This window comes from Triticum urartu, chromosome 4A (genome assembly GCF_056163025.1).
Source record: "Triticum urartu cultivar PI428250 chromosome 4A, HENAU_Tu73, whole genome shotgun sequence".
In the NCBI taxonomy this organism is placed as follows: Eukaryota; Viridiplantae; Streptophyta; class Magnoliopsida; order Poales; family Poaceae; genus Triticum; species Triticum urartu.
Genome location: NC_141876.1, coordinates 101,273,607 through 101,345,695, shown reverse-complemented (window position 1 = coordinate 101,345,695; position 72,089 = coordinate 101,273,607). Strand labels below are relative to the sequence as shown.

At 47.9% G+C, this 72,089-nt stretch overlaps 1 protein-coding gene across 1 annotated transcript; it reads right to left on the bottom strand.

The window, feature by feature from the left end:
- Nucleotides 1-39,424: 39,424 nt before the first annotated feature.
- On the bottom strand, nt 39,425-45,013 carry LOC125550912 (uncharacterized). Its single transcript, XM_048714032.2, has 4 exons — nt 44,665-45,013; nt 44,061-44,568; nt 40,065-40,698; nt 39,425-39,943 (listed from the first exon to the last, which is right to left on the bottom strand). Exons 1-4 carry the CDS (start codon nt 44,948-44,950, stop codon nt 39,557-39,559), a joined length of 1,815 nt encoding a protein of 604 aa, XP_048569989.1. The 5' UTR covers nt 44,951-45,013; the 3' UTR covers nt 39,425-39,556.
- Between the last annotated feature and the right edge of the window lie 27,076 nt (nt 45,014-72,089).

The window sequence follows — 72,089 nt, the reverse complement described above, 5'->3', positions numbered from 1 at the left end:
TGGCCTGAGACAGCGACCTGGCCCGGTAGCTCCACAAAGGCTGCCTCCCAGCCGGCGGGCCGGCTACGTAATCCGGCAGGTTGACGTAGTCGCCTTGCTGGGCGACGTTCTTCACGTAGAAATAAGACTTCTTCCAAAGCTTCACCGACTGGATCAGCGGAATGGACGGGAACGGATTGTTCTCGCTCGCCCGCCTCATGGCAATGAAGGCTCCGCAGGGGGCGGGCACGCCCATGACGACGGTGCCGAGCTTGCTTTGGAAGAACTCCCCCCAGAGCTCAAGCGTGGGGAGAACTCCAAGAAAGCCCTCGCACAGGGTGAGAAAGGCCGACAGCAGCATCACCGCGTTGGGCATGAGGTGATGCGGCTGGAGGTGGTAGAACTCGAGGAAGGCTCGAAGGAATCCGCTCGCCGGAGGCCGAAGCCGCGCAGGCAGTGCGAGCGGAAGATCACCCGCTCGCCCTCCTCCGGTGCCGGCGAAATCTCCCTCGCCGGCGCTTGACGAACCCGCACAAGGTTCTCGCCGGGAAGACGCCGCGTCCGGCGGAGGAACTCGACGTGGTCCTCGTGGACGTTGGAGCCATCCCACGAGCTCGACAGCGCCATGGGAGCGATGCGGTGGAGAGCAAGACGAAGTGACGGCGAAACGGCGCGGCAAAGGATTGCTGCAGCGGGGAGCAAGACGAAGCGACGGCGGAACGGCGCGGCAAAGAGTTGTTGCGGCGAAGAGAAAAAGAAGGAGGGCAAGAAGGGGCGGAGTGAGGGAGAGCGCGCGAGCCTCTACCGCTCCCCCTCCTCCTCCTATTTATAGACCGCGTGGCGGAGCCGAGGAGGCGCGGTGTGGGGGAACGTGGGGATCAACTGCGCCCACTCCCCCACGTCCCGCGATTATTGTGCCTTGATGGCAGAATAAAACCATCGCGGGAAGGCGAGTGGTCCATGTGGGCCGCAAAAGATCCGCGCTCGGACCGAGGCCTGCGAGTGGCGGACCCGGGCCTGCGGCGGCGTCCCGTCGCGCGCGTGCGTTCGCAGGATTTCCTCGCAACATGGCCCGCATTCCCGCCTACGAGAAACGGAGCTTTTCCGTGGACGGCGCGCACGAGCAAAGCCGGCTCCTCAGGATAGGAAGCTGACCTAGCTTCTCGTCCCTTTGTCAGCCTCGAAGCTCGATCAGCTTCGGGGACTACTATCGGAGTAAATAACCATGGGTAGCCTAGCCGGCTCCCCCTGGCCCTTCTGAAAAAATTACGAGCCGATTCGGCCCTCAAGAATCCAAGACACAGGGCCGCCTTCCCCTTGCCGACTGTCTCCAGGCCGGCTATCGGAAGGCGGCTCGACTTCAGCCCTCATGAAGAGAAGCCGCGGGAGGGCCGGCTCCGAGAAGCCGGCCGCGAGAAGGCCGACTCCAAGAAGCCGGCTCCCATAAAGCGGTCAAGATCGTACCCTCGAAGTCTGCATCCACATAAACGGCAATGTGACGGGGCGTGGCTACAGTGAAGCCTGCCACCCCCGAATCCTGGAGCACGCCTGGCACAGTGCGCCGTATGGGTGGCCATGACCCGTCCGGCGCAGCACTGTTGCCACATTGACCCTGATGTCATCCACGACGGGCTACCAGTACGGCCCACAGGCGGTGGGCCCCTTCGGGTAGAGAGACACCCGAAGGCGGCCAGACCTCCCCCAGTCGGCCCAAGATAGAGCCGGCTCCCCACAGCCGGCTTGCCACCTCCCTCGAAGAAGACACCCCATTAAGGAGACAAGACGCGGTGGGGCTACAGTGATCGCCCACCGGGCGGCGGCACTGTAGCCACACCCACTTCGGCGAAGCCCTCGCCACCAAGATTGAGCAACAGTAACCAGCCGCCGACAAGGCCCTGACAGTGGGGCCTGCCTGTCGACCAAGGAGCCGGCAGCCGGCGGGACCCACTAGCCGGCGGGCCCCAGCAGCCGGCGCAGAAGCCGGAGAGTGTAGACACAGACGGCTGGGCCCCGCGCCCAGCCGGATTACCATTGTACCCCCGGGGGGTAGGCCTATATAAACCCCCCGGGGCATCCATGCAAAGGGAGATCAATCCCCCCTAGTCTCAGACACCACATAGGGAGGAGAAGAGAGCAAGCCATGCCCTTCTTCCTCCTCTTGCCAAACAGCTCAAGGAGCACCGTGTAGATACTTGTTCATCTAGTGACCATGCGGAGACCCCGCAGAGCAGCAGTAGGGGTGTTATTTCCACGGAGAGCCCCGAAGCTGGGTAAGATTCGCCGGCGTGCATGTCTTCGCCTCATCCCGTTTCCAGGCACCGGCGACGTCTCACTGGCTCCCACAATGATAAGCCACCCGTTGGCATATGTCGCACCTACCACCTGACAACCGTACCACCTCAAGAACACGAGAGAGAGAGAGAGAGAGAGATCAAACACATAGCTACTGGTACATACCCTTAGCCCCGAGGGTGGACTACTCCCTCCTCGTCATGGAGAGCGCCGGGATGATGAAGATGACCACCAGAGAGGGATTCCCCCTCCGGCAGGGTGCCGGAACGGGTCTAGATTGGTTTTCGGTGGCTACAGAGGCTTCTGGCGGCGGAACTCCCGATCTATTCTGCTCCCGGAAGTTTTTAGGGTATATGGGTATATATAGGAGGAAGAAGTACATAGGTGGATCTTTGGGCTGTCCACGAGGCAGGGGGCGCGCCCAGTGGGGTGGGTGTGCCCCCACCCTTGTGGGACGCCCGAGACTCTGCTGCTCCATCTCCGATACTTCCTGGGCTTTTTCTGGTCCAAAAATAAGTTTCGTGAAGTTTCAGGTCAATTGGACTCCGTTTGATTTTCCTTTTCTGCGATACTCTAAAACAAGGAAAAAACAAAAACTGACACTAGGCTCTAGGTTAATAGGTTAGTCCCAAAAATAATATAAAAGTGTATAACAAAGCCCATTAATCATCCAAAACAGAATATAATATAGCATGAAGCAATGAAAAATTATAGATACGTTGGAGACGTATCAAGCATCCCCAAGCTTAATTCCTGCTCGTCCTCGAGTAGGTAAATGATAAAAACAGAATTTTTGATGCGGAATGCTACATGGTATAAATTTTTTTAATGTAACCCTCTTAATGGTGGTATGAATATTCAGATACGAAAGATTCAAGATAAAAGTTTAATATTGACATAAAAGCAATAATGCTTCAAGCATACTAACTAAGCAATTATGTCTTCTCAAAATAACATGGCTAAAGAAAGTTCATCCCTACAAAATCATATAGTTTAGTCATGCTCCATTTTAGTCACATAAGAATGCTCTCATCATGCACAACCCCGATGACAAGCCAAGCAATTGTTTCATACTTTAGTAATCTCAAACTTTTTCAACCTTCACGCAATACATGAGCGCGAGCCATGGATATAGCACTATGGGTGGAATAGAATATAATGATGGGGGTTATGTGGAGAAGACAAAAAAGGAGAAAGTCTCACATCAACGCGGCTAATCAACGGGCTATGGAGATGCCCATCGATTGATGTTAATGTAAGGAGTAGGGATTGCCATGCAACGGATGCACTAGAGATATAAATGCATGAAAGCTCAACAAAAGAAACTAAGTGGGTGTGCATCCAACTTGCTTGATCATGAAGACCTAGGGAATTTGAGGAATCCCCTTGTTGGAATATACAAGCCAAGTTCTATAATGAAAAATTCCCACTAGTATGTGAAAGTGACAAAACAAGAGACTCTCTATCATGAAAATCATGGTGCTACTTTGAAGCACAAGTGTGGAAAAATAAGGATAGTAGCATTGTCCCTTTTTATTTTCTCTTTTTTTGGGCCATCCTTTTCTTTATTTGGCCTTTCTTCTTTTATTTTTATTTTTTTGGGACAATACTCTATGAATGATGATCATCATACTTCTATTTATTTACAACTCAATTATTACAACTTGATGCTAGAACAAAAGATGACTCTATATGAATGCCTCCGACGGTGTACTGGGATATGCAATGAACCAAGAGTGACATGTATGAAAGAATTATGAACGGTGGCTTTGCCACAAATACTATGTCAACTACATGATCATGCTAAGCAATATGACAATGATGAATGTGTCATGATAAATGGAACGGTGGAAAGTTGCATGGCAATATATCTCGGAATGGCTACGGAAATGCCATAATAGGTAGATATGGTGGCTGTTTTGAGGAAGATATAAGGAGGTTTATGTGTGAAAGAGCGTATCATACCACGGGGTTTGGATGCACTGGCGAAGTTTGCACCAACTCTCAATGTGAGAAAGGGCAATGCACGGTACCGAAGAGGCTAGCAATGATGGAAGGGTAAGAGTGCGTATAATCCATGGACTCAACATTAGTCATAAAGAACTCATATACTTATTGCAAAAATCTACAAGTCATCAAAAACCAAGCACTACACGCATGCTCCTAGGGGGATAGATTGGTAGGAAAAGACCATCGCTCGTCCCCGACCGCCACTCATAAGGAAGACAATCAAAGAACACCTCATGTTTCAAATTTGTCACATAATGTTTACCATACGTGCATGCTACGGGACTTGCAAACTTCAACACAAGTATTTCTCAATTTCACAACTACTCAACTAGCACAACTTTAATATCACTACCTCCATATCTCAAAACAATCATCAATCATCAAACTTCTCTTAGTATTCAGCACACTCATAAGAAAGTTTTTATTAGTCTTGAATACCTAACATATTAGGATTAATTTCCCAATTTAAGCAAATTACCATGCTGTTTAAGACTCTCAAAATAATAAAAGTGAAGCATGAGAGTTCATCTATTTCTTCAAAATAAAACTACCACCATGCTCTAAAAGATATAAGTGAAGCACCAGAGCAAACAACAAACTACTCCAAAAGATATGAGTGGAGATCAATGAGTAGTTGTATAATTATGTAACTATGTGAAGACTCCCTAACATTTAAGAATTTCAGATCTTGGTATTTTATTCAAACAGGAAGCAAAACTAAATAAAATTAAATGATGCTCCAAGCAAAACACATATCATGTGGTAAATAAAAATATAGCTCCAAGTAAAGTTACCGATGAACGAAGACGAAAGAGGGGATGCCTTCCGGGGCATCCCCAAGATTAGGCTTTTGGTTGTCCTTGAATATTACCTGGGGGTGCCTTGGGAATCCCCTAGCTTACGCTCTTGCCACTCCTTATTCCATAGTCCATCGAATCTTTACCCAAAACTTGAAAACTTCACAACACAAAACTTAACAGAAAACTCGTAAGCTCCGTTAGTATAAGAAAATAAATCACCACTTAGGTACTGTTGTGAACTCATTCTAAATTCATATTTGTGTAATATCTACTTTATTCCAGCTTATCTATGGTTCATACCCTCCGATACTACTCATAGATTCATCAAAATAAGCAAACAACACATAGAAAACAGAATATGTCAAAAACAGAACAGTCTGTAGTAATCTGGATCAAACGTATACTTCTGGAACTCATAAAATTCTAAAATAAATTGATGGACCTGAGGAATTTGTCTATTAATCCTCTTCAAAAAGAATCAACTTAATAGCACTCTCCAGTAAAAAATGGCAGCTAATCTTGTGAGCACTAAAGTTTCTGTTTTTTACAGCAAGATCGCAAAGACTTCACCCAAATCTTCCCAAAGGTTCTACTTGGCACAAACACTAATTAAAACATAAAACCACATCTAAACAGAGGCTAGATGAATTATTTATTACTAAACAGGAGCAAAAAGTAAAGAACAAAAATAAAAATTGGGTTGCCTCCCAACAAGCGCTATCGTTTAACGCCCCTAGCTAGGCATGATGATTTCAATGATGCTCACATAAAAGATAAGAATTGTAACATAAAGAGGGCATCATGAAGAATATGACTAGCAAATTTAAGTCTAACCCTCTTCCTACGCATAGGGATTTTGTGAGAAAACAACTTATGGGAACAATAGTCAACTAGCATAGGAAAGGAAAACAAGCATAACTTCAAGATTTTAAGCGCATAGAGAGGAAACTTGATATTATTGCAATTCCTACAAGCATTTGTTCCTACCTCATAATAATTTTCAGTAGCATCATGAATGAATTCAACAATATAATTATCACATAAAGCATTCTTTTCATGATCTACAAGCATAGAAATTTTATTACTCTCCACATAAGCAAAATTCTTCTCATTCGGAATAGTGGGAGTATCATAAGAAACTCGAATATTATAAATTGTTTCCATATTAAAAGAGTAATTTTAAGAAAAGGGGTAATCATAATCATGACAAGTTTTATAAATATAATCACCACTACTCTTTATGGCATAAGTGTCATCGCAATAGTCATCATAAATAGGAGGCATGCTATCATCATAATAAATTTGCTCATCAAAACCTGGGGGACTAAAAATATCATCTCCATTAAACATAGCTTCCCCAAGCTTGGGAAAAACATTAATTGTAGCAAATATATTCTCAAACATGTCATTCTCATCAAACATAGCATCCCCAAGATTGGGCATTTTCATATCATAAGCATAATCACTCTCATCATTAATAGTATGGATAGCACCAATAGTATAGCAATTATCATCGTCACAATGAGTAATAGGAGCAACATTATTTGGGAGAGATACCTTTCTACCTTTGCTTCTCCGTCTTTTCTTTTTCTTCTTCACATCATGTGTGGGTTCAACCCTCTTCTTTGAGCTCCTTATTAATGAGATTGGTTGGATAGAAGGCTCCTCCTCGTTACCTGATTCATCAAAAGAAATAATAGGAGGATATTGGGAAGTCTCTTCCCTTTCATTAGTATTCTCTTCATCTTCTATTTGTTTTCTTTTCTTTATGTAATTGGCAATATAAGGATTTTCAATACAATTCACCGCACAATACATATAAATTTCCTCTAGATCAAAATCAAGAAGTTTATCACGGGCAAATACTGGGAGATAGTTAGTTATACGTTTCATTTCTTCATAACCCATAAGCAAACTAAGTTCATTATGATGTGCAAGGGGAATAAAGTCATCACAATTTTTGGAAACGATTAGATCATGAAACAATTTGCATCAGATGGTTAAATGACCACATTCATTGCAAAGTTCATAAGTACGGCTAAGAAAATTTAAATTTTTAGCACAAACATCTAGCCTTTCTTGCAACCATTTAGTTTCTAAGTACTTATGCCTCTTGCGAAATCTATCTTCCCTAATTGGTGTGTACTTGCAAAATCTATGCACTTCACAAAAATCGACATGCTTATAAGAGACATTCTCATCATGACTAGTGCAATCATCATTAGTACTATGGATATTCAGAGAGTTCATACTAATAACATTGCAATCATGATCATCATTCAAAGATTTAGTGCCAAACATTTTAATGCATTCTTCTTCTAAAACTTTGGCACAATTTTCCTTTCCATCATACTCAGGAAAGATATTAATAAGATGAAGCGTATGAGGCAAACTCAATTCCATTTTTTTGTAGTCTTCTTTTATAAACTAAACTAGTGCTAAAACAAGAAACAAAAAGATTCGATTGCAAGATCTAAAGATATACCTCCAAGCGCTAACCTCCCCGACAACGGCGCCAGAAAAGAGCTTGCTGTCTACTACACAACCTTCTTCTTGTAGACGTTGTTGGGCCTCCAAGTGCAGAGGTTTGTAGGACAGTAGCAAATTTCCCTCAAGTGGATGACCTCAGGTTTATCAATCCGTGGGAGGCATAGGATGAAGATGGTCTCTCTCAAGCAACCCTGCAACCAAATAACAAAGAGTCTCTTGTGTCCCCTACACACCCAATATAATGGTAAATTGTATAGGTGCACTAGTTCGGCCAAGAGATGGTGATACAAGTGCAATATGGATGGTAGATGTAGGTTTTTGTAATCTGAAAATATAAAAACAGCAAGGTAACTAATGATAAAAGTGAGCGTAAACGGTATTGCAATGCGTTGAAACAAGGCCTAGGGTTCATACTTCCACTAGTGCAAGTTCTCTCAACAATAATAACATAATTGGATCATATAACTATCCCTCAACATGCAACAAAGAGTCACTCCAAAGTCACTAATAGCGGAGAACAAACGAAGAGATTATGGTAGGGTATGAAACCACCTCAAAGTTATCCTTTCTGATCGATCTATTCAAGAGTCCGTAGTAAAATAACACGAAGCTATTCTTTCCGTTCAATCTATCATAGAGTTCGTACTAGAATAACACCTTAAGATACAAATCAACCAAAACCCTAATGTCACCTAGATACTCCAATGTCACCTCAAGTATATGTGGGTATGATTATACGATATGCATCACACAATCTTAGATTCATCTATTCAAACCAACACAAAGTACTTCAAAGAGTGCCCCAAAGTTTCTACCAGAGAGTCAAGACGAAAACGTGTGCCAACCCCTATGCATAGGTTCATGGGCGGAACCCGCAAGTTGATCACCAAAACATACATCAAGTGGATCACATAATATCCCATTGTCACCATAGATAAGCATGTGCAAGACGTACATCAAGTGTTCTCAAATCCTTAAAGACTCAATCCGATAAGATAACTTCCAAGGGAAAACTCAATCCATTACAAGAGAGTAGAGGGGGAGAAACATCATTAGATCCAACTATAATAGCAAAGCTCGCGATACATCAAGATCGTACCACCTCAAGAACACAAGAGAGAGATAGAGGGAGAGATCAAACACATAGCTACTGGTACATACCCTCAGCCCCGAGGGTGGACTACTCCTCCTCGTCATGGAGAGCGCCGGGATGATGAAGATGGCCACCAGAGAGGGATTCCCCCCCTCCGGCAGGGTGCCGGAACGGGTCTAGATTGGTTTTCGGTGGCTACTGAGGCTTCTGGCGGCGGAACTCCCGAACTATTCTGCTCCCCAAAGTTTTTAGGGTATATGGGTATATATAGGAGGAAGAAGTATGTCGGTGGATCTCTGGGCTGTCCATGAGGCAGGGGGGCGCGCCCAGGGGGTGGGCGCGCCCCCACCCTCGTGGGCCGCCCGGGACTCTTCTGGTCCATCTCCGATACTCCATGGGCTTCTTCTGGTCCAAAAATAAGTTCCGTGAAGTTTCAGGGCAATTGGACTCCGTTTGATTTTCCTTTTCTGTGATACTCTAAAACAAGGAAAAAACAGAAATTGGCACTGGGCTCTAGGTTAATAGGTTAGTCCAAAAATAATATAAAAGTGTATAACAAAGCCCATTAATCATCCAAAATTAATATAATATAGCATGAAGCAATAAAATATTATAGATACGTTGGAGACGTATCATCCGTCCCTGCGGCATATATCCGCTTGCATCTTCAGTTCACCTTGGTGGGCCGCCCCTCGGGCTGCATCATCCCCAGGCCGCTCAGGTCCGACCCAGCGGCATGTATCGTTCTCGCATTTACCTGAGCCAGTTGCTTTTCATGCATAATCTATCTATGGTCATCACCTGCTTAATTGTCACCCACCATGGGAGCCGTGCGCTGATCGTCTTTCTTTAGGATCCTTCGCATAAGAAGGCTAGGCACGGCGTATGTGCTCGGGCCCGTCCCTGCAGCGTCGATAAATCCAACGGCTGAGCTCTGTCTGGCGGGCCGGCCCCATTCACGTCACCTCCTGGGGTCGTTGGTGCTTGGCCTTTTCGTGCGAGAACCTCGGGAAATTCGTTCGGCGTAGGCTGTCTGACCATCTCGCAGGAACGCCACAGCCATCAAGAACCAAGACCTGGCGCAACCCGCCTTGAGGTAGGGCCTCGTGAGTCCCGCGCTGGCTCATGAGTGCCCAGACACACCTCGTTTGGCCCTACTGTGCAAGCCACGAGTCAGGGCGGGGCTGTACACGCCCCGGGGCTCCCCGTAGTAGGGAGTCCCCTCCCACGTTCCAGTGGAAGCACCATACTCCGCGCTGGCAGTTGACACTGCCGAGGAGCGGCTATGCCCATGCAAGTGCGGAAGCACCATGCTCCGCACTGGTGATAAACAACTGAGGGCGGCATCACGGCCGTATCAACCTCAGGGAGCCTCCGAGCTTAGTGTCTGGCCCCATCGAAACACCTCCCCTCGGGAGAGTCGCGCGAGGGGGCTGGGCACGGGGGCTACGCTTGGGTCACGCCCAAGCGTACGCCACCCTGCCAGGTACATCGGACCTGGTCGTCACGCGCCCTCCCAAGCGGAGCCAAGGTACGAAGGTCATTTGAACGTCAAGGGGGACTCCTGAGCATTGCGACTCAGGAGCCTAACTGACCATGTAGCCCCTCACTCCTTGGTCCATCTTGGTGATCCGGATGGTCCAACGGCGGGGTATGCGCGGGGTCGGGCCCTGACGACATAGAACACTAGGCCTATTTCCATATCTCCTTCCTATAGGCTGTTTGCGCGTCAAGGGGGACTCCTGAGCATCGCGACTCAGGAGCCTAACTGATCGCGTGGCCCCTCACTCCTTCGCCCGTCCTGGTGATCCGGACGGCCCAACGGCGTCTGAGGTATGCGCGGGGTCAGGCCCTGCTAACGTAGAACGTAAAGCAAATGGAAAGGAAATCGCAGAATTTCAAAGCAAATATTACAAGACATATTGTTCCCCTGAAATCAAACACGAGTTTAACGCCTCCACGAGGCATGGTGCATATTGCATAAACTAAAACAGGAAAGGAGCCGCCAGCAAGTTGTCTCGTCATACCTGGACGCTGCCGTCACCTGCAAGGGATGCTTCTTCTCCAACGGCGTTGTCTTCACCTGCACCACCAGCCGGAGTTGCAGGATCGGTAGCAACGCCGGTCGGGGCGCGGAACCTCTTCAGCAGGGCCTCCACCTGACCCTGCACAGCTACAGCAACGGCCTCGCAATGCTCGTCCTTCACAGGCTCCAGCAGCTCATCAAGGTGGGCGGCAGGATCGCGAAGATGGAGGTGGCTGAAGACACGCGTCATCGCAACTGAGGAAAGAACGCGGGCTTCTTCCTCCGCCATGGGGCTGATGCCGCTCACAACGTCCTCCAGCGCACCAACCAGAAAAGGAAGCAGCTGGTTGGGGCCCTCATCATCGGCAACCAGCGGCTCATCCAAACCCTTCTCATAGAGTGACTTCAGCGTCGTCCGAGCCCTCTCTTCAAGGAGCTTGAAGGCCGCACGGTCCTCAGCCAGAACCTTTGCCTTGGCGTCCAGCTCGGCCCCCTCCGCCCTTAGCTTCTGCTCCAACTCCTCCAGTCGGCCGCGCTCTGTGGCCTGCACCTTTGCCAACTGCTCCAGTTCGGCGTCGCGATCCTTGATTGTGTCCTCTTGGGATTTCATCTTCTCCTCCTCCGCCTTGCGACCTCGGGCATCTTTCACGCGCTCCCTCCGCACGGTCTCCAGCTCGGTCGCCAGTGACCGACAGCGGTCCTGGGCGGCCTTGGCATCCTTTAGCACCACCTGTCGGGTGGCCACAGCCTGAGCGACGGCCTCCCTGTCCTTCTTGGAGTCGGCAACGGTTTGGCTCAGTGTCGCCCGGACGGACGCGACGGAGTGCAGCCAGCCAGAGACCAGCTCCAGATGACCGGCCACCAGGCGATGGTCGGTGCCCTGAAGATCTTCTGGCAGCATGGCCATCGCAGAAAGAGCCTGCTCCAGGACGTCAGGAGAGACAGAAGAACCTAAGGACAGCAATGCGGCAGGAGGAAGAGGAGGCGTCGTCATTACCATGGCCTGGGAGGCCAGAGGCTCCTGAGCTTCAGGGACCCCAGCGCCCGAGCCGGACGCTGGCATCTCTGGAGCCAGCGGAGCCACGGGGGCTGACTCCTCCCGAAAATGCTCCACCCAGCCTCGCGAGGATGATCGGGCTGGAGAATCACGAGCGCCGTCGCCGCCCTTACCCATGGAGAGGGGTGCGGCCGCAGGAGGCGACCTGGGCTCGAGCAGCACCACCTCGTCCTCCCTTCTCCTCTTCGCCGTAGGTATCGGCCTAGTTGCACAACAAAGAAGAAGAGTCAGGGACGAGCAGCAGAAGCAAGAACAAGGCAGGACGTGAACACTTACTGGTCCATCGCAGCATAGTCCCTCCGCTTCGTAAGCTTGACGGCGGAGAGCTTCGCAGCCCGAGGCGCGGGCGCGCCGGCTCTGGGAGCGGAAGCAGGGGCAGCAGCTGGACCGGAAGCATCTCCAGGCGGCAGTGAGGCAGGAGCGTCGTCCCGGGAGAGCAGCGCCGACCTGCCCTTCGTCGGAACCACGGGCGGCTCCTCTCTCTCCGGGAGAACACCGGCATCATCATCGTCTTCAGGCAGGGTGCGGAGGATGTCGGCCTTGCGCAAGGGGAAGGTCTCCCCTATCCCCTCAGGGGTCGCCTCCGAGTTGTGCTCCTCGCCCTCCTCATCCTCCCCGTCCCTGCGGGAATCGCCGGAAGACACGTCCACCGTCGCCGTCACCACCAGGACTTCAAAGGGCGCAGGCGGCACCAGGCCGCGCCCGTCAAAGGTGGGCATGGCTGCCATGATCAGTGCTCCGTCCTTCCGAAGGAACAAGGGAGCGTGGGCACTCGGTGGATACTCTTGGTCGTCCCCGAACAAGAGGCGGAGTGCCATGGCCAACTGCTCCTCAGACAAAGCCTCCGGACTCAGGCGGAGCTTGTCCTCTTCGTCCCGAGGGTCCACAAGGGGCGCGAGCGCGCCTGGAGAGGAGCCACCCGCAGCGTCGGGAACTCCCTCAAGAGCATGGACCCCGTCAGCTTCACCGCCTTCGCGTTGCCCGGCCTCAAGTCGATGGTCATCTTCTTCAACACCGCCTTCGCCCGGTCGTTAGTAAGCTTCGCGCAGGACCACCCCTCGTCAGACCAAGGCATCTCCGTCAGCAGCTTCAACCGTGGGTGGACGCACTTAGCGTCCATCATGACCCACTTGCTCCGGAAGCCATCAGCCTTCTTGCCAGCCTTCGAGATCGCGTTGGCCTTGCCGGCTGCGACAAAGTTGGCGCACCCCGTGGTGTGGCCGTCGTTGATTCGGAGGAAGAAGAAATGACGCAGCAGTGCCACAGACGGCATCACCTCGACATACGCCTCGCAGTAGAAGGCAAAGATTGACAACAGAAGAACGGAGTTGGGATGGATATGGAGAAGGGGGAACTAGGCCGGCGACGATGCTGCTCATGAAGAAGGGGTAGAAGGAGCTCTTCGAAGCCTCCGGCATGGCGGAGCCAGCCTGGAGCTCGGTCTTCCCCTTCTTGTTATTCTCCCTTGCCGTTAGCAGGCGTGTGGCGGCAAGGTTCTTCTCCGAGATGTTGGGCGCTTCCAGTGCCGGCTCGTACCAGGCGGGCGGTGAAGTGGCCTTGACCTTTTGGGGCGCCATTGGTCGGAAGCTTGGAAGGGGATCAAGGAAGATCTGGAGATTTCGGAAGCGAGGAGCGAGAGAGGGGATCTGGAGCAAGGCAAAGGAAAGCAATGAAGGCAAGCGTTTCCCGCACCAGCCTTTTGTTAGATGGGCAGTTGCCGAGGCAGCGTGGGGAAGCGGAGACGCCCACGTCCAATCAGTCGCCACGCGCCAACCGTGGCCGCAAGCTGTTGGGGCCCACGGCGCTCCTCACTTGCCCTTTGGCTTCGCCTCGAAGCCAAGCCCGAGAGCGCCTTGGGCCTGGGGCTACTGTCAGCGTTCTGGGAATGGGGGTCCCCAGACTTGCCTACCTGCGACCCACGGCGTGGCTCCACCAGCGGCCCTGTACGGCCCATCTTCACTAGAAAACACTCAAGACCCTCGTGAGGGGCCAAGCCTCGCGAGGCGGACGATGCAAGACCTCCTCAGGGGCGGCCTCACCAGGTTGGCTCGTGAGGGGCGGAGATATCAAGGGAAGGGACACCTCACGAGGTTTGTATGACGCAAGCCATGACAACTGGAGCCAGGCGGGCGCCAGTACGCGTAGTGTCCTTGTTTCCTCTTTCGTGCTAAAGGGGAAAGCACAGGCGAGGAGTCCCGAAGCATCAGGCAATGGTTTTCATATCGGTGCAACAACACCAAGACCAGCAGGACGGCAGGACAGAGGTCACCGTGGATCCCAAGACAGCGTCACCACCAGAGCCTTTGGCAGGCGAAGACTACTTTTGTCAGGATAGCTTGTACTAGTTGTCTCCCTTCAAATTGGCCGTTGTGGGATCCCTTCCCGCTCAATATTTTGGAAGAGGACCCGGGCCTCTATATATAGGACTAGCCACCACCGTAGATAGGGGGTCGAATCCTGATCGAGAGGCTCATCCAGAAGGAGAGAATCCTCAACCACACAAGCTCACCGAGCACAAGAACACCTCTCCTCAGGAGGCTGTTCTTCCCTTGTAACTGTTCATCCTCAGCCCAAGAGGCAATCCACCACACCACACTGGAGTAGGGTATTACACCACAATGGTGGCCCGAACCAGTATAAATCTTGTGTCTCATGTTCTTTGGGTTCGTCGAGCTAGGTCCTGAAATCATACGGAGTGCGAGCTAGAGAGGGGAAGAGATCTTAGTGCGCCCCCCAGTGTTTGAACCTCAAGAGTTTTGCCGGAACCCGAAATCCGACACTTTTAAATTTTTGAACATTTTTTAGAAATTTTCAAATGTTTTCTAAAATCAAGAACATTTTTTGAATTCGTGAACATTTCATACAATTTGCAAAATGAAATAAAATTGTGAACATTTTATTTAACAATTTTTGTTGAATCGATGAACATTTCTCGTTGAACATTTTATTCATTTAATGAACATTTTTCCAGATTGAATGAACATTTTTTTGATTTCCCAAACCTTTTTTTCAAAATTACGAACAATTTTTGAATACACAATTTCTTTTGTATAAATATTGAACATTTTCTAAATCCACAAAAAATATGAATTATTAAATATTTTATTTCAAAATTCTAATAATTCTAATTCTCATAACTTTTTTCAAATCCCAAATTATTTAAAGTAGAAGAAAAGAATGATAGAAAAGGAAAACAAAAATTAAAAACAAATTTAAAAACCAGGCCGCACTTACATGGGCCGGCTCAAACACGGAGGCTGCGTCTTCTTCCAACGCAACAGTGTGCAGTATAGAAGGTTCCTACTGTATTACTGTATGGGCCAGCCGGTGCTGGGATTCCCATGTGCGCGATTTTGTAAAAAAGAAATGTTTGATTATTTAAACATTGTTTGAAATTTCGAAAACAAATAGTCGGGAAATCAAAAAATGTTCATGATTTTCTAAAAAGTTCGTTTATTAAAAAATGCTAATGAAATGAACAAAATTTTGCCAATTCAAAAAATGTTCATGAAATTTTGCCAATTCAAAACATATCCTATTTTTTTTAAAACTGTTAATGACTTACAAAATAGTTTATTATTTCATAAAATGTTCGTGGATTCAAAAAATGATCATGTATTTCTAAAAATGTTCATTAGTTCAAAAAAATGTTTGTGAAATTTAAAAAATGTTCCACCAATTTAAAAAAAAAATGGTTGTCGATTCTAGAAATGTTCCCCTATTCAAGAAAATATTTTAAAAAATTTCACGATTTTTTTTCAAAATCGTTGCAGAAGTATAAAATGTTCATGAATTCAAAATTTTCATGATTTTGGAAAATGTTTAAAAATCTGTAAAAATGTTCATGATTTGAAAATTTGAAAAATGTTCATGATTTCAGATATGTTCACGAGTTTAAAAAATGCTCATGGTTTTAGAAATTGTTCACGCTTTCACCAAAATAAGAGTGATAAAGTATCTTGTTGATGCAGCAAAGTATGGTCATGGCCATTGAAGATTATAATTTTTTTTCTCCCATTGCAACGCACAAGCACTTTTGCTAGTCTGTACCTATATAATAACCGGCAAAACGGGAGATTTTTTTGCAATACCTGTTGTTCTCCACGGAGAACAAAACCATGTATATATGATCCAGATTCAATCGATCTGGTGGATGAACAATATTAATTCAGATTGTTAGTTTATTTTAAAATGTTAAAAGTAGAATAGGAAGAAATAGCATTATTAATGAACCTGGAGTAACAACAGACGTTAGCATACCTGGACTATCAAACAGAATGCAAGGCCTACTTCCGAAAACAATTAGTAGGGGACTGAAAATTGTGCCAAACATAACATGCCAAGATAGTCCCACCTCCATAATTTGTCGAGTTAATTTCTTCTTCCTTCCTCCATGATAAATTCCCTACTTCCTCTTTTATTGAGACCCATGCTTCATCCATTTCTGTTGTTTGTTGCTTGCTGATTTCTAGGCAACTCGCGGAAGTATATAAATTGGTGGATGTTATTGTAAAAAAGAAAGGTGTGACTATTTCATTAAGCAATAAACCTATTTTTTTAACACAACCAAAACCTGGTTGAGGTGGCCGCACTCTTTGTGACGGGAGGTGAGTCCGTCAGTTCGAACTCCCACACCAGCAACTATTTTTTCTTTGGGCTTTTTTTGAGAAATCTCGCTCACTTTATTGATTCAAGACAATGTTCATAGGTACATGGTTTGGGTCATGAGGAGTGCCCAACCAAACATGCCTACCTATATCTAAGTTACAAGCAAATTTAGCGAGATTATGAGCCTCGAAGTTAAAGTTCCTTCGCTTAAACACGAACGAGCAAGAAGAAAAACTAGCCCATGTGTAACAGCCGCATTGGGACCTCCTGTCCCTTTGTTGATATCTTGCACCACCCCTTGGCAATCTGAGGCCACCATGATATCCTGCTCGTGTAGATCTTCCGCCAAAGATAGATCCTCCCGACATGCATATGTCTCCAGAATCATTGGGTCCCGGATGCCCCCAAACACAACCGCTAACGAGCCAAGAAAATTGCCACTTGAATCCCGACAAACTGCAGCAGCCACTCCCATGCGCCTGTTCCTTGCTATTGCACCATCCACATTGATCTTTATGAAGCCAGCTGGCGGTGAGATCCATCGGCGCTGCTGAACTAGTACTGCATGTACCTGCGCTCTTGGTTCCCTAGTGGAGATCTGTTATAGCTCCTGTAAATAAGAGTCTACAAAGGATATAGTCTGGTGTGGATTTTGGAATAAATATTCATAGATTGCCTTGCGCCTTGCATACCACACAACCCAGAGTGTGACGACCATCCTCGTAAAACTCGTGTGATCTAGTGCACGAAGCCCAAACAGCCAGTTCTTCGCACATGGCTCCATATTTTCCGTCATCTTCAACACAAGAGTTTCATCCAACAAGGCCCAGATACACCTTGACATCGTGCATGTCTCCATGAATCTTGGTCTCAACAGAGCGGACATGCGCTATGAGTTGCCATATACCGTCTATGTAGAACGTCCGTAGTGGGTATGGAGTGTCATGCGAGACGCCAAAGAAAAACTCGAATCTTTGATGAAACTTTTAGTTGCCACACACGGGCCCAAGCTTCCTCTTCTTTGGAATTGGACGATGAGCCACCCCTTCCTTCTAGCCAGGCTTCCCGTTGTAATTTTGTTGTGACCAGGAGCCTATAAGCTGAGCTAACTGTAAACCTGCCCTTCTTGTCCAGGTTCCAAGCCCAGGAGTCCTCGTTGATTCGAGTGCACACCGATATCTTTAGGATTGCTTTAGCATCAAACGGTAAGAACACTAACCATATTAAGGGTTCATTCCATGAAGCAGTAGCTGGAGACAGAAGTTCGGACACTCTCCTGGGAGGTGCCGCAACTAGAGATGCAATCAGCTTTGATGATGTTTCCTTGGGGATCCAGTTGTCCTCCCAAATGCGAGTTGATCAGCCATTCCCAATCCTTCGGATTATTCCCTGCTGCAGCACGTCCCGACCCTCTAGGATTGCACGCCATATTTGAGATGGGCAAGATCCCAGCTCCGCCTCAAGAATTGTAGAGTTTGGGAAATAAGACGCCTTCAAAATTCTTGCACTTAGAGTTGCCGGTTCCTGTAGAACTCTCCGTGCTTGCCTGGAAAGCAGTGCCAGGTTGAATAGTTCAAGATCTCTGAACCCTAGGCCTCCCAAGTATTTTGGCCTCGTCATGCCATCCCATGAAACCCAAGTTGGTTTATGCTCACCTTATTTGCACCCCCACCAAAACTTTCTGATCATGGTTTTTATGTGATCACATAGACCTCTTGGCAACTTGAAACAAGACATAGAAAATACCGGGGTAGCTTGGGCTACAGATTTTATGAGCACCTCCTTTCCTCCTGCCAAAAAACACTTGCTCATCCATCCCTTCACCTTATTCCATACTCAATCGCTCAAGTATTTGAATGTCCCTTTCTTGGAGTGCCCCACATCAGATGGCATTCCCAGATATTTGTCATTAAGTGGTTCATTGGGGACTTGCAGAAATCCCTTCACAACATTTCATACTATCTTTGGGCATCCTCTGCTGAAAAAGATGGATGACTTATCCCTGTAAATTCTCTGACCCGATGCCATGCAATATGTATCCAATAGGTTTGAAACCAATTCTGCTTCGTTATTGCCCTGAAAAATAGCAGGCGGTCATCCGTGAATAAAAGGTGGTTCACCGGCGGAGCCAATGGTGCCACCTTAATGCCGCTGAGCTGGGATGACTCGTTCTGAGACTTTAGGAGGCATGAAAGGGCCTCTGCTGCCAACAAGAAAAGATACGGTGAGATCGGATCTCCCTATCAAATACCACGTGTGGGTTTAAACACCTCTGATTTAACCCCATTGAACATCACTGAAAATGATACTGAACTAATCATACTCATGATAACTGTGACCCATTGTGGAGCAAAACCAAGTTTCTCCATAATAGCTCAAAGGTAGGACCACTCCACTTTGTCATAAGCCTTCATCATGTCTAACTTTAGAGCACAATAGCTATTAGATTTGGATCTATTCCTCTTCATAAAATGAAGGCACTCATAGGCTGAAATTATATTGTCCGTGATTAGCCTACTAGGCACAAACGCAGACTGATGTTCGGGTATGATGTCAGGAAGCACAACCTTTAGACGATACGCTAGAACCTTAGAGGCAATCTTGTAAAATACATTGCACAAACTTATAGGGTGAAACTATGAAAGTAAGACAGGGTTTGTTACCTTCGGGATCAAAACCAGTAAAGTATCATTGAGCCGCTCGGGACTTTCCTCACCCCTAACAATTCCAAGCACCGCCCGAGTGACAGCCTCGCCACACACATCCCAGTGTCGCTGAAAAAAGTGCGCCGGAAATCCATCTGGACCCGGAGCCTTAGTTGGAAACATTTGAAAGAGTGCTGCTTTGACCTCTTTTTCATCATATGGAGCCAACAAGCTTGCATTCATTGTTGCAGTCACTTTAACAGGAACGTGTTCGAGCACTTCCTGCAACCCTTGTACACCCTCTGATGTGTAGAGGTTCTTATAAAATTCAAGAGCAAGCTGCTGCATCTCAGTGGGATCTTCGGTTAACTGGCCATTGGGTTTCTGAAGTGCTTTTATCAAGCTCTTTCTCCTCCTCATCGAAGCCCTCATATGAAAAAAGTGTGTGTTCCGATCCCATTCTGACAGCCATTGCACGCGTGACCACTGGCACCACATTAACTCTTCCCTCATATATACTTCAATCAGTCTGTCATTTATCTTAACTTCAACATGCGACGGACCAGTTCTTTGTGGTTGGCTCCGCAACCGCTCAAGCTCTTTCTTTAGTTTTCTGGTTTCGCCTCAATGCTGCCGAAGGTCGTCCTCAACCACTCGCCCAAGTTCTGCACTATATCATCAAGCTTCCCGCGCACCTCCTCCACCGTTAGATTGTGACCATTGGGCTCCCATGCAGCGATCATGGTCGGCTTTAACTCTGCATGTGTATCCCACATAACTGTTGGGGAACGTAGCAGAATTTTAAAATTTTCTACGCATCACCAAGATCAATCTATGGAGTCATCTAGCAACGAGGGAGAGGAGAGTGCATCTACATACTCTTGTAGATCGCGAGCGGAAGCGTTCAAGAGAACGGGGTTGATGGAGTCGTACTAGCCGTGATCCAAATCACCGATGACCTAGCGCCGAACGGACGGCACCTCCGCGTTCAACACACGTACGGTTGGGAAGATGTCTCCTCCAACTTGATCTAGCTAGGGGGAAGGAGAGGTTGATGGAGATCCAGCAGCACGACGGCGTGGTGGTGGAAGCAACGGTGATCTCGACAGGGCTTCGCCAAGCTCAAGGAGAGGGAGGAGTGTCATGGGAGGGAGAGGGAGGCGCCAGGGGCCAGGGTGCGGCTGCCCTCCCTCCCCCCCACTATGTATAGGACCCCTAGGGGGGCGCCGGCCCTAGGAGATGCAATCTCCAAGGGGGGCGGCGGCCAAGGGGGGTGGAGTGCCCCCCAAGCCAAGTGGGGTGCCCCCCACCCCTAGGGTTTCCAACCCTAGGCGCAGGGGGAGGCCCATGGGGGCGCACCAGCCCACTAGGGGCTGGTTCCCCTCCCACTTCAGCCCATGGGGCCCTCCGGGATAGGTGGCCCCACCCGGTGGACCCCCGGGACCCTTCTGGTGGTCCCGGTACAATACCGATTACCACCGAAACTTTCCCGATGGCCGAAACTTGACTTCCTATATATAAATCTTCACCTCCGGACCATTCCGGAACTCCTCGTGACGTCCGAGATCTCATCCGGGACTCCAAAAAACTTTCGGGTTACCGTATACTAATATCTCAACAACCCTAGCGTCACCGAACCTTAAGTGTGTAGACCCTACGGGTTCGGGAGACACGCAAACATGACCGAGACGACTCTCCGTTCAATAACCAACAGCGGGATCTGGATACCCATGTTGGCTCCTACATGCTCCTCGATGATCTCATCGGATGAACCATGATGTCGAGGATTCAATCAATCCCGTATACAATTCCCTTTGTCAATCGGTACGTTACTTGCCCGAGACTCGATCGTCGGTGTCCCGATACCCCGTTCAATCTCGTTACCGGCAAGTCACTTTACTCATACCGTAATGCATGATCCCGTGATCAACCACTTGGTCACATTGAGCTCATTATGATGATGCATTACCGAGTGGGCCCATAAATACCTCTCCGTCATACGGAGTGACAAATCCCAGTCTCGATTCGTGCCAACCCAACAGACACTTTCGGAGATACCCGTAGTGTACCTTTATAGTCACCTAGTTATGTTGTGACGTTTGGCACACCCAAAGCACTCCTACGGTATCCGGGAGTTGCATAATCTCATGGTCTAAGGAAATGATACTTGACATTCAGAAAAGCTATAGCAAATGAACTACACGATCTTTGAGCTATTCTTAGGATTGGGTCTTGTCCATCACATCATTCTCCTAATGATGTGATCCCGTTATCAATGACATCCAATGTCCATAGTTAGGAAACCATGACTAGCTTTTGATCAACGAGCTAGACAACTAGAGGCTCACTAGGGACGTCTTGTGGTCTATGTATTCACACATGTATTACGATTTCCGGATAACACAATTATAGCATGAATAATAGACAATTATCATGAACAAGGAAATATAATAATAACCATTTTATTATTGCCTCTAGGGCATATTTCCAACAGTCTCCCACTTGCACTAGAGTCAATAACCTAGTTACATTGTGATGGATCGAACATCCATGCAGTTCTGATGTTGATCATGTTTTGCTCTAGGGAGAGGTTTAGTCAACGGAGCTGCCACATTCAGGTCCGTATGTACTTTACAAATATCTATGTCTCCATTTTGAACACTTTCACGAATGGAGTTGAAGCGACGCTTGATATGCCTGGTCTTCTTGTGAAACCTGGGCTCCTTGGCAAGGGCAATAGCTCCAGTGTTGTCACAGAAGAGAGTCATCGGGCCCGACGCATTGGGTATGACTCCTAGGTCAATAATGAACTCCTTCACCCATATTGCTTCTTGTGCTGCCTCCGAGGCTGCCATGTACTCCGCTTCACATGTAGATCCCGCCACAACGCTTTGCTTGCAACTGCACCAGCTTACTGCCCCACCATTCAAAATATACACGTATCCGGTTTGTGACTTAGAGTCATCCAGATCTGTGTCGAAGCCAGCATCGACGTAACCCTTTACGACGAGATCTTCGTCACCTCCATAAACGAGAAACATATCCTTAGTCCTCTTCAGGTACTTCAGGATATTCTTGACCGCTGTCCAGTGTTCCATGTCGGGATTACTTTGGTACCTTCCTACCAAACTTATGGCAAGGTTTACATCAGGTCTGGTACACAGCATAGCATACATGATTAGACCCTATGGCCGAGGCATAGGGGATGACACTCATCTTTTTCTCTATCTTCTGCCGTGATCGGGCATTGAGCCGTGCTCAATCTCGTACCTTGCAATACAGGCAAGAACCCCTTCTTTGACTGATCCATATTGAACTTCTTCAATATCTTGTCAAGGTACGTACTCTATGAAAGACCAACGAGGCGTCTCGATCTATCTCTATAGATCTTGATGCCTAATATATAAGCAGCTTCTCCAAGATCCTTCATTGAAAAACACTTGTTCAAGTAGGCCTTTATGCTTTCCAAGAATTCTATATCATTTCCCATCAACAGTATGTCATCCACATACAATATGAGAAATGCTACAGAGCTCCCACTCACTTTCTTGTAAACGCAGGCTTCTCCATAAGTCTGCGTAAACCCAAACGCTTTGATCATCTCATCAAAACGAATGTTCCAACTCCGAGATGCTTGCACCAGCCCATAGATCGAGCGTTGGAGTTTGCACACCTTGTCAGCATTCTTAGGATCGACAAAACCTTCCGGCTGCATCATATACAATTCTTCCTTAAGGAAACCATTAAGGAATGTCGTTTTGACGTCCATTTGCCATATCTCATAATCATAGAATGCGGCAATTGCCAACATGATTCGGACGGACTTCAGCTTTGCTACGGGTGAGAAAGTCTCATCGTAGTCAACCCCTTGAACTTGTCGATAACCCTTAGCGACAAGCCGAGCTTTATAGATGGTCACATTACCATCCGCGTCTATCTTCTTCTTAAAGATCCATTTATTTTCTATGGCTCTCCGATCATCGGGCAAGTCAGTCAAAGTCCATACTTCGTTTTCATACATGGATCCTATCTCGGATTTCATGGCTTCCAGCCATTTGTCGGAATCTGGGCCCGCCATCGCTTCTTCATAGTTCGAAGGTTCACCATTGTCTAACAACATGATTTCCAGGACAGGGTTGCCGTACCACTCTGGTGCGGAATGTGTCCTTGTGGACCTACGAAGTTCAGTAGCGACTTGATCTAAAGTTTCATGATCATCATCATTAACTTCCTCTCTAGTCGGTGCAAGCACCTCAGGAACATTTTCTTGAGCTGCGCCACTCTCCGGTTCAAGAGGCAATACTTCATCAAGTTCTACTTTCCTCCCACTTACTTCCTTCGAGAGAAACTCTTTATCCAGAAAGGATCCATTATTCGCAACAAAGATCTTTCCTTCGAAATTGAGGTAGAAGGTATACCCAATAGTTTCTTTAGGGTATCCTATGAAGACACATTTTTTCGATTTGGGTTCGAGCTTTTCAGGTTGAAGTTTCTTGACATAAGCATCGCATCCTCAAACTTTTAGAAACGATATCTTAGGTTTCTTCCTAAACCATAATTCATACGGTGTTGTCTCAACGGATTTCGACGGAGCCCTATTTAAAGTGAATGCGGCAGTCTCTAAAGCATAGCCCCAAAATGGCAGCGGTAAATCAGTAAGAGACATCATAGATCGCACCATGTCCAATAGAGTGCGATTACGACGTTCGGACACACCATTACGCTGAGGTGTTCCAGGCGGCGTGAGTTGTGAAACTATTCCACATTTCCTTAAGTGTGTGCCAAATTCATGACTCAAATATTCTCCCCCACGATCTGATCACAAGAACTTGATTTTCCTGTCACGTTGATTCTCAACCTCACTCTGAAATTCCTTGAACCTTTCAAAGGTCTCAGACTTGTGTTTCATTAAGTAGACATACCCATATCTACTCAAGTCATCAGTGAGGGTGAGAACATAACGATAGCCACTGCGAGCCTCAACACTCATTGGACCGCATACATCAGTATGTATGATTTCCAATAAGTTGGTTGCTCGCTCCATTGTTCCTGAGAACGGAGTCTTGGTCATTTTACCCATGAGGCATGGTTCGCACGTGTCAAATGATTCGTAATCAAGAGACTCCAAAAGTCCATCTGCATGGAACTTCTTCATGCGTTTGACACCTATGTGACCAAGGCGGAAGTGCCACAAGTATGTGGGACTATCATTATCAACCTTACATCTTTTGGTATTCACACTATGAATATGTGTAACATTACGCTCGAGATTCATTAAGAATAAACCATTCACCAGCGGGGCATGACCATAAAACATATCTCTCATATAAATAGAACAACCATTATTCTCGGATTTAAATGAGTAGCCATCTCGAATTAAACGAGATCCTGATACAATGTTCATGCTCAAAGCTGGCACTAAATAACAATTATTGAGGTTTAAAACTAATCCCGTAGGTAAATGTAGAGGCAGCATGCCGACGGCGATCACATCGACCTTGGAACCATTCCCGACGCGCGTCGTCACCTCGTCCTTCGCCAGTCTCCGCTTATTCCGCAGCTCCTGCTTTAAGTTACAAATGTGAGCAACCGCACCGGTATCAAATACCCAGGAGCTACTACTAGTACTGGTAAGGTACACATCAATTACATGTATATCACATATACCTTTAGTGTTGCCGGCCTTCTTGTCCGCTAAGTATTTGGGGCAGTTCCGCTTCCAGTGACCACTTCACTTGCAATAAAAACACTCGGTCTCAGGCTTGGGTCCATTCTTTGACTTCTTCCCGGCAGCTTGCTTACCGGGCGCGGCAACTCCCTTGTCGTCCTTCTTGAAGTTCTTCTTACCCTTGCCTTTTCTTGAACTTAGTGGTTTTATTCACCATCAACACTTGATGTTCCTTTTTGATTTCCACCTTCGCTGATTTCAGCATTGAATATACTTCAGGAATGGTCTTTTCCATCCCCTGCATATTGAAGTTCATCACAAAGCTCTTGTAGCTCGGTGGAAGCGACTGAAGGATTCTGTCAATGACCGCGTCATCCGGGAGATTAACTCCCAGCTGAGTCAAGCGGTTATGCAACCCATACATTTTGAGTATGTGCTCATTAACAGAACTATTTTCCTCCATCTTACAACTGAAGAACTTGTCAGAGACTTCATATCTCTCGACCCGGGCATGAGCTTGGAAAACCATTTTCAGCTCTTCGAACATCTCATATGCTCTATGTTGCTCAAAACGCTTTTGGAGCCTCGGTTCTAAGCTGTAAAGCATGCCGCACTGAACGAGAGAGTAATCATCAGCACGTGACTGCCAAGCGTTCATAACATCTTGGTTCTCTGGGATGGGTGCATCACCTAGCGGTGCTTCTAGGACATAATCTTTCTTGGCAGCTATGAGGATGATCCTCAGGTTCCGGACCCAGTCCGTATAGTTGCTGCCATCATCTTTCAGCTTGGTTTTCTCTAGGAACGCGTTGAAGTTGAGGACAACATGGGCCATTTGATCTACAAGACATATTGTAAAGATTTTAGACTAAGTTCATGATAATTAAGTTCATCTAATCAAATTATTCAATGAACTCCCACTCAGATGGACATCCCTCTAGTCATCTAAGTGAAACATGATCCGAGTCAACTAGGCCGTGTCCGATCATCATGTGAGACAGACTAGTTAACATCGGTGAACATCTTCATATTGATCGTATCTTCTATACGACTCATGCTCGACCTTTCGGTCTTCCGTGTTCCGAGGCCATGTCTGTGCATGCTAGGCTCGTCAAGTCAACCTAAGTGTATTGTGTGTGTAAATCTGGCTTACACCCGTTGTATTCGAACATTAGAATCTATCACACCCGATCATCATGTGGTGCTTCGAAACAACGAACCTTCGCAACGGTGCATAGTTAGGGGGAACACTTTCTTGAAATTATTACGAGGGATCATCTTATTTAAGCTACCGTCGTTCTAAGCAAATAAGATGTAAAACATGATAAACATCACATGCAATCAAATAGTGACATGATATGGCCAATAACATTTTGCTCCTTTTGATCTCCATCTTCGGGGCTCCATGATCATCGTTGTCACCCGCATGACACCATGATCTCCATCATCATGATCTCCATCATCGTGTCTTCTTGAAGTTGTCTCGTCATCTATTACTTCTACTACTATGGCTAACGCTTTAGCAATAAAGTAAAGTAATTACATGACGTTTATGTTGACACGCAGGTCATAAATAAATTAAGACAACTCCTATGGCTCCTGCCGGTTGTCATACTCATCGACATGCAAGTCGTGATTCCTATTACAAGAACATGATCAATCTCATACATCACATATATCATTCATCACATCCTTTTGGCCATATCACATCACACGGCACATGCTGCAAAAACAAGTTAGACGTCCTCTAATTGTTGTTGCAAGTTTTTACGTGGCTGCTATAGGTTTCTAGCAAGAACGTTTCTTACCTATGCCAAAACCACAACGTGATATGCCAATTTCTATTTACCCTTCATAAGGACCCTTTTCATCGAATCCGATCCGACTAAGGTGGGAGAGGCAGACACCCACTAGCCACCTTATGCAACTAGTGCATGTCAGTCGATGGAACCAGTCTCACGTAAGCATACGTGTAAGGTCGGTCCGGGCCGCTTCATCCCACGATGCCGCCGAATCAAGATAAGACTAGTAACGGCAAGTAAATTGACAATATCGACGCCCACAACTGCTTTGTGTTCTACTCGTGCATAGAAACTACGCATAAACCTGGCTCCAATTCCATTGTTGGGGAACGTAGCAGAATTTTAAAATTTTCTACGCATCACCAAGATCAATCTATGGAGTCATCTAGCAACGAGGGAGAGGAGAGTGCATCTACATACCCTTGTAGATCGCGAGCGGAAGCGTTCAAGAGAACGGGGTTGATGGAGTCGTACTCGCCGTGATCCAAATCACCGATGACCTAGCGCCGAACGGACGGCACCTCCGCGTTCAACACAAGTACGGTTGGGAAGACGTCTCCTCCAACTTGATCCAGCAAGGGGGAAGGAGAGGTTGATGGAGATCCAGCAGCACGATGGCGTGGTGGTGGAAGCAACGGTGATCTCGGCAGGGCTTCGCCAAGCTCAAGGAGAGGGAGGAGTGTCACGGGAGGGAGAGGGAGGCACCAGGGGCTAGGGTGCGGCTGCCCTCCCTCCCCCCCCCCACTATATATAGGACCCCTAGGGGGGCGCCGGCCCTAGGAGATGCAATCTCCAAGGTGAGGCGGCGGCCAAGGGGGGTGGAGTGCCCCCCAAGCCAAGTGGGGCACCCCCCACCCCTAGGGTTTCCAACCCTAGGCGCAGGGGGAGGCCCATGGGGGGCGCACCAGCCCACTAGGGGCTGGTTACCCTCCCACTTCAGCACATGGGGCCCTCTGGGATAGGTGGCCCCACCCGGTGGACCCCCGGGTGTCGGCGTTCTGGGAACGGGGGTCCCCAGACTTGCCTGCCTGCGGCCTGCGGCGTGGCTCAAAGGGGGGCCTAGCACGGCTCATCTTCATCAACACGGACCCAAGACCCTCGCGAGGGGCCAAGCCTCGCGGGGCGTACGACACGGAGCTTCCTCAGGCACGGCCTCATCAGGCTAGCTCGCGAGGAGGCGGAGAAATCAAGGCGGGGTACCTCATGAGGTGCCCGTGACGCAAGCCATGACGACCAAGGGTGCCAGGCGTGCGCCAGCCCGCGCAGTGTCCTCCTTTCCGCTTTGGTGCAAAGGGAGCAAGCGCAGGCGAGAGCATCAAGCAAAGGCACCCGTTTCGGTGCAACAAGACCAAGACCAGCCCAACGGCAGGGAGGAAGTCATTGTGGAGCCCAAGCCAGCGTCACCACCAGAGTCTTTGGTAGGCGAGGACCAACTTTAGTCAGGATAAGTGTACCCGATGTTCCCCTTCAAAATGGCCAATTGTTGGCGCCCTTCCCGCTCAATATTTGGGAAGAGGCCCAGGGCCTTTGCCTATAAATAGGACTAGCCACCCCCAGAGGAGGGGGGATGAGATGAGATCAGGTAGATGAGACCAGGGATAAGATCAGAGCGGCAAGAGAGAGAGAGAGAAGGGTGACTGAACTCCTCCTAGCAGTTCATCCTCCCAGCCAAGAACAGGCCCTCGCGAGGCTGTTCTTCCTTGTATTGCTCATCATCATCAGCCCAAGAGGCAATCCACCAAACCACACCGGAGTAGGGTATTACACCACAACGGTGGCCCGAACCAGTATAAACCCTGTGTCTCTTGTGTTGTTCTTTCCATAGCTTAGATCTTAGCGAGGCGGTGGGGTGTAGGTAGGTAGAAGGCGAAATCTCCACGCGCACCCCAGTGTTCGAACCTCAAGGGTCTGCCGGAACCCGAAATCCGACATCTGGCGTGCCAGGTAGGGGTGCACCGGAGTTTCCCCTTCCGCCACCACCACGACCTGCCTCGCGATGAGTAGCGTGTCGCCCACTCCGGCCGCCGGCGCCAACACGGGGGCCAGGGGGCTCCGAGCCCTGGCCCCAGCTCTGCAACGAGTACGGTGGCCAGACAAGTTCAAGCCAATGACGCCGCCGCGCTACGGCGGCACGACTGGTCCGCTGACCTTCTTGCTGGCGTACAAGGAGGCCATCCTCGAAACCGGAGGTGATAATAGGGTCATGGCCAACTGGCTTCCCATGGCCCTGACCGGCGCTCCATGCACATGGCTGCTCCACCTGCCGGCAACCTCCGTGGCCTCTTGGGAGGAGCTCCGCGGACTCTTCCTCTCCCACCACGCTACACCAACACCCCCGGTCGTCGCGGCCCTCCTGGGCGGCTCGCAGACGCCGCCTACAAGTCACCACGTCAAGCCGTTCATCCGCCGGGTCAGCACCGCTTCCACGCAGCAGGGGGCTCTCCCGGACCGGGCGGCGCCTAAGGCTGGTCTGACCTTCAGCTCGGAGGACCACCCCTCCAACTCGGCCTTCTCGGGTGCGCTCCCCATGCTGTGCACCCCCACCATCTGCCAGGTGGCCGTCACCAGAACTCTCATCGATGGCGGTGCGGGCCTCAGCGTGCTCTCGGTTGAGGCCTTCAACCTCCTCTGCATACCCCTGGAGCGGCTGCAACCCAGCCGGCCCTTCTCAGGCGTTGGGGGCGGGTCATCCAGCTCCTTGGGACAGATCCGGCTCCCAGTAACCTTCGGCACCTACGAAAACTTCCGCACGAAGCTGATCGACTTCGACATCGGCCCCATCGGCCTCCCCTACAATGCCATCCTCGGCTATCCAGCGCTGGCCCAGTTCATGGCCGCGGCGCACCCGGCGTACAACCTCATGAAGATGCCCGGGAGCAGCGGTGTCCTCACCGTGCACGGGGACACCGGAGACGCACTGCGAGTGCTCAAGCTCGCCTACAAGACGGCGGCGTCGGCATAGGCCGCCGACTCGGAGACCCCCGAGCCCAAGGGGGCTGCACCCGCCAAGAAGAAACAATTGTTCACCCAAGACAAGGCAGAAACCAAGCAGATACCCGTCGATGAGGACGGGTCCACCAATGCCACTTTCACCATAGGCGCCAACCTTGAGCCCGAGCAGGAGGAGACCCTGGTCAAGTTCCTGCGCGCGAACAAGAAGGTATTCGCTTGGGAGCCTGACCAGTTGGCGGGGATCCCAAGGAGTGTAATCGAGCATCACCTCAACGTGTGCCCCAACGTGCGCCCTGTGAAGCAGAAGGCAAGGCGGCAGTCCACAGAAAAGCAGGCCTTCATCGTCCGAGAGACCCGCAAACTAGAATCCGCTGGGGTCATTCGCGAGGTCCGATACCCGGATTGGTTGGCCAACCCTGTCGTTCTGCCAAAGAAGGGAGGGGAGGAGCGCATGTGTGTCGACTTCACCAACCTCAACAAGGCATGCCCGCAAGATCCGTTCCCCCTCCCCCGCATCGACCAGATCGTCGATTCCACCGCAGAATGCGACCTGCTATGCTTCCTGGATGCCTTCTCTGGGTATCACCAGATCAAGATGGCGATAGAAGACATCGAAAAGACAGCCTTCCTAACCCCGTGTGGGGTGTACTGCTACACATGCATGCCATTTGGGCTGCGTAACGCCGGGGCGACCTTTCAGCGGCTGATGCACATCACCTTGGGCCCGCAGCTCGGGAAGAATATTGAGGCTTACGTCGATGACATTGTGGTGAAGTCTCGGGAGGCCAGGACCCTGACACAAGACCTGGAGGAAACCTTCGTGAGCCTCAACACAGTGAACCTGCGGCTCAACCCAGAGAAGTGTGTGTTCGGAGTCCCCTCAGGCAAGCTCTTGGGTTTCCTCGTGTCCCACCGAGGCATCGAGGCTAACCCGGAAAAGGTCAAGGCGGTCGAGGACATGAGCCCGCCAAATACCCTCAGAGAAATGCAGAAGCTCACTGGGCGCGTGACCGCGCTAGGGCGATTCATCTCCAAGTTGGGGGAGCGAGCGCTGCCCTTCTTCTAGCTAATGAAGAAAAAGGGGCCCTTTGAATGGACCGAAGAGGCCGACAAGGCTTTCCAAGATCTCAAGAGATACCTGACCAGCCCTCCGGTCATGGTGGCTCCGCGCCCTCAAGAGCCCCTGGTGCTTTACCTCGCCGCCACTCCCTACTCCGCCAGCAGCCCTGGTGGCGGTTAGGGAGGAGCGTCGAATCAAAACCACAGCAGCAGCCCGGGACAAGGCAAAACAAGGACAAGGAAGGCCCACAGAAACCACCACCGCGGCTGAGGAGGATCAGCTGCCGCAAAGGAGTGCACTAGAGGCGAAAGAGGCCCCTCTCCCAGATAGCCAGCCTCCGGAGGCCTCATCGCCTCAGGAGGCGCCATGGTCTCCGGAGGGCGCCACCAGCACTGACGCACCCAACCTCGTTGAGCACCCAGTGTACTTCATCAGCACGGTGTTGCGGGACGCGAGGGCACGATACCCCATGCCTCAGAAGCTCCTCCTCGCGCTACTGGTGGCCTCGCGCAAGCTGCGGCACTATTTTAAGGGTCACCCCATCAAGGTCGTCTCGTCATACCCCTTGGAGAGAGTGCTCAGGAGCCCTAACTTAGCCGGAAGGGTCGCTGAGTGGAACATAGAACTGCAAGCGTTTCAGCTTGAATTCAGCACGACCAGAGTCATCAAGGGAGCAGCATTAGCGGATTTTGTGGCAGAATGGACGGAGGCACCAGGCCTCAAGGCCGACGAGGATCGGTCCCTCTCCCCGGGAAGCGAGGCGCCAGAAGGCTGGGTCATGTACTTCGATGGGGCGTTCTCCAGGCATGGCGCTGGAGCTGGGGCGGTGCTTATATCGCCCACTCAAGACAAGCTCTACTACGCTGTACAGCTCTGTTTCCAGCAAGGTGAAAAGGTCTCCAACAACATAGCGGAGTATGAAGGTCTAATAGCGGGCTTGAAGGCCGCAGATGCCCTGGGGGTGAAACGCCTCACCATCAAGGGCGATTCGCAGCTCCTTGTCAATTTCTCCAACAAGGTGTACGAGCCGAAAGATGAGCACATGGAAGCCTACCTTGCGGAGGTCCGCAGGATGGAGAAGCAGTTCTGGGGGTTGGAGTTGCAGCATGTGCCCCGTGGCACCAATCAGGAGGCCGACGACATCGCCAAACGGGCGTCCAGGCAGTTGCCGTAGGAGCCTGGCGTCTTCGAGGAGCGGCTCTTCAAGCCCTTGGCCCTGCCGTCATTGTCAAACACGGCTCAGCCTCGGGAGGAGCTCCCCCAGCCACCTGCCTCAGGAGCCCCGGTCTGTGGCCCGGCCTCAGGAGCACGCCTGCTCCTGACGATGGAGCCTTAGGAGGGGGACTGGATCATGGAACTCCGGAGTTACTTAACACAAGGGACCCTGCCGGAGAAGGAGGAGGAGGCGGAGCGTGTGGCACGGCTGGCCACGGCATACTGCATCAAGGATGGAGAGCTCTACCGGAAGCGACCAAACGATGTATCCCTGCGCTGCATCTCCAGGGAGCAAGGAAAGGAGCTACTGGAAGACATACACGGCGGAGACTGTGGACATCATTCATCATCACGGACCCTGGTCGGCAAGGCGTTCCGCAGTGGGTTTTATTGGCCCACCACACTCAATGACGTCGTCGAACTGGTGAAGGCTTGTGAGGCCTGCCAGTTCCACGCCAAGAAGATCCATCAGCCGGCAGGAGGCCTGCAGACTATACCCCTTTCGTGGCCATTCGCAGTCTGGGGGCTGGACATCCTGGGCCCGTTTCCTCGGGCGCCATGGGGCTACCGCTACCTCTACGTCGCCGTGGACAAGTTCACCAAGTGGGTTGAAGTAGAAGCCGTCCGCACCATCCCCGCGGGTTCCGCGGTCAAGTTCATCAGGGGCATCATGAGCTGGTTCGGGGTGCCGAACCGCATCATCACAGACAACGGTTCGCAATTCACCAGTAACCTCTTCAAAACATATTGTGCTAACCTTGGAACGCAGATATGCTACGCTTCGGTGGCGCACCCCCGAAGCAACGGCCAGGCCGAGCGAGGCAACGCAGAGGTCCTGAGGGGCCTTAAGACCAGGACGTTCAAGAAGAAGCTGGAGGCCTGCGGCAGAGGTTGGTACGATGAGCTTCAGTCCGTGATGTGGTCCATCCGCACAACTGCGACCAAGCCGACTAGAGAGACCCCGTTCTTCCTGGTCTACGGAGCCGAAGCGGTCCTCCCTCACGAGGTCAGACGTCGCTCCGCACGGGTCCTGGCTTTCGATGAGGCGCAGCAGGACGCCATGCGAGGGATGGACCTCGTGTTGGGGGAGGAACGTCGCCGAGAAGCCGCGCTGTGAGCGGCGAGGTACCAGCAAGCACTGCGGCGATACCACTGCCGCAACATCCGCCCCAGAACTCTCGAGGTAGGAGACCTCGTGCTCAGGCGGGTTCTCTCCAGGGGAGGACTGCACAAGCTCTCTCCCATGTGGGAGGGCCCGTTCAAGGTTGTTCATGTTTCCAGGCCTGGCTCCGCGCGCTTGGAGACTCAGGAGGGGGTGCCGGTTCAGAACGCATGGAACATCCAGCACCTCCGGAGGTTCTACCCTTAAAAAGGCCCAGAGCCTGTGAAGAAGGCGAATGCCTGTGAAGCTGTCGCGTTTTGGAAAAGGCCCAGAGCCTGTGAAGAAGGCGAATGCCTGTGAAGCTGTCGCGTCTTGGAAAAGGCCCAGAGCCTGTGAAGAAGGCGAATGCCTGTGAAGCTGTCGCGTTTTGGAAAAGGCCCAGAGCCTGTGAAGAAGGCGAATGCCTGTGAAGTTGTCGCGTTTTGGAAAAGGCCCGGAGCCTGTGAAGAAGGCGAATGCCTGTGAAGCTGTCGCATTTTGGAAAAGGCCCGGAGCCTGTGAAGAAGGCCAATGCCTGTGAAGCTCGCTGCCCGTGACACTCTCACGTAATAATGAGTTGGGGCTGTACACGCCCCGGAGTCTCAGGAGCGCCGGCCTCCGGCCCTGGGGCTCCCGCCCACGCCCAGTGGCAGCACTTAGCTCCGCGCTGGTGAGAAGACGTCGAAGACTAGATTAGGTGCCGGACGCGGCTTTTTCATTTGCTTTCCGCAGTTGGCTTGTTCATTCTCATTTGAAGTTTTGTTGAAGCTGTTGCCGTCTTTGACTTGTGGTTCTTCAACTTTTCACTCTCCTGCCTCGATTTCTCTTATGCAAGGCCTCGCGAGGGGGCAGCCGAGCGCCCTCGTGAGTGTTTCCGTCCTAGTCTTTCAAAGTTTTCGCGACCTGGGTCCATTACAGGACCACCCCTCCAGTCCGTGCCCCACGGGCACCGCGACACAATCAAAGGGCCTGGGTCGGTCGCCCCCCCACGGCTGGGGCCGGGAACTATCTACGCATGCCACGTAGCCGGAAGGCACGATAACGGAAGCAAAGCGATGATTAACAGCAATAACCCAAACACGCCCCCGCGGGGCTCCACGCTACTGTCTTTTTACGCAGGAAAAAGGAAAAGAAAGAGCAAATCAGGCGCAGCTCGCCTCACACCGGCCTACAGGGAAGACTGGGGCTGCCTCCAGGGCTCAGGCAGACTCCCTCTCGCGCTTCACCGAGGCGCGACGACGGGCAGGCGCGCTACCACCTTCCAGGCAGGTATGGCGGCGTGGAGGCTGACCGCGGCCACCGCTAGAAGAGTCGCCGCCTGAAGAAGAACTGGTGAAGCTTGGGGAACCCTGAGCGCCGCTAATCACGCGAGCGCTGTCCTCTCCATCATCGCCGGGGCTGGGTCCTCGGCCGCGGTCGTCATCCTCAGGGCAGCACCCTGCGCGGCGACCATCTTCCCCAAATACCCTCACGTAGAGGGTGGCATCGCCGTCAAACTTGAAGTGCATGGTGCACCGACGGCTCAGGCCACGCGCGCGGGAAAATGTCTGCCAACCGCGGGTCAAGGCCAGGCTCCCAGCTACGGAGACCTCCAATGAAGCCCATGAGGCCCGGCTGCAGCAGCCGTCTGCCTGAAGCCAGAGGCCGCCCGGGGCGCCGGCCGGGAGCTCGCCGAGGAGGAAGCGAGGAAGTTGAAGCCGGGTGCTAGTCGGCTCCGCCGACCACACAACGAACTCCGGCAGCACCTCTGCAGCGCGAAAGTACGGCCTAGGGGAACGCGCGACTGAAGCGCGCCCCCGGGCCGCAGTAGTCCGCCCGTCACCATGCTGGAAATCATCTCCACGGCCGCGGGGAGCTGCCGTGGTGGCCACAGGATGTTTGCGAGGGCGACCTCGGCCGCGCTTGAGCGGGGGAGAGGCAGGCTCAACCTGGCGAGCCTTCCCCTTCTCTGCGGCCGAGAACCTCCTCGACGGAGCCATGAAGAAGAAGGAGAAGCAAGGGGGGATGAACTGGAAGGGCGCGTGCCGTTTCGTACTTATAGCCGGTGAAGGCCAATCGTCGACCTCCACGATCGCAGGTAATCATGACTCGCTTTGCATGCAGGGACTTGTCTGATCCGTGCAGTTGCCGAGGCGCCGTGGGGAAGTGGAGACGCCCACGCCCAATCAACCGCCACGTGGCGCCCAAGGCCGCAGGCTGTTAGGGCCCGCGGCGCTTCGCTCTTGCCCTTTCGCCTCCCAGCACGGCCAAGTCCGGGCGCGCCTTGGGCCCGGGGGCTACAGTCGGCGTTCTGGGAACGGGGGTCCCCAGACTTGCCTACCTGCGGCCTGCGGCGTGGCTCAAAGGGGGCCCAGCACGGCCCATCTTCATCAACACGGACCCAAGACCCTCGCGAGGGGCCAAGCCTCGCGGGGCGTACGACACGGAGCTTCCTCAGGCACGGCCTCATCAGGCTAGCTCGCGAGGAGGCGGAGAAATCAAGGCGGGGTACCTCACGAGGTGCCCGTGACGCAAGCCATGACGACCAAGGGTGCCAGGCGCGCGCCAGCCCGCGCAGTGTCCTCCTTTCCTCTTTGGTGCAAAGGGAGCAAGCGCAGGCGAGAGGATCAAGCAAAGGTACCCGTTTCAGTGCAACGAGACCAAGACCAGCACAACGGCAGGGAGGAAGTCATTGTGGAGCCCAAGCCAGCGTCACCACCAGAGTCTTTGGCAGGCGAGGACCAACTTTAGTCAGGATAAGTGTACCCGATGTTCCCCTTCAAAATGGCCAATTGTTGGCGCCCTTCCCGCTCAATATTTGGGAAGAGGCCCAGGGCCTTTGCCTATAAATAGGACTAGCCACCCCCAGAGGAGGGGGGATGAGATGAGATCAGGTAGATGAGACCAGGGATAAGATCAGAGCGGCAAGAGAGAGAGAGAAGGGTGACTGAACTCCTCCTAGCAGTTCATCCTCCCAGCCAAGAACAGGCCCTCGCGAGGCTGTTCTTCCTTGTATTGCTCATCATCATCAGCCCAAGAGGCAATCCACTAAACCACACTGGAGTAGGGTATTACACCACAACGGTTGCCCGAACCAGTATAAACCCTGTGTCTCTTGTGTTGTTCTTTCCATAGCTTAGATCTTAGCGAGGCGGTGGGGTGTAGGTAGGTAGAAGGCGAAATCTCCACGCGCACCCTAGTGTTCGAACCTCAAGGGTCTGCCGGAACCCGAAATCCGACACTGGGACCCTTCCGATGGTCCCGGTACAATATCGATTACCCCCGAAACTTTCCCGATGGCCGAAACTTGACTTCCTATATATAAATCTTCACCTCCGGACCATTCCGTAACTCCTCGTGACGTCCAGGATCTCATCCGGGACTCCGAACAACTTGTGGGTTACCGTATACTAATATCTCAACAACCCTAGCGTCACCGAACCTTAAGTGTGTAGACCCTACGGGTTCGGGAGACACGCAGACATGACCGAGACGACTCTCCGGTCAATAACCAACAGCGGGATTTGGATACCCATGTTGGCTCCCACATGCTCCTTGATGATCTCATCGGATGAACCACGATGTCGAGGATTCAATCAATCCCGTATACAAATCCCTTTGTCAATCGGTACATTACTTGCCCGAGACTCGATCGTCGGTATCCCAATACCTCGTTCAATCTCGTTACCGGCAAGTCACTTTACTCGTACCGTAATGCATGATCCCGTGATCAACCACTTGGTCACATTGAGCTCATTATGATGATGCATTACCGAGTGGGCCCAGAGATACCTCTCCGTCATACGGAGTGACAAATCCCAGTCTCAATTCGTGCCAACCCAACAGACACTTTCGGAGATACCCATAGTGTACCTTTATAGTCACCCAGTTACGTTGTGACGTTTGGCACACCCAAAGCACTCCTACGGTATCCGGGAGTTGCACAATCTCATGGTCTAAGGAAATGATAGTTGACATTCGGAAAAGCTATAGCAAACGAACTACACGATCTTTGAGCTATGCTTAGGATTGGGTCTTGTCCATCACATCATTCTCCTAATGATGTGATCCCGTTATCAATGACATCCAATGTCCATAGTCAGGAAACCATGACTATCTTTTGATCAACGAGCTAGCCAACTAGAGGCTCACTAGGGACGTGTTGTGGTCTATGTATTCACACATGTATTACGATTTCCGGATAACACAATTATAGCATGAATAATAGACAATTATCATGAACAAGGAAATATAATAATAACCATTTTATTATTGCCTCTAGGGCATATTTCCAACAATAACCTCATAGCGAAACATCTTGCCCCCCTGCCTCCCCTGCGCCGGTGCTAGGATCGACAGTATGGGGCTCTGATCAGATGTGGCTGTTGTAAGATGTTGCACCTCCGCATGGGGGAATCATTCACACCATTCGACTGTCCCTAGTGCTTTGTCCAGCCGGACTCGCGTATAAGTGCCACCGTTGACTCTTTTCTCGTAAGTCCATCGACTGCCACTGAAACCCAAGTCTACAAGGCCGCATACATCTACGACGTCTCGAAAACCTTGTATTTGTGATTGGCTTATAGTGCCCACTCCGTCATGCTCATCATGCTGAAGCACCCCATTAAAGTCACCAATGCAAACCCAAGACATATTCTGCAAATTTGCCAAGTTCTTCATTGTATCCCATGTTTGATGACGGAGGTGGGTCCAAGCCTCCCCATAGGAGCATGAAATCCTACATGGATCCCCTCCCAGATTGCTAACCTTAGCATCAATATGATACCTCGAATAGCCCAAAGTTTCAATCTTTCTTTCATTATTCCAAAACATAGCCAAACCTCCACTTCTACTGAAGGAATCAACAGCAAAAGAGTTATCATAACCTAAAGTACTTGCTAATCCTTCAGCTCTAACTCCAGAAATTTGAGTTTCAACTATGCAAAGTACTCTAGGAGCAAACTTTTGCGCCAATTCATGCAGCTCTTGAATTGTCGGGGCGTTGCCTATCCCACAACAATTCCAGCATAAGAGATTCATTGCGCCCGGCGGTCCTCCGCCGGGGAGGCCGTCGATCTTGCATCATTTCCTTTCCCCCCGTTGGGGGTCTTCTTGTGTCCTCCATTGCCGTTCTTTTTAGCCATAACAGTTGTCTTGGACCTCTTCGGATCCTGCTTAGGGGGCGGGCTTAGAGGGATTACAGCTCCTCCCGCATTATTCTTTCCGGCAAGGACCAACTCTGATCCGGTGATAGCAGCAGGTTTTGTAACCCCCACGACTTCTTCTGACATGCGCTTGCGACTGGGATCGCCTTCGTCCATATGAGCATCCTCATGCACCCCATCTTCTTCCCTCGCCTCCTGCTGGCCTTTGGTTTTCTGTCTCCTGTTACGACGACGCGTCCCCCAAGCAGTAGTTGCTGGTTCATGCAGATTTTTGAAGACTAGGGTTGATGGAGGATGAACACCATCACCGTGCTCCTTGAATTCATGACCCATAAAGCCACACACTTGGCACCAGTCCGGAAGGCGTTCATATTTCACAGCAAAGATTCCCCTCTCGTCTCCCCGGACGTTAGATGTGGCCTTCTTGATTGGATTACATACATCAAGCCGCACACGGACCCAAAAAAATTCCCCTTGAAATGAAAGGATGAGGGTTCAGAATCCACAAACTTGCCAATCTTGGACGCCAAAGCTTTGACCTTTCCATGGAAGGCTATTGGGAGGTCGATAATCCGTGCCCAAATATCAAACTTGAAAAGCTCAATGGTTGATGGCTTGGAGTATCCATCGTAAGTAGCAATGATGACCGGATTTCCTCTAAAGTGCCATGGGCCACCCTAAGTTACTGTTTCCCAATCACCCAAGCAATTGAATTGCATCTGGAAGAGATTTTCTTCTAGGGTTTTGACCTTTACCTCCCTTGCTAGGTCCCAAGCAGTTCTCATATTACGAAAGAACCAGTAGGCGCTGAATCCTTTATCCATATGCACCCGAACCAATATCATCCATCGAAGGTCCTCCTCCGCCGGGGCATCAGATTCCTCAAAAACAACATCATCAAGATCATCCTCCTGCAAGGCCAGTTCCTTCATCAGATCCTCGATCTTCCCCTTCTTCTTGCCTCCCATCGCAGATGATTCTCCAACTCGAGCCATGACCGGGTTACCCCCAAATCAGATCGATCTCTCCGCCTGGAAGCGGGAGATAGATATTTTACCCTTCCTCCCACCCTACCTGCGAAACCCTAGCAAGGTCAGGGAGCAGTCGAAGACTACCCCGCCGGCCTAGTGTAGAGGACGGGAGCAGGGGGCGATGGGCGATGAAGGTATCAACATCGCCACAGGCGACGAGAGGAAGAGAAACCCTACACGTGAGGGAAAGTTCCTACTTGTATGTCAGAGGGAGTTTTTTTTTTCTTTGGGCTAGTGGTGCACTGGGAGGCATGCCATGCAGCGGTGCTAGCCTGCTAGGGAGGCTCAATATAGTCTCGATGGCTTAGGCGGACGTGCGACGGACGAATTTTCAGGCCCAATATAGCCTCGATGGCTTAGGTGGACGTGCAACGGACGAAATTTAAAGTATGACGGCGGACGAAATTACAGTGTAAGAAGCAATAGCCCGTTTCTTATTTCATATAGGTATATAATATGAGTATAGATATATAGATATTTTCTGAAGTTAATGGGCATGACTGTACCACATCTCATTTACAAAATCATGAAACTTTACATGTCTCACACTCGAAAAAGTACAATGCTAGGGTCGATTCCCTCAGGAATCTGCTGCTCGTCACACGTCTCCGGCAGTGACAGCGCGATCTTGGTGGCAAACTCCAGGTAGCTCTCGAACTTGTTGCTGTCGCCAGCACTCTTGTTCCCCTTCATCTTCGTGTTAGAGCTACCATGACCATGCAGCAGCTCCTCCATCATGAGGTGGTGCTTGACTGCACGGCGCCGGAAGGTCCAGTTGCCGGTGGCCCAGTCGAAATTGTAGAGCGGCAGAAACCGGTGGCCGTGCGCCGCGACGAAGTCGATGGCGGCAAGGATGAACCGGAACTCCTCCGGTGGGAGGTAGTAGGCGAAGCTCACCCTCGTCCATCCCGGCTTCACACCGTGATAGCCCTAGAGGAAGAAACAAGTTCAGTCAAATTTGTTAACTAGTAGTAAAACGTATACAAAGTTGTGTGTTTCGAATGATATAATGCTAATGCCAGTGATTCTCAGAGATGTTTCTTGTACTTACCTTAAGAATGGCGGAGCGGATGCGAAGGGAGAGCTCCTCGCCGACGCCGAGGAGAGCGTGCCCGTACGGGCTCGCGCAGCCGCAGCCGCCCCTGGCCTGGATGCCGAACAGATCGTTCATGAGCTTGGCGACGAACCGCCCGTGGAGGGGCAGCCGCCGCCGCCTCCTCCCCAGCGCCGCGTCGCCGCCGGGGTAGACGAGGAACGAGAATATCGGCAGGCGACGCGCCTCGACGCTACCGAGCACCTCGACGGCGGGGTTGGACAGGAGCCACCGCATGGCGGCGTCGGCGTGGACGCGCTCGCGGAGCGCGATGGCGCCGAGCCCGACGTGCTCCTTGACCCAGAACGCGAGCGACGCGCGCACCTTCTGCGTGATGGGCGGCGTGCCGGCGTCCTCGCGCTCCTCCACGTCGTCGAGGTACACCGTGCCGTCCTCGCTGCGCCCGTTCACGTAGGCGACGGTGCCCCCGCCGCACGTGGTGGGCGGCAGCGAGGCGAGGCGGTAGAGGGAGCGGTTCATGAGCAGGAGGCCCGGCGTGCCGGGGCCGCCGGGGAACTTGTGAGGGCTGAGGAAGACGGCGTCGTAGCCGTCCATGTCGCCCGACCTCATGTCGATCTCCACGTAGGGCCCGCTGCACCGTACGCAATGTCAACGTCATGCACGCGCCGCACAGGAATGGGAATGTGTCACACCATTATTTCATGGAGACAGACACGCTACATGTATGTACGGCACGAAAATAATTCTCTTTACTCGTACTGCTGCTACTCGTGGTCGATGTATTAGGGCTCCTTTGATTCAAAGAAATTGCATAGGATTTTTGCAGGATTTGAACTGTGATGCTCATTTGATTCATAGGATTGGCATCCTTAGAAATTTTTTCATAGGATCCATTTGTACTACATTTTGAAGGAAAATTTCCATCCACTCAAACCTTTTTGTAGAATTCCTTTATTTTTCCCGCGCTATCAAACATTCTTTCAAATCCTGTAGGATACTATGGGACATGCCATCCTATTCCTGCATTTTTCCTATTCCTTCACTTTGACAATCCTGTGAATCAAAGAGGCCCTTAGTTTTCCTTTTCGAAAGCGTGGTCGCTGTATTAATTGCTAACAGTAAGTTGATGAATGCATGGGTGAAGGCAATCGAGCCGAGGGGCCGATCGTCCTTTTTGTCCGATAACAACAGGCGGAGTGCGCAAAACACATTCATTGTACCACCACGGCGACCAGCGATATTTCTTGTCACACTAAAGGATGGCTGCCCGACCCGATCGGCTAGGTGCAGGAAGCAGCTGCACATTGGACGGCTTTCGCTCATACAAAACCGTGCAACAAAACTTTCATCTCGCACCATTCCTAAGTGATAATGTTGAATTCACAAAAAAAATGTGATAATATTGAGAAAGAGAGTCCCCATCAGACGGATGAGGAGTTTAATATGTGAGGGGACTTTTCGGTGATCTAGCTATAATGTTCTAAAATACTAAGCATGATGAACAAGATTTAAATGTTGATGAGTGCAATCAAGCCCCGACAACTTTACCACTGTCGGAGCTACGTGATAGGAAAATGGGCCACGTCTAGCCTAGCCTAGCACATAAGAAACATAGTATGGTATCGATAGTAAACTGAGCCCTGAGGGGAAAGTAGCCGGCCTTCCTTTATACTAGCCTGCCCAACTTTGATTGTGTAGCTCCATCACTGAATTTCGCCACCCTATGAACAATTATTTTCGGTGGATCCAACCACATCGCCCTTCACTATCTAGGATTTGGAAGACGATGTCGGCGGCTATGGTGAAGGTTCACATTTGGACAAAAGCTTGACCCCTCGTGATGGCATGAAAGCAAAGATACATAATTAAGAGTTAGCAGAGGTTGGCAATCTTCTTTTTTGCCGGAGAACAGAAGTTGGCAATCGCCTCATGAAGGCTATGGTAGTAGCAAACCATCACATGTTGTTTTTCAAATGATAGATGATCACATCACCACCGTGCTTTACAATGTTTCCTCATGCATTGATAATGTGTAACCTCATCTCTGTTGTTATTCCAAGTGTCCGAGTGTTGGTTGACAAAGGGGCTCTGAATCCCCACTTGGTGTGTTGTTCATTTCCTAGGTCTGTTTGTCATGGTTCTAATTGGTCAAATGTTCAGGGGGTTTCATCTTCCTGCTTCTATCTTCTATCCCATCGATGTGAAGCTCGTGCCATGCTTCAAGCCGATGTGTGAGTGGTATAACCTCTATCTCATTATTTTAAGTGATTTGTGTGATGTGTTGTCTTTGGAACTAGCTTTGGGCTAGGTGTTATCGGAACAAGTTTTGGGTTAGGTAGTATTACCTTCATAACTACCTTCGAGCTAAGTTCTAACTTCGGAACTAGCTTCAAGCTTGTAGCCTTTGGGAGACCTAGATCTCAACTCCTTGGATCCGCAATACATACGGAAAACCAATGTGGCAATTCAGGCAACATCGAATGACAGGGGAAAAAGTGTGTCTCAACTCTCGACTGCTCAAAGCATTTTCTGGCATCACTCGCTTTCTAAACCAGTGTGTTTCCAAAACCACTACTGTTCATGCATACCCAACAACACTGAGGTTGACGAAATTCATGGAAAAAGATATCAAGACCTACATTACCAATTCAATATCAATTGATTCATCACGGAATATGTTTTGAAAGTATAATTATTTGATGTGGTAAATGTTCCTATTTTTTATAATCTTGGTCCAACATAAGTATATTTAGTCGTTGTAGTAACTGGTGTTACCTTTTCTACAATCTTTGGTCAAACTTAAGAAAAATTTGACTTGCGAAGAACTTAGAGAACCTATTTTCCGGGAATGAGCGAGCAGTAAATTTAATTCGGGGGTATCTATTTTGGACCAAATACACCCGGGCATGGCTCCTACTATATTGTAAAAGGTCCCAAAGTATGAAGTATTTTGTTTGAACGACAGAACTGAAGTCTTGCGAGCGGTGATAGCAAGTTTCATCACAACTTGAGATGCGCTACCGACTTTTCCAGGTCAATGCCCTTCGTTGTCTAGCCAGACTTGCTGTGATCAAGCACTAATAGAGAAACATTGAGCGAGGCATTAAGACAGACCACTTCCATGCTGAGAGGGACCGGCCGGAGAGGAGATCAGCAAGATCAACTAGGACAGGACTTGTATTTGCTACAGTATATAATGTGCGCGGTACGTTCTCAACTCTCAAGTCAATGTTCGCTTGTGCTCTACACTGTTCTGGCGTGCAATTGCTTGGTACCAGTAACCGCATCAGCCAAGTCAAAGTGGCGACCGATAACTCATCATCCAGCAGGGCTGCTATATTTAATTGGCGCAGCGCTGGCCGGCATGGCAGCAGCCAGCAGAGCAGGTGGAGTGTGGCAACGGACAAATTTCTCGTGCTTGCGGGTTGCGATGTCAAAGCGCGGAGGAAATCTGGTTGGTTTTCTGTTGGAATTAGTATTGCCGATCATATTTAATTAATCCACTGGTATGACTTCTGACCGGGAGAACACCGTGGGTTTACTGGACCGTCAAACGGGAGCACCGGGTGATAGATAGCAATGGCAGTACGTGTCCACGAAAACGGGAGAAATGCTAATATGAGCTCTGTTTTGTGTACTAATATCCATTTCTTTTTGCGAAAATATGTAATACGGAATATCGAAAATTCTGGTATCTATAGATGAAACTTGTTAGATGTGTATGTTGGGATTTCATTTTTGCAACTTATCTATCTAGTTTCTATAGATGAAACTTGTTAGATGTAATGGACGGCGGGTTGGGTCGAGCTTGATAACATGTAAGCATCATTTGCGAATATTCCAAACTCACAAACACTAGCCTAATGAACGTTATTACTGCAAAAAAGTAGATTGTTTCCAAATAAATGCCAATCAAAAACAACATGTTCGATCGATCATGGTGTTGGTGCACAATATAAGACTAAAACATTGGGATTGGCTACGTGGACGTACCTCGCGGCAAAGTCGAAGCAAGCGAAAGCCCCATGCTGGTGCAGGACGCGCGCGATCGCTCGGGTATCGGCGACGATGCCGGTGACGTTGCTGCACGCCGAGAATGACCCCAGCATGGGCCGCTTCGCGTACTCGGGGGAGCCCAGCGCGCGCCGGAGCGCGGCGAGGTCGACGAGCCCGTCGTCGCCGGCACCGACCTCCACGACGTCCGCCAGGCTTTGCCGCCACGACAGCAGGTTGGAGTGGTGCTCGTAGGGTCCCACGAAGACCACCCACCGCTCCTCCGCGCGCAGCTGCGCGAGCAGCCTCGCCCGCAGAAGCGGCCCCGCCGGCGCGGCCATCCCCATCGCCTCCTGCAGCCGCTTCACCGCCGCCGTGGCGCCGGACCCGCAGAAGATCAGCGCGTCGTCGGCACCGGCGCCCATGCACCGCTTGATGTAGCTCGCCGCCGTCCTCACCATCTTCGTCGTCCTGCTCCCGACGTAGCTGTCCTCCGTGTGCGTGTTCCCTAAACATCACACGCACGTCGATCGTGTCAATCATTCCCGCACGTTCTCTTGCGTGCTAGATCCTCATGCAAAGTATTAGTGCTGATCGAGCTGACCGTAGAAGGGGAGGACTTGTGTGAGGATGTAGTCCTCGATGTAGCGGAGGCCGCGCCCGGAGGCGGTGTGGTCGGCGTAGACGAGGGCGCGGCGGCCGAACGGCGTGTCGAACTCTGCGTCGCGGCCGACCATCTGCGATCGCACCCACTCCACCTTCTCCTCCGCCTCGGCGCTCCGCTCCGACTTGGCGCGGAGCAGGCTCAGCAGGGTCTCCTTGTCGTTGCCGATCGTCGTGGCCTCGACGCGGTCGGCGCCGTCCGCCATGGCCGCCCGAAGGGACGGCATGCTAAACTAATTTGCTTGCTTGCACAATGCAAATGCTCTACAAAACGTCACCGGTCGGAGGCATGTATATAGTAGGGAGTACTTGTGTATAAATTACAGGATATATTGTATTATTTTTTTCCTTTGTCTTGTGAGCTTATCTAACCTTTGCATGGGCATGAGCGCATGGCTCTCCGTGCAATTATGTAGCTTGCAGTCCTTTGCTACACGTACGTGTCCAAGTTTATGTTCACATGCAAATTTGAAACTAGTAGCTACATATGATCAACTAATTTATACCATTAAAAATCGAACAAATCAGTGTCAGCGTCAATTGATGAGATCACACGAGACGACTAAACCCATGGCTTCTTTGGTCAATGTCTTGGTTGCAAAATTGCGGTACCAGCTTGAAGAAATTTCAATGTCCTACGTGATCAAAGTCGTGCAGCTGGAGCGTACGTATAGGTGTTTTCCATACTTCCATTTGGTCGGATCTCAGTGTAGTTACATCACACACTGAAATCTCATCACTGTCAAAAAAAAAAGATTTAACCGCCGGCTATTACTCCATTTACAAAAAAAAAAAATCGTAGATGACTCGATGGACAGTTGGACACATGTCGTCCAACAATTTCTGTAGGTTTTTATAACGGATCAGCTGACATACGAGGGAGATTATTTATATCCAGCAGGCATCAGCGCACGACTTTTTTAGATGGGATGTGTTGTGCGTGGGAGGTTAATTGCTTATGATGGTTTGGTCCGTAAATGAAATGAACTAGGGTTCAGGGCATCTCCAACATCGATTCTCAAATCACCCGCGTACGTTCGGAACGAGCAGTCCGAACGTGTTTTGTCATTCAATGTAGCCCTATATCGGTTTGCTTGCCGGTTCGGCCGTGTTTTTTCCCGCAAACAGAAGACAAAGTGGAGGTAGGGAGAGGGCAAGGGGCTTTGCTGGCGTCCAGACCGCTGCCACACCCGCGCCTGACTGCCCTAGCCCACCACAAATCCCCACCCACATCTCCCGCGCTTTCCATTGAATGCACGCACCGCTTGTCGTGCTGCATTCATGCTGACCCAGAGCATGTAGCGGCCGACATTGATGCCCGCGATTTGACCGGACGGGAGGCGATGCTGACGAACGTGACATGTCGAATCAACTCCGGCCGCTGCACCGCATTGAAACAGGCTGACCACCCCTTCGCCTGGCTTGGCCGCGGCTTTTCAAGTCGTGCAGTGTGCAGCATGAGGTGTATAGCGGCTCCTCCACGACCGGCAGACAACTGCAGGATAAGGCTGCCACGGCCCTCCGGCGTCATACCGCCGCTGGTGGGAGGATGACACGGACAACGATGACAGTGCAGCGGGGCACGATGGTGTAACGCCCTCGATTCAATCATACACTAATCATACATGCAAATGTGTACGATCAAGATCAAGGACTCACGGAAAGATATCACAACACAACTCTAGACACAAATTAAAATAATACAAGCTTTATATTACAAGTCAGGGGCCTCGAGGGCTCGAATACATAAGCTCGAAAACACAAGAGTCAGCGGAAGCAACAATATCTGAGTACAGACATAAGTTAAACAAGTTTGCCTTAAGAAGGCTAGCACAAAAGCAACATTGATCGAAAAGGCAAGACCTCCTACCTGGGAGCCTCCTAACTACTCCAAGTCGTCAGCGGCCGTCACGTAGTAGTAGGCATCCTCGGGGTAGCAGTAGTCATCAGTGGTGTCATCTGGCTCCTGGGGTCCGTCATCTGGTCGCAACAATCGGGTATGGGGAAAAAAGAAGTAGCAAAGCAACCATGAGTACTCATCCAAAGTACTCGCAAGACTTACATCAGATCTAAACTAAGTATGCATCTATATCAAAGGAAATAGGCTGTATCTGTGGACTAAACTACAGAATGCCAGAAAGAAGGGGAAAGCCTAGCCTATCGAAGACTAGCATCTTCAAGCATCTTGCAGCATATAGAAGAGTACAGATCAACATAATGTAAAGTAGTAGTGTTATCAACCTCGGCCAGAGATCCTTTCTCGACTCCCAGCGAGAAAGCAATCCCAGAGCCATACTATCCATTCATCATAACCATGTCTCGTATCCATTTCTCATCTCAAATGTCCAATTCTAGTTGTATCGATCGGGATACAACTCCAAGTGTCCGTTACCGTAGGACAGGCTATTGATAGATGTTTTCTTCCCTGCAGGGGTGCACCAACTTACCCACCACGCTCGATTAACTCCGGCCGGACACACTTTCCTGGGTCATGCCCGGCCTCGACCAAACAATACGCCGCAACCCGACCTAGGCTTAATAGAGAGGCCAGCACGCCGGACTAAACCTATGCCCCAGGGGTCATGGGCCATCTCCCCGAGAACTCCTACACGTTGCGTACGCGACCGCTGAGCAGACCTAGCTACCTCCTTCAAAAAGGCAGGTGCTTACCAGTCCAACCCGGCGCGTGCCGCTCAGTCGCTGACGTCTATTAAGCTTCGGCTGATGTATACGACGCAGAACGCCCATACTATGCCCACGTGATGGTTAGTGCTATCAGGCCAGAGGCCCCTCGGATCAAATATCCAAACCGTAGTGGATTAGGAGCACGCGGTAACGAGCAGAGACTCACGATCGATGTGACCCCATCGCCCTGTCTCGAGTACTTGCGGCAAGGGCTAAGAATGCTCGGCCACGCCTCGTAAGTATCTCGCGGGCACCTTCCAGGTCAACCCGACTCCACATCACTCGCTATTAAGCTCGCGCGGTACCCCTCAGGGCCGACCCGTCTTTAGTAACATGGTTCAGTGTAAAGTCATAGTAACTGTGTGTCTAACACCAAAGGGAAAACCCGAGGAATCACCCCCGGTGAATCCCACTCGATGTTATCATCAAGGTGAACGTAAGAGGATCCACCCTCGAGGTTCACATTTGATGGGTTGCACGACAGAGCCGTTACAGAAGTGGTTAAGGAGGAAATTACCCTCGATGACCACGACCGATTAGCTACACTACAGAGGTATCATCGGGAGTGATGTATGAGGTTCCACCCTCGGCACTCGATGGTAACTCTGCAGAGTCGTTCAACTAGGGGGGTGATGTGCGGTGTCGGGACCTGGACGTCGATCACATTGATCGAGTCATCGAACATAAAGCGGGGCAACTGGGACAAGGTGGGGGTCACTGATGGATCACTAACCAACCTATACTAAGCAGTTTAGGACAAGTAGGTAAGGTATGAAAGAAGGTAACAAAAACAGGCTATGCATCAGTGTAGGATCATACATAAAGCAGTAGCAGTTCTAATGCAAGCATGAGAGGAAAGAAATGGGCGATATCGGAATGCTCAAGGGGGGGGGTTGCTTGCCTGGTTGCTTTGGCAAGGAGGGGTCGTCGTCAACGTAGTCGATCACATGGGCGGCATCGGTCTCGGGGTCTACCGGAGAGAAGAGGGGGAAGAAACAGTGAATATAAAGCAAACATAGCATCATAAAGCATAATGTGGCACTATGTTGTGCCAGGAGTGACCTAACGTATGGCTACACGATATAGGCGAAGGGGGGATTCAACCGGGAATATTTTCCCGGTTCCAAACCTGTGTCAGACAAATGACTGGAGGGGGAAATGTCCCATGTTCAGACTGCTAGGGGCATGTGCCAGATGAACGGACCGCGTATTCGGATTCGTTGGATTTTTCTGAGCAACTTTCATATAGAAAACATTTTCATCCAAGGTACAATTTAATTTCTACGAATTTCTACAGATTAAACTATTTTTGGAATTAATTAAATTAACAGGAAAGATAAAATGACGTCAGCATGACGTGATGATGAGATCAATGGTCAACAAACTCGCTGACCAGGTCAAACTGACCAGTAGAGCCCACCTGTCATTGGCAGTGGGCTAACAGCAGATCATTTTAACTTAAACAGACTAATTAGTGACTGGACCCCACCAGTCAGTGACTCACTAGTTTAGCTAATTACTTTTAATTAGGAAAATGTTTTAATTAGGTTAATTATGCGGTGGGGCTCGTGTGTCAGTGGCACTGAGTGCCCAGTCAGCATAGTTGACCACGGTCAACGTGGTCAACTAAGTCTAGGGGGCCACGGGCAGCGACCCAGAGGCGGGCCCCGCCGGTGCCAGGTCAGCGCCGGTGCTGGAGCAACGCCGGCGAGGCCATCCGCGGCGGCCGAACGCCGGAGACGGCCGGAATCGCGCTACGGCACATCATTTGAGCCGTGTTCAGGCGCGTTCGAACGGTGAGTGAGGGAGTCCTGGATTAGGGGGTGTCCGGATAGCCGGACTATACCTTCGGCTGGACTCCTGGACTATGAAGATACAAGATTGAAGACTTCGTCCCGTGTCCGGAAGGGACTTTCCTTGGCGTGGAAGGCAAGCTTAACGATACGGATATGTAGATCTCCTACCATTGTAACCGACTCTGTGTAACCCTAGCCCTCTCCGGTGTCTATATAAACCGGAGGGTTTTAGTCCATAGGACGAACAACAATCATACCATAGGCTAGCTTCTAGGGTTTAGCCTCTCTGATCTCGTGGTAGATCTACTCTTGTACTACCCATATCATCAATATTAATCAAGCAGGACGTAGGGTTTTACCTCCATCAAGAGGGCCCGAACCTGGGTAAAACATTGTGTCCCCTGCCTCCTGTTACCATCCGGCCTAGACGCACAGTTCGGGACCCCCTACCCGAGATCCACCGGTTTTGACACCGACATTGGTGCTTTCATTGAGAGTTCCTCTGTGTCGTCACTTTTAGGCCCGATGGCTTCTCCGATCATCAACAGCGATGCGATCCAGGGTGAGACTTTCTCCCCGGACAGATCTTCGTATTCGGCGGCTTTGCACTACGGGCCAATTTGCTTGGTCATCTGGAGCAGATTGAAAGCTACGCCCCTGGCCATCAGGTCAGATTTGGAAGTTTGAACTACACGGCCGACATCCACAGAGACTTGATCTTCGACGGATTCGAGCCACAGCCGAGCCCGCCGCACTTCACGATGGGCATGATTTAGCTCTGCCGTCAAACAGTGCCCTGGAGGCCGCACCTGTGTCCGCTCCGACCCCTAGCTCGGAGCCGATCAAACCAATCGAGGATGGGTGGTTAGACACCGCCTCGGCGGCTGCAATCTCTACGGCGATCGAGCCGAACACCAACCCTATTCTCTGCGAGGCCCGTGACTCCAAGGAGCCGGAATCCTCTCCAGACTCCGAACCCTCCGCGCCCCGACCGATCGAACCCGATTGGACGTCGATCATGGAGTTCACCGCCGCGAACATCTTTCAGCACTCGCCCTTCGGCGATATTCTGAATTCACTAAAGTCTCTCTCTTTATCAGGAGAGCCCTGGCCGGACTATGGTCAGCAAGGTTGGGATGCGGATGATGAAATTCAAAGCCCACCCACCACCCACTTCATAGCCACTGCGATGATTTAACCGACATGCTCGACTTCGACTCCGAAGACATCGACGGTATGGACGCCGATGCAGGAGACGATCAAGAACCAGCGCCTATAGGGCACTGGAAAGCCACCTAGTCGTATGATATATACATGGTGGACACCCCAAAAGAAGGCAATGGCAATGGAACAGCGGAGGATGACCCCTCCAAGAAGCAGCCTAAGCGCCGGCGTCAACGGCGCCGCTCTAAATCCCGCCAAAACAAAAACAGTGATTCCGGCACGGGAGATAATAACACCCCGGATAGTGCCGAAGACAACCACCTCCAGCAAGATTTAGCACAGGAGGATAGAGAAGCCAGCCCTCATGAGAGAGCGGCAGACAGAGAGGTCGAGGACGATAATTATATGCCTCCCTCCGAAGACGACGCAAGCCTCGACGACGACGAATTTGTCGTGCCGGAGGATCCCGTCGAACAAGAGCGTTTCAAACGCAGGCTTATGGCCACGACGAGCAGCCTCAAGAAAAAACAGCAACAGCTTAGAGCTGATCAAGATTTGCTAGCCGACAGATGGACTGAAGTCCTTGCAGCCGAAGAGTACGAACTCGAACGCCCCTCCAAGAGCTACCCAAAATGCAGGTTGCTACCCCAATTAGAGGACAAGCACCTAAACCTACATCACCAGCGCATGATGCGGCCGACCGGCCACCCCATGGCCGCGACAGAGAGGCCTCTCGGCCCTCCACTCAAGCCGCACCCCGGCACCGCTCACAAAATTACAAGGCATGGGAAAATGCGCCAGACCTGCGAGATATGTTGGAGGACAAGGCAAGGCAAACAAGATCGATCTATGGATCACGTGGGCGCCCCACGGCACGAGAAGGTACTCGTCACGTCGGATACAGTGAATCCGGCCGGGCCGAACACAGTAGACAAAGCTCGTTTGAGCTGCGTCATGATGTAGCCCAATACAGAGGCGCTGCACACCCACTATGCTTCACAGATGAAGTAATGGATCATCAAATCCCCGAGGGTTTCAAACCTGTGAACATCGAATCATACGATGGCACAACAGATCCTGCGGTATGGATCGAGGACTATCTCCTTCATATCCACATGGCCGGTGATGACCTACACGCCATCAAATAACTCCCACTCAAGCTTAAAGGACCAGCTCGGCATTGGCTTAACAGCTTCCCAGCAGAATCAATTGGTTGTTGGGAGGACCTGGAAGTCGCATTCCTCGACAATTTCCAGGGCACTTATGTGCGACCACCAGACGCCGATGACCTAAGCCACATAATTAAACAGCCAGAGGAATCAGCCAGACAATTCTGGACACGGTTCCTAACCAAGAAAAATCAAATTGTCGACTGTCCGGACGCATAGGTGAAAGCACAAGTGCTCCCTGGGTGGTTTTGGTAATTAATGTCAACATATCTCTTGTTGGACTAACACTTTTACCTAGTATGTTTCAGATAAGTTCAACAATGGAGTGGCATGGACTAGAGGATGTGGAACCCCTTCAAAATGCTAAGGACAAAGGATTGGCTCAAGCTTCAAGATCAAGACTCTACATTTTCTATTTTAGTGATCCAAGATCACATTGAGTCTATAGGAAAAGCCAATACTATCAAGAGGGGATGAGGTGTTTCTTAATGGCTTGCTTGCTCAAAGTGCTTAGTGATATGCTCCAAAACCCTCAACTACCTTCCCACATCCACATATGACCTAAACCAAAAGTCAAACTCGGCCCCACCGATTCTATCTATCCGGCGCCACCGAGTTTCAGATGTCATAGCCACTGCCACAAACCCTAGCGAATCGGTTTCACCGATAGGGATCTCGGTCTCACCGAGATGGGATTGTAATCTCTCTGTGTATGTCCATTACCAAGATCAGTCTCACCGAGTTTGAGCAATCGGTACTACCGATATTACAATGCAAACTCTCTAGTTAGCTTATTACCAAAATCGGTTCCACCGAGTTTGTGTAATCGGTCACACCGAGATTACGTTATGCCCTAACCCTAACCATATCGGTCCTACCGAGTTGCATCTCCGTCCCACCGAAAATCCTAACTGTCACTAGGTTTGCTGAATCGGTCCGACCGAGTTTAACCATTCGGTCCCACCGAGTTTGGCAAATTGTGTGTAACAGTTAGATTTTGTGTGGAGGCTATATATACCCCTCCACCCACTCTTCATTCGTTGAGAGAGCCATCAGAACATACCTACACTTCCAATACACATTTTCTGAGAGAGAACCACCTACACTTGTGTTGAGGTCAAGATATTCCATTCCAACCATATGAATCTTGATCTCTAGCCTTCCCAAGTTGCTTTCCACTCAAATCTTCTTTCCACCAAATCCAAATCCTGTGAGAGAGAGTTGAGTGTTGGGGAGACTATCATTTGAAGCACAAGAGCAAGGAGTTCATCATCAACACACCATTTGTTACTTCTTGGAGAGTGGTGTCTCCTAGATTGGCTAGGTGTCACTTGGGAGCCTCCAACAAGATTGTGGATTTGAACCAAGGAGTTTGTAAGGGCAAGGAGATCGCCTACTTCATGAAGATCTACCGCTAGTGAGACAAGTCCTTCGTGGGCGACGGCCGTGATGGAATAGACAAGGTTGCTTCTTCGTGGACCCTTCATGGGTGGAGCCCTCCGTGGACTCGCGCAACCGTTACCCTCCATGGGTTGAAGTCTCCATCAACATGGATGTACGATAGCACCACCTATCGGAACCACGACAAAAACATTCGTGTCTCCAATTGCGTTTGAATACTCCAAACCCTTCTCTTTACATTCTTGCAAGTTGCATGCTTTACTTTCCGCTGCTCATATACTCATTGCATGCTTGCTTGATATGTATTGTGTTTGTTAAACTTGTGCTTAAACTCCACTTAAACTTAAGAATATTAAAAATTGTAACTTTTGGCACTTAGTGTCTAATCACCCCCCTCTAGACACCTCTTCTCGATCCTTTCAATTGCTATCAGAGCTTTGGTCTCCATTGCCTTGGTTTAAACACCATTGGAGGAAGATGGATGTGTCTACTTTGGGGAGTCTTAGACATAGAGTGCCTATTCTTGATGGAGAGTATTTTCATGAGTGGAAAAATGAAATGCTTGAGATTTTCAACGAATATCATTTGAACAAGTACATTACTAGCCCTTGTGCGCCTCATGTTGATCCTTTGCACCCTACCCTAGATGAAGATATTGACATGATTCGCAATCTTAGAACTGTTGAGCTCATCATTAGAGGCTTGCCTAGAAACTTGATTAGATGTTTGCCTATTCTCAAGTGTGCCTACACCATATGGAAATTTCTTGAGGAACTCTTTCCTGATTACTCCTTGAAAGATCTAGATGAAATCCTCCATAAGTCTATTGCTTTGATTAAGATGAGTTCCAATGATCCCAAATTTGGTGACTGCTAATTTGAGCTTACTAATCTTACGAGTGCCAAAGGAGATGTTGAAATCATTAGCAATATCATTTCCAGAGCTATTAGAATTCATAAAGATAACTATAGAAATGATCATTTATCTAATGAATTGCCCTCTCTAGGAATTGATCAATCACAAGATGATGTTGAACATGAATACTCGGATGAGGATGATGATGATGATGATGATGATGATGATGATGATGATGATGATAGTGACTATGATCTCGATGATGCGATGAGACACTTTGGTCTTATGGCAAATCTTCGCGGCTACATGGCTGGAGGAAAGGAATGGGTCCTTGATAGTGGATGTACTGATCATATGACCGGAGATAAAGACATGTTTCGTGAGCTTGCTGAAAATGACGGCCCTCGAAAGTATGTCACTTTTGGTGATAATTCAAAGGGTAAGGTGGTTGGCCTTGGTAAGGTGGCCATCTCACATGATAGCTCCATACAAAATGTCATGCTCGTTGAATCTCTTGGCTACAACTTACTTTCAGTATCTAGACTTGCTGATTTCGGTTTCAATGTCCTATTTACTGAAGTAGATTGCCAAGTGTTTCGTAGAGATAATCATAAAATGGTCTTTACCGGTATACGTAGAGGAGATCTTTACATTGTTGATTTCACTAAAAAGGCTCAACCTAAAACTTGCTTAATTGCCAAATCTTCTAAAGGCTGGTTGTGGCATAGAAGACTAGGTCATGTTGGTATGCGAAATCTTGATAAGCTTATTAAAGGTGATCATATCCTTGGAATAAAAGATGTCATATTTGACAAGGATAGACTTTGTAGTGCTTGTCAAGCAGGGAAACAAGTTGGAGGAAGTCACCGCGCGAAGAACATCATGACCACAAGAAGACCACTCGAGCTACTTCACATGGATCTCTTTGGTCCCAATGCCTACAAGAGTCTCGGTGGTAACTCATTTGGTCTAGTCATAGTTGATGATTTTTCAATATTTACGTGGGTGTTCTTTCTTGATGACAAATTGCAGGTCCAAAAGATCTTCAAAAACTTCGCTAGGAAGGCCCAAAATCAGTTTGACGTGAAGATCAAGAAGGTTCGGAGCGACAACGGAACGGAGTTCAAGAACACAAATGTGGACACCTTTCTTGACAGAGAAGGGATTTCACACGAGTTCTCGGCTACGTACACACCTCAACAAAATGGAGTTGTTGAAAGGAAGAACCGGACTCTTATCGAGATGGCAAGAACGATGCTTGATGAGTACAAAACGCCAAAGCACTTTTGGGCGGAAGCGGTTGAGACAGCTTGTCATGCAACAAATCGCTTGTATCTTCACAAGCTACTCGGCAAGACGGCATACGAGCTCCTCACCGGTAACAAACCCCAAGTTGGATACTTTCGAGTATTCGGCTCAAAGTGCTACATTCTTGATAAGCATCGTCGTTCTAAATTTTCTCCTAAATCTCATGAAGGTTTCCTACTTGGTTATGGCCCAAACTCTCACACTTACCGTGTCTACAACAATTTCACCCAAAAGGTTGAAGAGACGGTAGATGTGAAGTTTGATGAATCTAACGGCTCGCAAGTAGAGAAATTGCCAATTGATGTAGGAGACAAAGACCCTTCGGAAGCAATTCAAGACTTGTCCATTGGCAAGATTCGTCCAACGGAAGTGAAGGAGAGTACCTCGTCCGTCCAAGTGGAAGCTTCTACCTCACGACAAGGTGAACCAAGAGTTGATATGGAAGCGTCCACAAGTGGGACACGCCAAGATGAAGAAAACGAGGAAGCGCACCAAGATGAACATCAACAACCTCCTTCTCCACCACGACAAGAGAACGGCAACGTCAACAATGAAGAAGGCCAAGAAGAAGCACAAGATGAAGAGGATGTTCCACCCCGACCCAAGCAAAAGCTTTCACGAGTTCGAGCAAGAATTGCTAAGGATCATCCCCTCGAGAAAATCTACAATGATATCCAAACCGGGAGAATCACTTGCTCTAAAACTCGTTTAGCTAACTTTTGTGAACATTACTCATTCATCTCTAGCATTGAACCTATGAAGGTTGAAGAAGTATTGGAGGATCCGGATTGGATAAACGCTATGCATGAAGAGCTACACAACTTTGAGAGAAATCAAGTGTGGACATTGGTCGAGAAGCCCGACAACAACCACAACATCATTGGTACCAAATGGGTGTTTCGCAACAAGCAAGATGAAGATGGACAAGTGGTTCGCAACAAAGCACGTCTCGTCGCCCAAGGCTACACACAAGTTGAAGGTATGGACTATGGTGAGACATATGCTCCCGTTGCTAGACTTGAGTCCATTCGCATCTTACTTGCTTATGCTAATCACCATAATATCACCTTGTACCAAATGGACATTAAAAGTGCTTTTCTAAATGGCAAAATCGAGGAGGAAGTTTATGTTAAGCAACCTCCCGGCTTCGTCAATCCTAAGAAACCTAATCATGTTTACAAACTTCACAAAGCCCTTTATGGTCTTAAACAAGCTCCTAGTGCATGGTATAAATGCTTGACCAAGTTCCTTATTGAAAAAGGCTTTGAAATTGGTAAAATTGATTCTACTCTTTTTACTAAAAGGGTTAATGGAGAACTATTTGTGTGCCAAATTTATGTTGATGATATCATATTTGGTTCAACTAACCCTCATTTTAGTGAGAAGTTTGGAAAGCTAATGTCGGAGAAGTTTGAGATGTCTATGATGAGTGAACTCAAATTCTTTCTCGGTTTGCAAATCAAGCAAACTAAGGAAGGTACCTTTGTCTCTCAAACAAAGTACACCAAGGACTTATTCAAGAAGTTCAATATGCAAGAATGCAAAGGTATGACTACACCCATGCCTACTAGTGGACATCTTGATTTGACCAAAGATGGTGAACCGGTTGATCAAAAGGTTTATCGCTCTATGATTGGTTCATTGTTATATCTATGTGCCTCTCGTCCCGATATTATGCTAAGCGTGTGCATGTGTGCACGATATCAAGCTGCTCCTAAAGAGTGTCATCTTAAGGCTGTGAAAAGGATAGTGAGATACCTAATCCATACACCAAATTTTGGCATTTGGTATCCTAAGAGGTCCTCTTTTGATCTTGTTGGCTACTCCGATTCGGACTATGCCGGAGACAAGGTTGATACCAAATCCACTTCGGGTACTTGTCAATTCCTTGGTAGATCTCTTGTGTCTTGGTCTTCCAAGAAACAAAACTCGGTATCCTTATCCACCACCGAAGCGGAATACATTGCCGCTGGTTCATGTTGCGCTCAATTACTTTGGATGACCCAAACTCTTAAAGATTATGTGATATATGTGAAACATGTTCCATTGCTATGTGACAATGAAAGTGCTATTAAGATTGCTCACAATCCCGTGCAACATTCTCGAACTAAGCATATTGAAGTTTTTCATCATTTCATTCGAGATCATGTTGCCAAAGGGGACATTAACCTTAAGCATGTTCGCACCGATAAGCAATTAGCGGATATATTCACTAAACCACTTGATGAGAAAGTGTTTATAGGTTGAGAGGTGAATTGAACATCATTGATGCTTCAAACTTGGAGTAGGAACTCCATTTGATACATGCGGGGCATGAGCCTATGACTAATCCTTGATATTTCTCTTATGATGCTATTCATATGTCTTGGATATATTTGTACCTTGGATGTTATCTAACCCGTGTAGGTACTTGGTTGAATCTAAATCTATGAGATTGCAACTCACTCACATCTTGAGCAATCTCTACATCACCAAGTCTCTACACAATGGTGGTTGAAGACAAGGAAGCACGAAACTATTCAAACATATCCTTTGGCAAATTCTATGTTGAGTCTCATGATTGTCATTTTGGATACACAAATGCTCTTCCTTGCAAAGCTAACCCATGTAGGTAGATGAACTCAAACTCCAAGCGGTGCTCCCAACCCTTGATGAACTACATCAACCTTGAGCAACCCACACAAGTTCAACTACAACAACACCACCCAAGGTATGTTATTCCATCTTAGAGAAGCTTTACTCCAAGTCATGAGTCAAAGCAACTCGACAAGATGTGAATACATCAAGATGCTTAAACAAAAAATGGTAACCCCATTTTGAGCTTAAACGATGAGTATGACCTATGATCAAGTGCTCTCACTTGACTCCTAAGTCAACATACTCTAACATAGGTGACTTTGCCACCGACCATTTCTAGATGAAGTTCTCTAGTGTTTCTCCATGCTTTTGCATTTGCATATTTGTTTCCCCTTTCACTTCATCTAGAACTTTTAGTTTCTTTTCTTTCCTTTTTGTTCTGCATTTTCTGCATCCAATTCATTGCAAATCTTTCAGTTAATTCCTTGCATATCCTTGTGAGATCTTACTTGTCTAGTGAGCTGAGGTGACAGGTGGTTTCACTCTGATGAACTCGGTCACATCGGTTTGTTCTCTTCGGCCCAACCGAAATCTTTCGGTGCAACCGAAGCACACAACTCGGAGTCACCGATTCCATCACAGGAAAAACCAACTTGCCACTTATTCCTGATTTCTATTTGCTCCAGCTCCACTCAATGATTCTTGTCCTCTACCAGCATCATATTAGACATGCTGCTTTGCTCTGTGACTCGAGGACCAACCGATTTGTATCACATGTCCAGAAGAGCCCTTCTTGGAAATTGATGCCAAAGGGGGAGAGAGAGATCACATCAAAGCTTAATCCTTTCTATAGGGGGAGAAAGAGAGAATACTCAGGGGGAGAAAGTAGTATCATCAAAGACCCCAGATGCTTGGTATTCAAGAGGAGAGATGTCACATGTCTTTAAGAGGGGAAAGACATGTTTGGTTGCTTGCTTTAGCTCAAGCTCCGGTGTTTCCTTTTTTGTTGCTCTGATTTTCTGTTCCCTATCTTCTCCCAATATCCCATGCAGATTCAGGGGGAGCAAGACATCTAAGGGAAGGAAATCTCTGATTTTATTGCATATCTTTACCTTTGGGGACATGTCTATATCCAATGTGGTACTTAGTACTCACTCTACGTGTCATCCCAGTCTTGGTTCTCTTGTGGTTTCTCTTGCTTGCTCTGGTCAGTAGGTGTATCTGTGTTATTTAACCTTGTTTGCGCAGGTTCATCCCATCCTAAGCCAACTCAAGACCACAAGGTAAGTATATGCATCACAGTCATGTGAATGAGAAGTTCTCGCTGATGTACATACTGTTTGCAAGGACTCACGAGCATGAAGGTACATTTCTCACATTCACATCATTTGCTCTGATGCATATAGCCAAGATACATGTAACACATTGCTTACTCTGTCATGTTTACGCATTCACATGCTCCTATATTCAATATTCACATGATTGCATACATGTAGGGGGAGCCTATGCATGTTACATGTCTTTCCAAAGCTTTACTTGCTATTCTCTATACCTTTATCTAAAGCTTTGATGTATGTTGTCATCAATTACCAAAAAGGGGGAGATTGAAAGCACAAGTGCTCCCTAGGTGGTTTTGGTAATTAATGTTAACATATCTCTTGTTGGACTAACACTTTTACCTAGTATGTTTCAGATAAGTTCAACAATGGAGTGGCATGGACTAGAGGATGTGGAACCCCTTCAAGATGCTAAGGACAAAGGATTGGCTCAAGCTTCAAGATCAAGACTCTACATTTTCTATTTTAGTGATCCAAGATCACATTGAGTCTATAGGAAAAGCCAATACTATCAAGAGGGGATGAGGTGTTGCTTAATGGCTTGCTTGCTCAAAGTGCTTAGTGATATGCTCCAAAACCCTCAACTACCTTCCCACATCCACATATGACCTAAACCAAAAGTCAAACTCGGCCCCACCGATTCTATCTATCCGGCGCCACCGAGTTTCAGATGTCATAACCACTGCCACAAACCCTAGCGAATCGGTTTCACCGATAGGGATCTCGGTCTCACCGAGATGGGATTATAATCTCTCTGTGTATGTCCATTACCAAGATCGGTCTCACCGAGTTTGAGCAATCGGTACTACCGAGATTACAATGCAAACTCTCTGGTTAGCTTATTACCAAAATCGGTCCCACTGAGTTTGTGTAATCGGTCTCACCGAGTTTGCCTGACCAACTCTCTGGTTAGCTTATTACCAAAATCGGTCACACCGAGTTTGTGTAATCGGTCACACCGAGATTACGTTATGCCCTACCCCTAACCATATCGGTCCTACCGAGTTGCATCTCAGTCCCACCGAAAATCCTAACGGTCACTAGGTTTGCTGAATCGGTCCGACCGAGTTTAACCATTCGGTCCCATCGAGTTTGGCAAATTGTGTGTAACGGTTAGATTTTGTGTGGAGGCTGTATATACCCCTCCACCCACTCTTCATTCATTGAGAGAGCCATCAGAACATACCTACACTTCCAATACACATTTTCTGAGAGAGAACCACCTACACTTGTGTTGAGGTCAAGATATTCCATTCCAACCATATGAATCTTGATCTCTAGCCTTCCCAAGTTGCTTTCCACTCACATCTTCTTTCCACCAAATCCAAATCCTGTGAGAGAGATTTGAGTGTTGGGGAGACTATCATTTGAAGCACAAGAGCAAGGAGTTCATCATCAACACACCATTTGTTACTTCTTGGAGAGTGGTGTCTCCTAGATTGGCTAGGTGTCACTTGGGAGCCTCCAACAAGATTGTGGAGTTGAACCAAGGAGTTTGTAAGGGCAAGGATATCGCCTACTTCGTGAAGATCTACCGCTAGTGAGGCAAGTACTTCGTGGGCGGCGGCCGTGATGGAATAGACAAGGTTGCTTCTTCGTGGACCCTTCGTGGGTGGAGCCCTCCGTGGACTCGCGCAACCATTACCCTCCGTGGGTTGAAGTCTCCATCAACGTGGATGTACGATAGCACCACCTATCGGAACCACGACAAAAACATCTGTGTCTCCAATTGCGTTTGAATACTCCAAACCCTTCTCTTTACATTCTTGCAAGTTGCATGCTTTACTTTCCACTGCTCATATACTCATTGCATGCTTGCTTGATATGTATTGTGTTTGTTAAAGTTGTGCTTAAACTCCACTTAAACTTAAGAATATTAAAAACTGTAACTTTTGGCACCTAGGATAGGAAAAGCCGAAATCTATGGCACCCCTCATGACACTTATGACCTGCTTTTGCGCGGGAGAAGACAGCTGGCTAGCTCGCAGCAATAACATGACCAAGAGCCCTGGTAATTCGGATACCAAGGACAGCAGTGGCAGGTCGCGCCGCAACAAGCAAAAGCGCCGCATTAACGGCGACAACGCTGACGATACAACAGTTAATGCCGGATTCAGAGGCTCTAAACCCGGTCAGCGGAAAAAGGCATTCAACAGAAATACTCCGGGCCCGTCCAGTTTGGACCGAATACTCGACTGCTCATGCCAGATACATGGCACCCCCGAAAAACCAGCCAATCACACCAACAGGGATTGTTGGGTGTTCAAGCAGGCAGGCAAGTTAAATGCCGAAAGCAGAGACAGGGGGCTGCATAGTGATGACGAGGAGGAGCCCCGGCCTCCGGACAAAAGTGGACAGAAAGGTTTTCCCCCACAAGTGCGGACGGTGAACATGATATACGCAACCCACATCCCCAAGAAGGAGCGGAAGCGTGTGCTAAGGGACGTATACGCGATGGAGCCAGTCGCCCCAAAGTTCAACCCATGGTCTTCCTGCCCGATCACTTTTGATCGAAGGGACCACCCCACTAGCATCAGTCATGGTGGATTCGCCGCATTGGTTCTGGACCCAATTATTGACGGATTTCACCTCACTAGAGTCCTTATGGACGGCGACAGCAGCCTGAACCTGCTTTACCAGGATACAGTGCGGAAAATGGGCATCGATCCCTCGAGGATTAAACCCACTAAAACGACCTTTAAAGGCGTCATACCAGGTGTAGAGGCCAACTGTCACTACAAGGATTCCAGTCTATTGCAACAAAATTTATTGCTACAACTACGTTTGGTTGCAATAAAGCGCAATATTACCACAAGTTCTCCGGTTGTGGTAATAGGCGGCACATATTGCCGTAACTTAGTTTCGTCGCGATAAATACTAACTTTGTTGCAATACTGGCCTCATATTGCAACAAACTGTATCGGCGTTGCAATATGGTAGCGGTATTGCGACAAACAAATTTCGTTGCGTGAGGGCAGTCATTTTGTTGTAATAGAGACTAGGTATTTCAACAGAATAACTATTTGTGGCAATATTCGAAAAGATATTGCAACATCGGTGTAAAGTTGCATTAGTTACAAATATTGTTGCAAAAAGTGGCTAACTATTGCAACAAACTACATCGGCGTTGCAATATGGTAGAGATATTGCGACAAACAAATTCCGTTGCGCGAGACAGCCAATTTGTTGTAATGGAGACCAGGTATTTCAACAGAATAACTATTTGTGGTAATATTCGGAAATATATTGCAACATTAGTGTGCCATTGCATTAGTTACAAGTAAAACAGTGAAAGAATATATTATTCAAATTTATAGATAATAAGTTATGATTTTTGCAACCTTTAAGGAGTAATTATTTTAATTACACCAATTTCAATTAATCAAAACAATGGAAAAAGTTTATAAATGGATAGGAGACTCTTTCTTGATAGGAATATATATTTAATTTGTTAAATTTGGATTTGAAATGGCCAAGTTGTTGCCATTTTAAAACTAGGGTGTTTTCTACCAAAACAGGGACTTGTCATATGGAAATCGAAAATGAGTTAATTGCATGGAAGTATAACAACTGGGGCAGTACGTGCAGATTGGTACCACTTTTTGTAATTTTTACGTGTCAGTATCATGTTTGGGGCACTCTGTTACGAAATGATCTAAACTGCGTATAACAGCGTATTGATGATGTATCTGACCATTGGGGCCCACCTGTTAGGTGCCAACATGGCATGTTCTTTTACGAAAAAAACCCTTAGTTTTTACTATTTAATAACATGTATATCCCCTATTTGCCAAAAAAGAGTCTTTCCGAAGAAAAAAATTTACAAAAACCAAACGCAAGTGCTCCTGTCGGGATTTGAACCTGGAGAGGCCGCTTATGGCTCAAGCACTCTGACCGCTGCGCCACTACATGAGTTAGTTCTTAGTGAGTTAATTGCATGGGAGTATCACAACTGGGGTAGTACGTGCAGATTGGTACTACTTTTTGTAATTTTTACGTGTCAGTATCATGTCTGGGGCAGTCTGTTACGAAATGATCTAAACTCTGTATAACAGCGTATTGATGATGTATCTGACCATAGGGGCCCGCCTGTTAGGTGCTAACATGGCATGTTCTTTTACAAAAAAAACCCTTAGTTTTTACTATTTGATAACATGTATATTTCCTATTTGCCAAAAAAGAGTCTTCCCAAAGAAGAAAATTTGGTGTAATGGAGACGAGGTATTTCAACAGAATAACTATTTGTGGTAATATTCGGAAATATATTGCAACATCAGTGTGCCGTTGCATTAGTTACAAGTAAAACAGTGAAAAATATATTATTCAAATTTATAGATATTAAGCTATGATTTTTGCAAGCTTTAAGGAGTAATTATTTTAATTGCACCAATTTCAATTAATCAAAACAATGGAAAAAGTTTATGAATGGATAGGACACACTTTCTTGATAGGAATATATATTTAATTTGTTAAATTTGGATTTGAAATGGTCAAGTTGTTGCCATTTTAAAACTAGGGTGTTTTCTGCCGAAACAGGGACTTGTCATATGGAAATCGAAAATGAGTTAATTGCATGGAAGTATCACAACTGGGGCAGTACATGCAGATTGGTACCACTTTTTGTAATTTTTACGTGACAGTATCATGTTTGGGGCAGTCTGTTACGAAATGATCTAAATTGCGTATAACAGCGTATTGGTGATGTATCTGACCATTGGGGCCCGCCTGTTAGGTGCTAACATGGCATGTTCTTTTACGGGGAAAAAACCCCTTAGTTTTTACTATTTAATAACATGTATATCCCCTACTTGCCAAAAAAGAGTCTTTCCAAAGAAGAAAATTTACAAAAACCAAACGCTAGTACTCCTACCGGGATTTGAACCTGGAGAGGCCGCTTACGGCTCAAGCACTCTGACCGCTGCGCCACTACATGAGTTAATTCTTAGTGAGTTAATTGAATGGAAGTATCACAACTGGGGCAGTACATGCATATTGGTACCACTTTTTGTAATTTTTATGTGTCAGTATCATGTCTGGGGCAGTCTGTTACGAAATGATCTAAACTGCGTATAACAGCGTATTGATGATGTATCTGACCATTGGGGCCCGCCTGTTAGGTGCTAACATGGCATGTTCTTTTACGAAAAAAACCCTTAGTTTTTACTATTTAATAACATGTATATCCCCTATTTGCCAAAAAGGAGTCTTCCCAAAAAAGAAAATTTACAAAAAACAAAGGCAAGTGCTCCTGCTGGGATTTGAACCTGGAGAGGCCGCTTACTGCTCAAGCACTCTGACCACTACGCCACTACATGAGTTAGTTCTTAGTACTTACGGGAGGCATATATATTCTTTTATACCATAAGTTAATTGCAAAACTTCGGTAAAATAAAAGGGATTGAAAAACGCGCAAGAACCGACATTCCCTAAACGTCGCCCATTACAGTCATAGGCGCACACCCGTCGCTCCTTCATGGGCCAGCCCATTTTTACATGTTTATGTCATTTTCAGTTAATTTCCAAAAAAGTACGACATGAAGATTCGAACTCGAGACTTCTCTTTCTTCCGCCACTACCTGCGCAACCAATTGGAGTACTTCACTGCTTGTGTGCCGTATTCCCCGTTTTGGACGTCTTATTCTTTATTCAGTTCGCTGAAGCCGGGTTTTTTTTAATTCTTTCTGGTTTAGTTTAGTTTGGTTTTTATTTCCTTTTTCTTTTATTTCATATTGTTGTTTATTTTTCCAAAAAAGAACGAACATTTCTTGAACATAATGAACTTTTTTCATTTTCTGTGAACTTTTTTACAAATTGATGAACTTTATTTAAAATTCAATGAACTTTTTTTGGAAATAATTGAATTTTTTTTAAAAAAATTAGATGACATTTTGTTCAAATTTGATAAATTTTTTCTATTTCGATGAACATTTTTCAAAATTGGTGAACTTTTTTTCAGTTTCGTGAACATTTTTTTAAAAAACCGTGAACTTTTTTAAATCACTATTTTTTATCTTTTTGCGGTTTTTTCTCTTTTTTTTATTTTTTTGGAAAAGTCAACCGTCGAGGGGGGACCGACCGAGCAGTTAACTGCGCTCGAGGAAGGGCTCACCTTACATGGGCCGGCCCAGCGCAGAAGCGCAGAGTGCGCCCATTCCTCAAGTTGCCTTTGCTCCATTGCGTCGTTTGTTTGAAATAGCAGACGTATATGTTTGTATACTTTGGTCCGCTGCGTTTTTTTGTATCTGTTTTTTTTGTATTATAATTTTGTATAATTTTGTATTTCTTTTCATCAAAATCACAAAAAAAGTGCAGCTGACAGGATCAATCCGGTCATAGTTGTATAATTTTGTATTTCTTTTTGTCAAACTCACGAAAAAGTGCAGCTGACAAGATCGATCCGATGATATCTCCGTACAAAAGAAAAGAACACAAACCACTAGGCTATCCCATCGGTTGTGATATACATGCTTTTTTTTACTTCTTTTATTTGTTCTGTTATTTCGTGTTTTTTCTCCTGCCGTTTTTATTCTGTATTTCTGTTTTTTTCTTCCTTTATCATTTTTCCTAAATGTGCGGATTCCTTTCAAATTTATGAACTTTTTTTAAAACTGATGAATCTTTTTTTTGAAATCCATCAACTTTTACTCAAATTCGTGAAGATTTTTTCAGAATTGATGATTTTTTTTCTAATTTGTGAACTTTAAAAAAATAAATGAACCTTTTTTAAAATTTGATGAACTTTTTTAAAAAATGAATGAAATTTTTTCGAAATAAATGAACTTTTTAAAATTGATTAACTTTTTTTAAAATTTGAAGAACTCTTTTCAAATTTGATGATTTTTTTAAATTAAACTACAACAGTAGCATCAATTATACGAGTAGAAGTGGATATAGCAACTAAACCATGATATTCCAACAAGGACGTCGGCGGCAGGGCTACTTCACCCCCTTGTGGATGGATCCGATGCCGGACGGATCTGACTGTTGGGGAACGTAGTAATTTCAAAAAAATTTCCTACGCACACGCAAGATCATGGTGATGCATAGCAACGAGGGGGAGAGTGTTGTCTACGTACCCAACGCAGACCGACTGCGGAAGCGCTGACACGACGTAGAGGAAGTAGTCGTACGTCTTCACGATCCAACCGATCAAGCACCGAAACTACGGCACCTCCGAGTTCGAGCACACGTTCAGCTCGATGACGATCCCCGGACTCCGATCCAGCAAAGTGTCGGGGAAGAGTTCCGTCAGTACGACGGCGTGGTGACGATCTTGATGTACTACAGTAGCAGGGCTTCGCCTAAACTCCGCTACAGTATTATCGAGGTATATGGTGGCAGGGGGCACCGCACACGGCTAAGGAATAGATCACGTGGATCAACTTGTGTGTCTATGGGGTGTCCCCTGCCTCCGTATATAAAGGAGCCAAGGGGGAGGGCTGGCCGGCCAAGGAGGAGGGCGCAGGAGGGTCCTACTCCCTCTGGGAGTAGGATTCCCCTCCAATCCTAGTCCAACTAGGATTCCTCGGAGGGGGGAAAGAGAGAGAGGGGGCCCGGCCACCTTCTCCTAGTCCTAATAGGACTAGGGGAGGGGGAAGTGGCGCAGCCACCTTGGGCTGCCCCTTTCTCCTTTCCACTAAGGCCCATGAAGGCCCATATGGCTCCCGGGGGGTTCCGGTAACCTCCCGGTAACCCGGTAAAATCCCGATTTCACCCGGAACACTTCCGATGTCCAAACATAGGCTTCCAATATATCAAACTTTACGTCTCGACCATTTCGAGACTCCTCGTCATGTCCGTGATCACATCCGGGACTCCGAACAACCTTCGGTACATCAAAATGCATAAACTCATAATATAACTGTCATCGTAACCTTAAGCGTGCGGACCCTACGGGTTCGAGAACAATGTAGACATGACCGAGACATGTCTCCGGTCAATAACCAATAGCGGGACCTGGATGCCCATATTGGCTCCTACATATTCTACGAAGATCTTTATTGGTCAGACCGCATAACAACATACGTTGTTCCCTTTGTCATCGGTATGTTACTTGCCCGAGATTCGATCGTCGGTATCCAATACCTAGTTCAATCTCGTTACCGGCAAGTCTCTTTACTCGTTCCGTAATACATCATCTCACAACTAACATATTAGTTGCAGTGCTTGCAAGGCTTATGTGATGTGCATTACCGAGAGGGCCCAGAGATACCTCTCCGACAATCGGAGTGACAAATCCTAATCTCGAAATACGCCAACCCAACATCTACCTTTGGAGACACCTGTAATGCTCCTTTATAATCACCCATTTACGTTGTGACGTTTGGTAGCACCCAAAGTGTTCCTCCGGCAAACGGGAGTTGCATAATCTCATAGTCATAGGAACATGTATAAGTCATGAAGAAAAGCAATAGCAACATACTAAACGATCGGGTGCTAAGCTAATGGAATGGGTCATGTCAATCAGATCATTCAACTAATGATGTGACCTCGTTAATCAAATAACAACTCATTGTTCATGGTTAGGAAACACAACCATCTTTGATTAACGAGCTAGTCAAGTAGAGGCATACTAGTGACACTTTGTTTGTCTATGTATTCACACATGTATTATGTTTCCGGTTAATACAATTCTAGCATGAATAATAAACATTTATCATGATATAAGGAAATAAATAATAACTTTATTATTGCCTCTAGGGCATATTTCCTTCAGTCTCCCACTTGCACTAGAGTCAATAATCTAGTTCACATCACCATGTGATTAACACCCATAGTTCACATCGAAATGTGATCAATACCCAAAGGGTTTACTAGATTCAGTAATCTAGTTCACATCGCTATGTGATTAACACCCAAGGAGTACTAAGGTGTGATCATGTTTTGCTTGTGAGAGAATCTTAGTCAACGGGTCTGTCACATTCAGATCCGTAAGTATTTTGCAAATATTTATGTCAACAATGCTCTGCACGGAGCTACTCTAGCTAATTGCTCCCACTTTCAATATGTATCTAGATCGAGACTTAGAGTCATCTAGATTAGTGTCAAACTTGCATCGGCGTAACCCTTTACGACGAACCTTTTTGTCACGTCCATAATCGAGAAACATATCCTTATTTCACTAAGGATAATTCTGACCGCTGTCCAGTGATCTACTCCTAGATCACTATTGTACTCCCTTGCCAAACTCAGTGGTAGGGCATACAATAGATCTGGTATACAGCATGGCATACTTTATAGAACCTATGACTGAGGCATAGGGAATGACTTTCATTCTCTTTCTATTTTCTGCCGTGGTCAGGCTTTGAGTCTTACTCAACTTCACACCTTATAACACAGGCAAGAACTCTTTCTTTGACTGTTCATTTTGAACTACTTCAAAATCTCGTCAAGGTATGTACTCATTCAAAAAACTTATCAAGCGTCTTGATCTATCTCTATAGATCTTGAAGCTCAATATGTAAGCAGCTTCACCGAAGTCTTTCTTTGAAAAACTCCTTTCAAACACTCCTTTATGCTTTGCAGAATAATTCTACATTATTTCCGATCAACAATATGTCATACACATATACTTATCAGAAATGATGTAGTGCTCCCACTCACTTTCTTGTAAATACAGGCTTCACCGCAAGTCTGTATAAAACTATATGCTTTGATCAACTTATCAAAGCGTATATTCCAACTCCGAGATTCTTGCACCAGTCCATAGATGGATCGCTGGAGCTTGCATATTTTGTTAGTACCTTTAGGATTGACAAAACCTTCTGGTTGTATCATATACAACTCTTCTTTAATAAATCTATTAAGGAATGCAGTTTTGTTTATCCATTTGCCAGATTTCATAAAATGCGGCAATTGCTAACATGATTCGGACAGACTTAAGCATAGATACGAGTGAGAAACTCTCATCGTATTCAACACCTTGAACTTGTCTAAAACCTTTTGCGACAATTCTAGCTTTGTAGATAGTAACACTACTATCATCGTCCGTCTTCCTCTTGAAGATCCATTTATTTTCTATTGCTTGACGATCATCGGGCAAGTCAACCAAAGTCCATACTTTGTTCTCATACATGGATCCCATCTCAGATTTCATGGCTTCAAGCCACATTGCGGAATCTGGGCTCACCATCGCTTCTTCATAGTTCGTAGGTTCATCATGATCTAGTAGCATGACTTCCAGAACTGGATTACCGTACCACTTTGGTGCGGATCTCACTCTACGAGGTTCAGTAGTATCTTGTTCTGAAGTTTCATGATCATTATCATTAACTTCCTCACTTATTGGTGTAGGTGTCGCAGAAACAATTTTCTGTGATGTACTACTTTCCAACAAGGGAGCAGGTACAGTTACCTCGTCAAGTTCTACTTTCCTCCCACTCACTTCTTTCGAGAGAAACTCCTTCTCAAGAAAGTTTTCGAATTTAGCAACAAAAGTCTTGCCTTCGGATCTGTGATAGAAGGTGTATCCAATAGTTTCCTTTGGATATCCTATGAAGACGCACTTCTCCGATTTGAGTTTGAGCTTATCAGGATGAAACTTTTTCATATAAGCATCGCAGCCCCAAACTTTCAGAAACGACAACTTTGGTTTCTTGCCAAACCATAGTTCATAAGGCGTCGTCTCAACGGATTTTGATGGTGCCCTTTTTAACGTGAATGCAGCTGTCTCTAATGCATAACCCCAAAACGATAGTGGTAGATCGGTAAGAGACATCATAGATCGCACCATATCTAATAAAGTACGGTTATGACGTTCGGACACACCATTACATTGTGGTGTTCCAGGTGGCATGAGTAGTGAAACTATTTCACATTGTTTTTAACTGAAGGCCAAACTCGTAACTCAAATACTCTTCTCTACGATCAGATCGTAGAAACTTTATTTTCTTGTTACGATGATTTTTCACTTCACTCTGAAATTCTTTGAACTTTTCAAATGTTTCAGACTTATGTTTCATCAAGTAGATATACTCATATCTGCTCAAATCATCTGTGAAGATCAGAAAATAATGATACATGTCGCGAGCCTCAATATTCATCGGACCACATACATCAGTATGTATGATTTCCAACAAATCTGTTGCTCGCTTCATTGTTCCGAAGAACAGAGTCTTAGTCATCTTGCCCATGAGGCATGGTTCGCAAGCATCAACTGATTCATAATCAAGTGATTCCAAAAGCCCATCAGTATGGAGTTTCTTCATGTGCTTTACACCAATATGACCTAAACGGCAGTGCTACAAATAAGTTGCACTATCATTATTAACTTTGCATCTTTTGGTTTCAATATTATGATTATGTGTATCACTACGATCGAGATCCAACGAACTATTTTCATTGGGTGTGTAACCATATAAGGTTTTATTCATGTAAACAGAACAACAATTTATTCTCTTACTTAAATGAATAACCGTATTACAATAAACATGATCAAATCATATTCATGCTTAACGCAAACACCAAATAACACTTATTCAGGTTCAACACTAATCCCGAAAGTATAGGGAGTGTGCGATGATGATCATATCAATCTTGGAACCACTTCCAACACACATCGTCACTTCACCCTTAACTAGTCTCTATTTATTCTGCAACTCCCGTTTCGAGTTACTAATCTCAGCAACTGAACTAGTATCAAATACTAAGGGGTTGCTATAAACACTAGTAAAGTACACATCAATAACATGTATATCAAATATACTTATGTTCACTTTGCCATCCTTCTTATCTGCCAATCACTTGGGGTAGTTCCGCTTCCAGTGACCAGTCCCTTTGCAGTAGAAGCACTTAGTCTCAGGCTTAGGACCAGACTTGGGCTTCTTCACTTGAGCAGCAACTTGCTTGCTGTTCTTCTTGAAGTTCCCCTTCTTCCCTCTGCCCTTTTCTTGAAACTAGTGATCTTGTCAACCATCAACACTTGATGTTTTTCTTGATTTCTACCTTCGTTGATTTCAGCATCACGAAGAGCTTGGGAGTTGTTTCCGTTATCCCTTGCATATTATAGTTCATCACGAAGTTCTACTAACTTGGTGATGGTGACTAGAGAATTCTGTCAATCACTATCTTATCTGGAAGATTAACTCCCACTTGATTCAAGCGATTGTAGTACCCAGACAATCTGAGCACATGCTCACTAGTTGAGCGATTCTCCTCCATCTTTTAGCTATAGAACTTGTTGGAGATTTCATATCTCTCAACTCGGGTATTTGCTTGAAATATTAACTTCAACTCCTGGAACATCTCATATGGTCCATGATGTTCAAAACGTCTTTGAAGTCCCGATTCTAAGCCGTTAAGCATGGTGCACTTAAACTATCAAGTAGTCATCATATTGAGCTAACCAAACGTTCATAACGTCTGTATCTGCTCCTGCAATAGGTCCGTCACCTAGCGGTGCATCAAGGACATAATTCTTCTGTGCAGCAATGAGGATAAACCTCAGATCACGGATCCAATCCGCATCATTGCTACTAACATCTTTCAACACAATTTCTCTAGGAACATATCAAAATAAACATATGAAAGCAACAACACGAGCTATTGGTCTACAACATAGATATGCTAATACTACCAGGACTAAGTTCATGATAAATTAAAGTTCAATTAATCATATTACTTAAGAACTCCCACTTAGATAGACATCCCTCTAATCCTCTAAGTGATCACGTGATCCAAATCAACTAAACCATGTCCGATCATCACGTGAGATGGAGTAATTTCATTGGTGAACATCATTATGTTGATCATATCTCTATATGATTCACGCTCGACCTTTCGGTCTCCGTGTTCCGAGGCCATATTTGCATATGCTAGGCTCGTCAAGTTTAACCTGAGTATTCTGCGTGTGCAAAACTGGCTTGCACCCGTTGTAGATGGACGTAGAGCTTATCACACCCGATCATCACGTGGTGTCTGGGCACGATGAACTTTGGCAACGGTGCATACTCAGGGAGAACACTTCTTGATAATTAGTGAGAGATCATCTTAAAATGCTACCGTCAAACTAAGCAAAATAAGATGTATAAAAGATAAACATCATATGCAATCAAAATATGTGACATGATATGGCCA

Coding starts and splice junctions, on each gene's coding strand:
- LOC125550912 (XM_048714032.2), bottom strand. CDS start 44,950: ATGCCGTCCCTTCGGGCGGCCATGGCGGACGGCGCCGACCGCGTCGAG. Junction 44,569..44,664: donor ACAAGTCCTCCCCTTCTACG/GTCAGCTCGATC, acceptor TGTGATGTTTAG/GGAACACGCACACGGAGGAC. Junction 39,944..40,064: donor TCCGCTCCGCCATTCTTAAG/GTAAGTACAAGA, acceptor TTCTTCCTCTAG/GGCTATCACGGTGTGAAGCC.